This window comes from Coregonus lavaretus (assembly GCF_964263955.1).
Source record: "Coregonus lavaretus genome assembly, chromosome: 3".
Classification (NCBI taxonomy): domain Eukaryota; kingdom Metazoa; phylum Chordata; class Actinopteri; order Salmoniformes; family Salmonidae; genus Coregonus; species Coregonus lavaretus.
Window position 1 is genome coordinate 66,344,038 of NC_139990.1, and position 72,089 is coordinate 66,416,126.

General features: G+C 43.0%; 1 protein-coding gene and 1 long non-coding RNA gene across 4 annotated transcripts; one reads left to right on the forward strand and one right to left on the reverse strand.

Annotated features, from left to right (window-relative positions):
* Positions 1–88: 88 nt before the first annotated feature.
* LOC311109048 lies at positions 89–707 on the forward strand. Its single transcript, XR_014610569.1, has 3 exons — positions 89–150; positions 305–383; positions 476–707. It is a non-coding gene; the product is annotated as an uncharacterized lncRNA (long non-coding RNA).
* An 18,461-nt stretch (positions 708–19,168) lies between these two features.
* Positions 19,169–45,746, reverse strand: LOC311110766 (uncharacterized protein). Of its 3 annotated transcripts, none has more exons than XM_084153330.1 (5): positions 45,692–45,746; positions 39,193–39,338; positions 21,266–21,404; positions 20,958–21,065; positions 19,169–20,842 (listed from the first exon to the last, which is right to left on the reverse strand). In XM_084153330.1, the coding sequence occupies exons 2-5, from the start codon at positions 39,336–39,338 to the stop codon at positions 19,790–19,792; spliced, it is 1,446 nt and encodes a 481-aa protein (XP_084009456.1). In that variant the 5' UTR covers positions 45,692–45,746; the 3' UTR covers positions 19,169–19,789. The 3 variants fall into 3 exon arrangements, with proteins under 3 accessions (XP_084009456.1, XP_084009455.1, XP_084009457.1); XM_084153329.1 differs by having other exon boundaries at positions 45,686–45,746; XM_084153331.1 differs by lacking the exon at positions 39,193–39,338 and having other exon boundaries at positions 45,686–45,744.
* Positions 45,747–72,089: the final 26,343 nt, after the last annotated feature.

A 72,089-nucleotide genomic window follows, 5' to 3' on the forward strand; every position in this document is an offset into this window, starting at 1 on the left:
TTAATTTAATAATGCAATGAATGCAATATTCTTGTTCTTTAAACAGCATCAGCGTTGGACCCGCGATTTAAAGAACTGCCCTACCTGAAAAAAGAGGACAGAGAACAGGTCTACACAAAACTGGTTTTTGAGGCAGAAGTGTCCCACCAGGTAACTCTTCTCTCCTCTTTCCTCTGCTCTTTTCTCTTCTCCCCTTTCATTTGTCCTCTCTCAAATCTCATCTGTTCTTTATCTTCCTCTAAATTTATGTGTGCAGTATTACAGAGCAGAAATTTGAACAGTTCACACATTCTTACATCAATAGATGCAAGCAATGGGAAATCAGGAGGAAGACGAGGGAAGCTCAAGCACAAAGCTGTCAGGATTCAATGAAGAGACCACAGGTGTGTTTCATGTGATACCAATAAAAGATTGTTGTTGTTTTGTATTAATGAAAAACATGACTATATTTTGAAATATATTTCTGATATTGTAGCTCCAAATGAGTCACCTCCTTGTAAGAAGAAAGCCTTAGATGCGCTGTTTGGCGATTCCTTCACCCAAAGAGAAAGAAAATCCACAAGCGAGACAGCCAGAGCAGAGGTGTTAAAGTACCGAGCAAAGGATGCGTTGCCTTTGACTGAAAATGCCATGAAGTGGTGGAGATCTCAGGAGAAAGAGCTACCTGTACTTTCCACCCTTGCTAAACGGTACCTGTGCATTCCAGGCACCAGTGTGCTAGCAGAACGAGTTTTTAGTACTGCTGGCGACATAGTGAACGCACAGAGAAGTTTTCTGCAGCCAGATCATGTTGATCAGTTGATATTTGAAAAAAATCTGTAGTCATTGAAGAGTAGCCTAGTAGGTTACACTTGATCTTTTGTTGAATATTGTTTGTTTATTAAAATGAGAGTAGTAGCAGGTTCATCCACTGCTCATTCAACCTGAAGAAATGTTGGTTGCACTTTATTTTTGATATTAATACTGTATTTGTATTGTAATGTTGAAAAACAAAAGCAGAAGTAGCAGGTAAACCTACTGTTAATTCAACCTGAAGAGATGTTGGTTGCACTTTATTTTTGATATTAATATTGTAATATTTTTATGTTGAAAAACAAAAGCAGAAGTAGCAGGTAAACCTACTGTTGAAATGTTGGTTGCACTTACTGTACTTTTATTGAAAATGTATTGAATATTGAAAATGAGATCAGACAATTTTAACTTCCTGTTAATTCAACCTAAAGTGTTGTTTGCACTTTATTCAAATAAAATGTGAATGCATTTGCCATTCATTGTTGTTTATTTATATTCATAATTAATTGATACCTGATTCCATTACAAGAAACAGGAATCTAGGAAACTTCACCTGCACTGTCCAGTATCCAGGTATTTATTTCAGTCACACTGGTTGAATTTTTGGCTAAAAGGTTACTGAATCGATTTCAAGTCACTGAATCGTTTCGGATCGTATCGTTCTAAATGAACCAATATCGTCCTTGAATCGTATCGACAACCACGAATCGTGATACAAATCGAATCGTTGTTAAAACGAATCGTTACACCCCTAATATATATATATATATATATTACCCTTGACCCTGTACAGCGCCTTGCAAAAGTATTCATCCCCCTTGGCATTTTTCCTATTTTGTTGCATTACAACCTGTAATTTAAATGGATTTTTATTTGGATTTCATGTAATGGACGTACACAAAATAGTCCACGTTGGTGAAGTGATATGAAAAAAATAACTTGTTTCAGAAAATTCTAAAAAATATATAATGGAAAAGTGGTGCGTCCATATGTATTCACCCCCTTTGCTATTGTAACCCTCTCACCAGGCTCGAATTTGACTCTCACAATATTACCTTATTTAGAATATCTGAACAGCATGGGATATTAGGTGAGAAGGACATCTCCAATAAGAGTCCCTATTGTAAACTTGCTAGGGTGAATGACAAATAGGGTATTAACTTCAGATAGAATTATTATAGACTTGGTTATTATTATTATTATAAGGATATGCTTTCCCATGCATTAAATGAAACTGAAACAGTAAATGACTCCACCAATACAACAGACATAAGGTTCAAGATCTATATTAATCAAATTTTCAATGTATCACATCAAAAGAAATAAAAATAATAAACCCCAATGATTTTTCCACAACCCATGTCCAAATTATTTGCAAGCTTGCTTAAACCCTGGGCGCGCGTTGGAGCTAAAAAAAAAAGATGACATACATAAAGTCCCGAAGTCCACCCCACATTTGTAGTTACTCACTACTTGTAGATAATGCCTCAGCAAAATATAGTAGTTCCGTGCAGGTGTCCTCACAAGATCCACAGCGAACACAGCTATCAATGCAGCCAGTACTCGGTAGCAGCAACAGACATCCGTTGGAAACCCGAACTCGTTGATCGTCACAAGCAATTCTCTCCAAGTCTTGCACGATGCTAGGCTAACCTCTAGGATGTCGAATGTCTCCACAATGCGACGGCAGCTTCAGTCTCCACTAGGTCTTTCTTAACGAAATAATAAACACTCTCTTATAGAAATAAAATCAGGATTTCCCTTTACAAAACTCTGTAGGTATGGTTTTGTTCTCTCTTTATCGTTTCCTTTGGTCGTTTTTCCTTCACCAACCCCACTAACGTCACTCCTCTCCCTTCTTTCAAACTTTCCCTCTCTTTTCTTTCCCAGCAACCAGTCCACTCTCCCATTGGCCACAACTTAACAAGTTACCTCATTGGTCAAAACTTTAACGAGATACGTGGGAAACTTAAACTTAAAAGTAAACCAACCTATTCACTTGTACATTTTTTTTAAACATCGCTTCAAAAGAAATGCATTATTGACATTACAAATCAGGAGCTATTCGATCACCTTTTAAATCTAATACCAATGAATTATAACAAATAAACTCTATACTTGGTTTTAGCAAGGTATTACACTATGAAGCCCCTAAATAAGATCTGGTGCAACCAATTACCTTCAGAAGTCACATAATTAGTTAAATAAAGTCCACCTGTGTGCAATCTAAGTGTCACATGATCTCAGTATATACAGTGGAAGTCAGATGTTTACATACACCTCAGCCAAATACATTTAAACTCAGTTTTTCACAATTCCTGACATTTAATCCTAGTAAAAATTCCCTGTCTTAGGTCAGTTAGGATCACCACTTTATTTTAAGAATGTGAAATGTCAGAATAATAGTAGAGAGAATTATTTATTTCAGCTTTTATTTCTTTCAGCACATTCCCATTGGGTCAGAAGTTTACATACACTCAATTAGTACTTGGTAGCATTGCCTTTAAATGGTTTAACTTGGGTCAAACGTTTCAGGTAGCCTCCTGACAGAGCTGGTGTAACTGAGTCAGGTTTGTAGGCCTCCTTCCTCGCACACGCTTTTTCCGTTCTGCCCACAATTTTTCTATAGGATTGAGGTCAGGGCTTTGTGATGGCCACTCAAACACCTTGACTTTGTTGTCCTTAAGCCATTTTGCCACAACTTTGGAAGTATGCTTGGGGTATTTGTCCATTTGGAAGACCAATTTGCGACCAAGCTTTAACTTCCTGACTGATGTCTTGAGATGTTGCTTCAACTTATCCACATAATTTTCCTTCCTCATAATGCCATCGATTTTGTGAAGTGCACCAGTCCCTCCTGCAGCAAAGCACCCCCACAGCATGGTGCTGCCACCCCTGTGCTTTTGTTTGGGATGGTGTTCTTCGGCTTGCAAGCATCCCCCTTTTTCCTCCAAACATAACAATGGTCATTATGGCGAAACAGTTCTATTTTTGTTTCATCAGACCAGAGGACATTTCTCTAAACAGTAAGATCTTTGTCCCCATGTGCAGTTGCAAACCGTAGTCTGGCTTTTTTATGGCAGTTTTGGAGCAGTGGATTCTTCCTTGCTGAGCAGCCTTTCAGGTTATGTCGATATAGGACTCGTTTTACTGTGGATATAGATACTTTTGTACCTGTTTCCTCCAGCATCTTCACAAGGTCCTTTGCTGTTGTTCTGGGATTGATTTGCACTTTTCGCACCAAAGTACGTTAATCTCTAGGAGACAGAACGCGTCTCCTTCCTGAGTGGTATGATGGCTGCGTGGTCCCATGGTGTTTAAACTTACTTACTATTGTTTGTACAGATGAACGTGGTACCTTCAGGCGTTTGGAAATTGCTCCCAAGGATGAACCAGACTTGTGGAGGTCTACACATTTTTTTCTGAGGTCTTGGCTGATTTCTTTTGATTTTCCCATGATGTCAAGCAAAGAGGCACTGAGTTTGAAGGTAGGCCTTAAAATACATCCACAGGTACACCTCCAATTGACTCAAATGATGTCAATTAGCCTATCAGAAGCTTCTAAAGCCATGACATAATTTTCTGGAATTTTCCAAGTTGTTTAAAGGCACAGTCAACTTAGTGTATGTAAACTTCTGACCCACTGGAATTGTGATACAGTGAATTATAAGTGAAATAATCTGTCTGTAAAGAATTGTTGGAAAAATTACTTGTGTCATGCACAAAGTAGATGTCCTAACCGACTTGCCAAAACTGTAGTTTGTTAAACAGAAATTTGTGGAGTGGTTGAAAAACAAGTTTTAATGACTCCAACCTAAGTGTATGTAAACTTCTGACTTCAACTGTATATATCCTAACATCACTTTGTCAGGCAAAGACTCAACATCAAAACTCGAAAGAACAGACAATGACTCTTCTGTTTCTCCACACATGCCAGCCTGTCTGCGTCGCACCAAACGACGAGCATCACAAACACCAGGAATATTCCCCTTCAGTTGGTCAACTTTTACATTTACTGCTACCCCTGTAATCGTTCCTTTCAATGGTGCCCTTTTCTTGAGCGCAAAACAATTCACATCTCTTGCCCCAATTAGTTTAACGCGGAGTGCCTGCTCCTTCTGACGATCAGAAACACAAACAATTATCAAAAGACCACTTCTGTTTACCCTCAACGATTCCACAGCACCCAACTATTTTTTCACCCACCCTGAAACCACAAATGGATCAGCCAAAAGACAAGGTTCCACCTTTTCCAAAAACGTCACTCCTACTGTCATAGACTCATCTTCATCCTGACCCTCAGTGCAATCCTCGGGCTCCAAGAACTTCACCACACCTACCACCTACCACCTCCGAAACTTCGCCCTCATTCACTTCCATTTCTCCTCCTGTCTTCAGCTCACTCTGCTTAAACTTTCTACCATTCTTCTTTAACAAACCTTCTCCCTTTTCTCCGCCATTCTTTACCGACTCAATCTCACCTTCTTCCTCCCTCTCTCTCTTAGACCTCCTCTGCCTCTCTTTTTCCTTCCATTCCTCCTCCGTATTCCAAGTATAACTCTTCTTATGATAATACTGCACTTCTCCTGACATACATCTTGTTCTTGCCTTCTCAAGGGCCGCCATTTAACCGGCTGTCACAGTCTCCGTACGATCAGCACGAACCCCTCTGGATGTAGCGCTCAACAGTGCATCCCACAGAGCGCGTCTTGATGTTCTAATTTATCAATAGCTACTTCGACGCTTTTCCATTTAAAATAAGTGTGCTCTTCCAACCACCATCCACCATCACTCGTTTCGCTCTGTGTCACTCGGTACTCTCTCTCTCCTCTTCGCTCTCTCAAATTCGGTCGAACCAAACACACAAAATGTATCATTCCCCGGCAGCTCTTGTTGTTCTAGCTAGCGTGACTTATTCTTCAGATTGACTGACCTTCATGTCTTAAAGTAATGATGGACTGTCATTTCTCTTTGCTTATTTGAGCTGTTCTTGCCATAATATGGACTTGGTCTTTTACCAAATAATGCTCTTCTGTACCTTGTCAAACGCATTATTTTCCACAAATTCCACAAATTAACTTTTAAGAAGGCACACCTGTTAATTGCAATGCATTCCAGGTGACTAGCTCATGAAGCTGGTTGAGAGAATGCCAAGAGTGTGCAAAGCTATCATCAAGGCAAAGGGTGGCTATTTGAAGAATCTCAAATATAAAATATATTTTGATTTGTTTAACACTTTTCTGGTTACTACATGATTCCATATGTGTTATTTCATAACTTTGATGTCTTCACTATTATTCTATTATGTAGAAAATAGTAAAAATAAAGAAAAATCCCTGAATGAGTATGTGTGTCCAAACTTTTGACTGGTACTGTATATACACACTATATACACACTCACTAGACTATATATACAGACTATATACACACTCACTAGACTATATATACACACTCAATAGACTATATATACAGACTATATACACACTAACTAGACTATATACACACTCACTAGACTACATATATAACTGTACATACACATATGCACTACTGTTCAACAGTTTGGGGTCACTTAGAAATGTCCTTGTTTTCGAAAGAAAAGCAATTTTTTTGTTCATTAAAATAACATCAAATTGATCAGAAATTCAGTGTAAATCAAATCAAATCAAATTTTATTGGCCACATGCGCCGAATACAACAGGTGCAGACATTACAGTGAAATGCTTACTTACAGCCCTTAACCAACAGTGCATTTATTTTAAATAAAAAAGTAGAGTAAAAGAAAAAAGTGTTGAGAAAAAAAGAGCAGAAGTAAAATAAAATAACAGTAGGGAGGCTATATATACAGGCTTGGGGGTAGAAGCTGTTGAGAAGTATTTTGGACCTAGACTTGGCACTCCGGTACCGCTTGCCATGCGGTAGCAGAGAGAACAGTCTATGACTAGGGTGGCTGGAGTCTTTGACAATTTTGAGGGCCTTCCTCTGACACCGCCTGATATAGAGGTCCTGGATGGCAGGAAGCTTGGCCCCAGTGATGTACTGGGCCGTACGCACTACCCTCTGTATTGCCTTACGGTCGGAGGCCAAGCAGTTGCCATACCAGGCGGTGATGCAACCAGTCAGGATGCTCTCGATTGTGCAGCTGTATAATTTTTTGAGGATCTGAGGACCCATGCCAAATCTTTTCAGTCTCCTGAGGGGGAATAGGCTTTGTCGTGCCCTCTTCACGACTGTCTTGGTGTGTTTGGACCATGATAGTTCGTTGGTGATGTGGACACCAAGGAACTTGCAGCTCTCAACCTGTTCCACTACAGCCCCGTCGATTAGAATGGGGGGCGTGATCAGTTCTCTTTTTTTTCCTGTAGTCCACAATCATCTCCTTTGTCTTGGTCATGTTGAGGGAGAGGTTGTTAGCCTGGCACCACATGGCCAGGTCTCTGACCTCCTCCCTATAGGCTGTCTCATCGTTGTCGGTGATCAGGCCTACCACTGTTGTGTTGTCTGCAAACTTAATGATGGTGTTGGAGTCGTGCCTGGCCATGCAGTCATGGGTGAACAGGGAGTACAGGAGGGGACTGAGCACGCACCCCTGAGGGGCCCCCGTGTTGAGGATCAGTGTGGCAGATGTGTTGTTACCTACCCTTACCACCTGGGGGGCGGCCCGTCAGGAAGTCCAGGATCCAGTTGCAGAGGGAGGTGATTAGTCCCAGGATCCTTAGCTTAGTGATGAGCTTTGAGGGCACTATGGTGTTGAATGCTGAGCTGTAGTCAATGAATAGCATTCTCACGTAGGTGTTCCTCTTGTCCAGGTGGGAAAGGGCAGTGTGGAGTGCAGTAGAGATTGCATCATCTGTGGATCTGTTGGGGCGGTATGCAAATTGGAGTGGGTCTAGGGTTTCTGGGATAATGGTGTTGATGTGAGCCATGACCAGCCTGTAGACATTGTTAATGTTGTAAATGGATATTGTAGCTGGAAACGGCTGATTTTTTATGGAATATCTACATAAGCGTACAGAGGCCCATTATCAGCAACCATCAGTCCTGTGTTCCACTGGCACGTTGTGTTTACTAATCCAAGATTATCATTTTAAAAGGCTAATTGATCATTAGAAAACCCTTTTGCAATTATGTTAGCACAGCTGAAAACTGTTGTGCTGATTAAAGAAGCAATAAAACTGGCCTTCTTGAGACTAGTTGAGTATCTGGAGCATTAGCAATTGTGGGTTCGATTACAGGCTCAAAATGGCCAGAAACAAATAACTTTCTTCTGAAACACGTCAGTCTATTCTTGTTCTGAGAAATGAAGGCTATTCCATGCGAGAAATTGCGAAGAAACTGAAGATCTCGTACAACGCTGTGTACTACTCCCTTCACAGAACAGCACAAACTGGCTGTAACCAGAATAGAAAGAGGAGTGGGAGGCCCTGTTGCACAACTGAGCAAGAGGACAAATACATTAGTGTCTAGTTTGAGAAGCAGACACCTAACAGGTCCTCAACTGGCAGCTTCATTAAATAGTACCCGCAAAACACTAGTTTCAATGTCAACAGTAAAGAGGCAACTCCAGGATGCTGACCTAGGCAGAGTTGCAAAGAAAAAGCCATATCTCAGACTGGCCAATAAAAATAAAATAATAAAATGGGCAAAAGAACACAGACAGTGGACTTTTTCTTTGCAACTCTGCCTAGAAGGTCAAGGAGTCGCCTCTTCACTTTTTATGTTGAGACTGGTGTTTTTAATGATAAACCCCCCCCCAAAAAAATCAATTTTAATTCAAGGCAACAAAATAGGAAAAATGCCAAGGGGGGTAAATACTTTCGCAAGCCACTGTATATACTTATTATGGAAACAGTATGCTTTACATTAGTTATCTTGTTGTTATTAGTTGTTGTTAGTTGTTATTAGTCCCATCCTTCTGCTCCATTCAACACCTCCCATCTATCTCTTAACGCCATCCACATTGGATTTCTATTTGCCATATATTTTTCAAATGTATTGTGATGTTTCACAAAAGTTCTGAACCTTTCTATTCTCCTTGTTTCTACAGATTGTAAATTGAAAAGAAACATTTTTGCTAAAAGTATTATTATATTATTGATCGATTGACAATAACTTTTCAGATCATCCAGTAGTGCTATCTGCAGGGTTAGCTCCAGGTAAATATTGCAATCCTTCAGCCATTCCTGGACCTGTGACCAAAAACAAGTTACAAATGGACAGTACCAAAACAAATGATCTAATGATTCTGTCTCTTCGCAGCAAAATCTGCAGAGCTGGGAATATTGTATCACCCATATAAATAACATTCTATTGGTAGCAAGAATTTTGTATAATAATTTAAATCGAAAAATTCTAAGTTTTGAATCCGGCGTCGTTTTGCGTATCAGTTCATAAACAATTTGCCATGGAATCGGTACGTCAAAAATCTCTTCCCAACTATTTTGCAATCTAAATGGGATGGCTGTCAATGCTTTGGTCCTTAAATGAAACTGGTATACTTTTTAATTTATCACAATTTTCTTTAACCAATTATGGTCTTTAATGCAGGGCCAACAGACAAGTTCCTTACTTTTTTCCCCCTTCCACTTTCCTCTTCAAATTTTGCGGTAATGCTGCAATTATTTGGTTGTAATTTTGGGTAGAGCAGACATTTCCATATGTTTTTGTTAGCTGCATGTGCGACATAACTCCACCAGTCCTACCTATGATATCATTTACGAAGATTATACCTTTTTAAAACATTTTGTCAAAAAATTATGTTAATTTGAATTTAACCACAATATTTGTTGCATTATTTGTTCTGTCGTTTCTGGAGGATTAAATTGAAATTGCAACAAACTTTCTATGGCTTGTTTTAGAAATAGGGATATTTGGGAGATGATTTCCTTTCAAAATAACTGAAAGTGAGATGTTGTAATCTGAATAAAGGGAAAAAGGCCATTCTTGAACATGGGGTGAGACAATCTTACTAATTTGCTAGAGAACCAGTTCGGATTTAAGTATAACTTTTGTATGACTGATGCTTTTAGTGATAGGTCTAATGCTTTAATATTTAATCATTTCTGTCCTCCGAATTCATATTCATTATGTAAATAGGCCCGTTTAATTTTGTCTGGTTTGCCATTACAAATAAAATGGAATATTTTTTTACATATAGAGATTATGTGCAAATAGAGATACTGGGGTGCAAAAGAGCAAAATAAATAACAATATAGGGATGAGGTAGTTGGGTGGGCTAATTTCAGATGGGCTGTGTACAGGTGCAGTGATCGGTAAGGTGCTCTGACAACTGATGCTTAAAGTTATTGAGGGAGATAAGAGTCTCCAGCTTCAGAGATTTTTGCAATTCGTTCCAGTCATTGGCAGCAGAGAACTGGAAGGAATGGCGGCCAAAGGAGGTGTTGGCTTTGGGAATGACCAGTGAGATATACCTGCTGGAGCGCAGACTACGGGTGGGTGCTGCTATGGTGACCAATGAGCTAAGATAAGGCGGGGATTTGCCTAGCAGTGATTTATAGATGGCCTGGAGCCAGTGGGTTTGACGACGAACATGTAGTGAGGACCAGCCAACAAGAGCGTACAGGTCACAGTGGTGGGTAGTGTATGGGGCTTTGGAGACAAAACGGATGGCACTGTGATAGACTACATCCAATTTGCTGAGTAGAGTTTTGGAGGCTATTTTGTAAATGACATCGCCGAAGTCAAGGATCGGTAGGATAGTCAGTTTTACGAGGGCATGTTTGGCAGCATGAGTGAAGGAGGCTTTGTTGCGAAATAGGAAGCCGATTCTAGATTTAACTTTGGATTGGAGATTCTTTATGTGAGTCTGGAAGTTGAGTTTACAGTCTAACCAGACACCTAGGTATTTGTAGTTGTCCACATACTCTAGGTCAGACCCGTCGAGAGTGGTGATTCTAGTCGGGTGGGCGGGTGCCAGCAGCGTTCGATTGAAAAGCATGCATTTAGTTTTACTAGTGTTTAAGAGCAGTTGGAGGCTACTGAAGGATTGTTGTATGGCATTTAAGCTCGTTTGGAGGTTTGTTAACACAGTGTCCAATGAAGGGCCAGATGTATACAAAATGGTGTCGTCTGCGTAGAGGTGGATCTGAGAGTCACCAGCAGCAAGAGCGACATCATTGATATACACTGAGAAAAGTGTTGGCCCAAGAATTGAACCCTGTGGCACCCCCATAGAGACTGCCATAGGTCCAGACAACAGGCCCTCCGATTTGACACACTGAACTCTATCTGAGAAGTAGTTGGTGAACCAGGCGAGGCAGTCATTTGAGAAACCAAGGCTATTTAGTCTGCCAATAAGAATGCGGTGGTTGACAGAGTCGAAAGCCTTGGCCAGGTCGATGAAGACGGCTGCACAGTACTGTCTATTATCAATCGCGGTTATAATATCGTTTAGGACCTTGAGCGTGGCTGAAGTGCACCCGTGACCAGCTCGGAAACCGGATTGCATAGCGGAGAAGGTACGGTGGTATTCGAAATGGTCGGTGATCTGTTTGTTAACTTGGTTTTCAAATACTTTCGAAAGGCAGGGCAGGATGGATATAGGTCTGTAGCAGTTTGGATCTAGAGTGTCACCCCCTTTGAAGAGGGGGATGACCGCGGCAGCTTTCCAATCTCTGGGGATCTCAGACGTTATGAAAGAGAGGTTGAACAGACTAGTAATAGGGGTTGCGACAATTTCGGCGGCTAGTTTTAGAAAGAAAGGGTCCAGTATTGTAAGGGTCCGGTATAGTATTGGGTGTTCCATTATTCGACTCCTCTATTAGAACTTTCAGAATAGCCATGGAGTAGTCTTTGTGTTGCGGAACATTTGGTTGTCAATATACAGTTTATCGACTACAAGAGCAACACGCTTTCCTTTTAATCTATTTTCCTTGAAGATTGGGTAGAGAACTTTGCGCCGTTCTGCAATCTCCCTCGGGAACTGATCATTCATGCCTATTTTCGTGCCAGCAAGTCTATTACATAGGCTTTTAACCATTACTTTATCTTAAAGAAAGCAAATTTGGCAACGATTGGAGCTCATATCTCTGTCCTCTTTGTCTGAAACAGTGTACATGTTCAAGTTGGATTTTATCGACAGCATCGAGTGGGATTTGAAGCGCTGTAAGAAAGAAGTCCTTCACAATTTTTTCGGTAACCTCTCCTTCTTTTTCTTGGATACCCATAACATCTAGTCTGTATGTCTAGTAAGGCTTCTCTCAGAAAGTTGTTCTCCTTTTTAAGTTCAATAACGTCCGTTTCTATCTTAGTGATTGTCCCTTTTAGCTTTTTTGTATCTTTCTCCATTATCGCAGCTTTTTCGTCACTCATTTCAAGGCTCGCCTTCAACTCCTTTACATCCTTACTGACTAATTCTAGTATGCCCAGTTTGTCATTTATCGACTTCAACAGATCGCTTTCCACACTTACCAGTCCCAGTGGTGAAAAGCATAAATCATCTGTATCTGTCGAGGAGTCGCATTTTTGCTTCGAGGCAAGCAACACTGAACCATGCATGAGAGTACCAGCTGTTCTGGGCGACTGTGTGATCTCGCTCTCCGTAGCCGAGACACTTGAAACCCTACCTCTTTAAGGAATACCTGGAATAGCATAACAGTAATCCTTCTACCCCCCCCCCCCCATAAAAAAGGGGGTGGTTGTCCCACTGGCTATCCTAAGTTGAATGCACCAATTTGTAAGTCGCTCTGGATAAGAGCGTCTGCTAAATGACTTAAATGTAAATGAGTAAGACCTTTAAACAGGTTAACATTAGGAAGGCTACGGGGCCAGATGGAATACCAGGACACGTACTCAGAGCATGAGCTGACCAGCTGGCAAGTGTCTTCACTGACATTTTCAACCTATCCCTGACCCAGTCTGTAATACCAACCTGTTTCAAGCAGACCACCATAGTCTCCATGCCCAAGAACGCCAAGGTAACCTGCCTAAATGACTATTGCCCTGTAGCGCTCACATCTATAGCTATGAAATGCTTTGAGGCTGGCCGTGGTTCACATCAACACCAGATCCACAGATGACACAATCTCTGTTGCACTCCACACTGTCCTCACCCACCTGGACAAAATTAATACTTATGTAAGAATGCTGTTCATTGACTACAGATCAGCATTCAACACCATAGTCCCATCCAGGCTCATCACCAAGCTCAGGACCCTGGGACTGAACACCTCCGTCTGCAACTGAATCCTACACTTCCTGACGGGCTGCTCCCAGACGGTGAGGGTAGGCAACAACACATCCGCCACGCTGACCATCAACACGGTGGCCCCTCAGGGGTGTGTGCTTAGTCGCTTCCTGTGCTTCCTGTTCACTCACGATTGCGTGGCTGCGCACGACTTTAACACCATCATCAAGTTAGCTGACGACACAATGGTGGTAGGACTGATCAACAACGACAATGAGGCAGCCTAGAGGGAGGAGCTCAGAGACCTGGCAATGTTGTGCCAGGACAACAACCTCTCCCTCAACATCAGCAAGACAAAGGAGCTGATCGTGGACTACAGGAAATGATGGGGCTGTAGTGGAGGCTGTGGTGGAGCAGGTCCAGAGCTTCAAGTTCCTCGGTTTCCACATCACTAAGGAATTAACATGGTCCACACACACCCACACAGTTGTGAAGAGGGCACAACAGTGCCTCTTCCCCCTCAGGAGGCTGAAAAGATTTGCATGGGCCCTCAGATCCTCAAAAAGTTATACAACTCCACCATTGAGAGAATCACTGCTTGGTACGGCAACTGCAAGGCACCCGACTGCAAGGCCCTACAGAGGGTGGTGAGTACAGCCAGGGTTGCCATGTCCAGGGTTTTCACGCAAAATTGCGCTACTTTGAAAGCGCTGTCGCGTTTGAAAATGTATAGGTCGCTGGTTGCCGGTTTTTGGGCTATTTCTAATTTGCAGCGTGGCTGCCATGGCGTTGCTCTTAAAAATATATATATTTCACTGTGACCTCCTGCTGACTGTCAGGCAGTGAGGCAGGCTGTTACTGAGTGAGTGAGTGGGTGGGAGGGCCGGCGGGGTGTGTGAGTATTGAGAGAGCACTACAGCTATTGGCTGAGTCACGTGAGGGAGAGGAGAGAGAGCAGCACGTGCACACGTCATGACATTTATTTGCCAGTTGTAGGTAGGCTATTTATATTGTCATTATGGAGACACCTATTTCCAACCCTTTTTCCATAAAACATATTAACACGCTAGAACTGATGCACATCAAGTAATAATGGAGACAAGTCACTGGAAAATGACTTTGGGCACACATTACATAAATTCGCTCGGAGGTGGTTTAAACTGCATTATAATGTTGACTTTGCTTACAGAAATGGTATCAATCGAAGTATTTTATGCATGCTCAGTTCTTGGGTCTTGGCAGCTGCCCGAGTGGAAATTTGAAATGGAAGTTCTGGAACTCCCTCGCATGGTTCTTTTTATGAGGGAAAAGTCCTCAATGAAACTGACATTAAATGTGGAGAATAATAGATTTGCCTCTGTTGGCCGTCAAGTAGCCTATTAATTTATATGCCGTTGTAGGCGACTTTAGGGTACCATTTGATACAATAAATGTGTTGAAATGACGACATCACTGGAGTCATTGCAAATCAATGTGCCACTTGTGTAGCCTACCTGGAGCTGGCAAACCAATTTAATAAATAGCCTATAACTTCAGTTTATTGTTGTTGTAGCCTTGTGTTATTATGCAATTATTAATGGACATGTTTAGTTAATTAAATTGGAGGTTATCAAAGCTCTATCGCAATTGCCGATCAGTTGTTAGAACGCATTAGATTGACGATAACAGTAGTCAGATTAGGCTACAAGATTTTAAAAAATAAACACTGGCTGTTGTTGACAAGCATATTCAGTTCATATACATATTATTAATATTTAATTCAGAGTTTGAAATTATGACCCCATCCTCAGTAGCCTACTCCAGCAGGATATTGGGAAACACAAGCACTTCTTACCTCCAAATCGCCTCGCTATTCATGTTGAATAAACTAGTCTGTTAATTTGAACTAAGCAAGCTTCTAAATCGTTCAGTTTACTGTAGACTATCTGAAATTAGATCTAGGCCTATCAGGGGCTATAGGCTACCTGTCTTTATCCAAGCAAACCGTTGCAAAGTTGAATTACAATCATAAATACTGATTTTAGTCTGTAGTCTATGTGAGGCTATTGAAATGACAAGTCAATCTCGCAAATGGGCCATTTATAACGGTTTGTAGTATTAATATCTGGCACAATTGCCAGAAAATAGCCTAACATTCGTTTTTTAACTTCTACGGGTTCTGTGTCCCGTATACGGGAAGGTTGAGCTAACGTGCGCTAATGTGATTAGTATGACTGTTGTAAGTAACAGCAAACTTTCCAGGACATAGACATGTCTTATATGGGCAGAAAGCTTACATTCTTGTTAATCTAACTGCACTGTCCAATTTACAGTAGCTATTACAGTGAAAAAATAACATGCTATTGTTTGAGGAGAGTGCACAAAAAGAATCTTAGCACGGCAACTGGTTTGATACATTCCCCTCTGAAGGTAAATAATGTACTTACATTCAGTAATCTTGCTCTGATTTGTCATCCTGAGGGTCCCAGAGATAGAATATAGCATAGTTTTGTTTGATAAAATCAATTTTGTTATTCAAATGTAGGAACTGGATTCTACAATTTGAACCCTTGCTGTCTCTGGCTCCACACCCACCCCGCCCGGCCATCTAGATGTGTGGAAGTTATTGTATAAGCTAATGATTCATCATGTATGACATTCCTGGGAGTGTGTAAACTTACATTTTGTATTACATTACATTTTTGTATGTTCTTTATAGTTATGTATCAAATGTATCAATTTACCAATTCGGCACATTTGGGCAGACTTGATACAAAATAGTCCAGTATTGCAATGCTTCACTGGATCAATCTGAAACTTTGCACACATACTGCTGCCATCTAGTGTCCAAATTCTAAATTGCACCTAAACTGCAATATTATATTGTGACCTTTCTCTTGCATTTCAAAGATGGACTCAACTCTCCTGTCGGATTTATCTATAGTTATGCACATGTGCAAAAGGGATTTGTTTACAATTATAAAACTAGTTCGATCCCTCAATGCTGATTGGCTGATAGCTGTGGTATATCAGACCATATACCATGGGTTTTACAAAAAAAAATTTTTTACGGTTCTAATTACGCTGGTAACCAGTTTATAATAGCAATAATTCACCCCGGGGGTTTGTGGTATATGGCCAATATACCACGGCTAACGGCTGTATCCAGGCCCTCCGCGCTGCGTCAAGCTTAAGAACAGCCCTTAGCCGTGGTATATTAGCCATATACCATACCCCATTGTGCATTATTGCTTAATCATAGCAGTCAAACGAGTTTAACAACATCCATTGATGGAAAATGATCTGGCGAGTTTAATAAGGGCAACTTATATTTTCTCTTGCGACATATTCAAATTCCTTTATTATGTCATGTCATAGCTCACAATAATTATTATTTTGAGGAAAACCGAATTTTGCTTACAAGTTACAATGCTATTCCTTCTTAACTGGCTCAATAATGTTATGGAAAAAGGGTTTATTGTATAAATATGGCAACTCCTCTTGCTGTGTAAAAACATGTTGGGCTAGTTTTCAGGCCTTTTGGGCGGGTTTTGAGTTGTCATTGGTCAGGAAATCTTAGCTTCATCTGGCAACCCTGAGTACTGCCCAGTACATCACTGGGGCCGAGCTCCCTGCCCTCCAGGACCTCTATACCAGGCGGTGTCAGAGGAAGACCCAAAGAATTGTCAAACACTCCAGCCACCCAAGCCATAGACCATTCTCTCTACTACTGCACGGCAATCGGTACCAATCTAGAACCAACAGGACCCTGAACAGCTTCTACCCCAAAGCCATAAGACTGCTAAACACGACTGCTTAATAGCTAATCAGCTTAATAGCTTCTCCAGCTATATCTCGCTACTCCACTGACTTTGAATCATATGAAAGGGGCTTATGGTAGAGGAGAGGAAGAGAGGAAAAAATACTGACTCTGAGTTTTTATAAGCTGGATTGTTCGAGCCCTAAATGCTGATTGGCTGACAGCCGTGGTATATCAGACCGTATACCACGGATATGACTAAACATATAATTTTACTACTCTAATGAAGTTGGTAACCAGTTAATAATAGCAATATGACACCTCGGGGGTTTTGTGGTATATGGCCAATATACCACGGCTAAGGGCTGTATCCAGGCACTCCGTGTTGTGTCGTGCTTAAGAACAGCCATTAGCCGTGGTATATTGGCCATATAACACACCCCCTCGGGCCTTATTGCTTAAATATATTGTATCTATAGTGCCAGGGTCGCTGCTGAAAACCCTGTTGCCTTAGAAAACCTGTCTTGTTCTATTTGTTCTTTCACTCTTGCTTTACTTTTAGTAGAACTTCAGGTCGAGAGCTATGAATGGAACCGGTTTCTAGTGATAGCAAGACTAGGAGATAGAATAAATAAATGAAAAACCTCTTTCAGCCACTGATAATGCAATAGCATATGGGTCGTTCCACCAATTACAGTGCCTTCAGAAAGTATTCATACCCCTTGATTTATTCCACATTTTGTTGTGTTACAGCCTGAATTTAAAATAGATTAAATTGAGATTTTGTCACTGGCCTACACACAATACCCCATAATGTCAAAATGGAATTCTGTTTTTCGAAATGGTTACAAATTAATAACAAATGAAAAGCTGAAATGTCTTGAGTCAATAAGTATTCAACCCGTTTGTTATGGCAAGCCTAAATAGTGCTATAAAAACAAATAAAGAGAGTCGCACACTCCCAGTAATTTATTGGGTAAGAAACCATCAATGTTTCGGCATCACTGTGCCTTCTTCAGGGTAATGTCATGAATGCTTGAACCTGATTATGTAGACAAACAGTGCAATTAGTGCACCCAATGACAATAGTTAGGAGTGTGTCGTAATTGCTAGGTTAATCATAATGAATTGAGCGAAACTGTTAAAAGACAATAGCCCACAGCATATTGAATATATTATGCCGTTGTTATCATTAGCATTAGCATAACATTAGCATCAACGTACATTGTTTAATTTAATTTCACCTATATATTTAAATATTTCTAATTTAATTCAATGTTTTTGTTACATGTCATCTTTTGATTCAACCATAATGCATAATAAGCATGATAAACAGGGGGAACATATTGGGTGTACGCTGAAAAGCTATAGAAAGAATACATTTATTTTCAAGACCTGGTCATAGAAAATATAATTGGTCATAAAAAGGGCCTGAGATCAAAGTCAATATTCAGACCACTAGGGGTCAATGTTTTTAAATAGAATATCCAGTAGGCCTCCCCTGAATTTAAAATTGATTAAATTGAGATTTTTGTCACTGGCCTACCTACACACAATAACACAGAATTTCAAAGTGGAATTCTGTTTTTCGAAATATTTACAAATTAATACAAAATGAAAAGCTTAAATGTTTTGAGTCAATAAGAATTCAACCCCTTTGTTACGGCAAGCCTAAATAGTGCCAAATAAAGTAACAGGGTTGACCGTTGGCTTAGAGAGAAAGCATTGGATGTCTGATAGCTATGCTGGTGGTTGCATCCTGATATAGGGATAGCTGGGCTTCCACTGACTGCAGGTATGCTGAGGTTTGTGTGTTTTTATGTGTGTGCTACTATCTGATCTAGGAATCTCTTGGATGACCTGCTTCACTATGTAGGCTATGTTTTTACCTTTTCTACTCCATATGAAGCCTGATTATGCATGATGCACAGACCCTGTATTAGATGAGTGGAATGTACAGAGAACCACACACAGACCACTATGACATGACTTCACATATTAGTTTCCTGAAGCATGCAACAGTGTATGCTTGTGTAGTGATTCGTAAGTCGTATGCTATATGCACCATGTACTGTACAGTATGTACCTTCTAACACTTCATGCAATGGTTTATTATATAATGATATCGTATTATCATGTCTATTTGTGCTCTTTAGTTTGCTTCAGTTGATGTATAACTTGACTTTCACTCCATTATGATGTGGATATGCTGTCCAGGGTGACTGCGCCAGGAGATGGAGCTCACTGAAAATTTTATATTTCTGATTTAATTTCTGTAGACTATCAATGAAATCTGCACGGTCCAGAGTGGCCTTATACAATGATTAATAAACAAAAAGATTAGTCAAACACCTGTGTTGAAGTTCCTTCTGACTGGGTAAAGTGGATGAACTGTGAGTGGGATACCCTTTCTGTCGCTGAACACGGCTCTGGTTGACAGTCTTGCAAGAGGCCATTTTGTACACTGTTGTTGTAAAGAGGATAACACAGCATATATTTATGAAAAATTACGTTTATTCTTAAGAGTAAGAAAAATGTAACAACTTCTTGTCTTCGATGATACAAAACAAATGCTTTTGTACTATGTACACAGTCAAATGTATGATATAGAGCTAAAGAGACAACTTATTTGCAACTGTGATGAGATTCCCAAAACAAAAAGGTTTCAAAAACATTCACAGATAGTTACTTGACTCCAGGTGCCTCTGTACACTGTCACCTAACCAGATGTGCAACATTGTAGCCATACTGTAACATGATGCATTAGAGGAAGTGATAGTACTTTAGAGATCATCCCTGAATCCTTACTCAACCTTAACTCACGCCAAGGTTTCCTTCTTACCAGTGCAAGAAAACCTTTGTTGTTGATAGTTTATTGCATTTTCTTTTGTCTCACTTAGATATTGTGGCACTTTGTTTTTAGGCACAGTACGTCCAGTATAGTTTCACTGGACATTAGAATTCTTCCATTGGTTTATCCCCCCACCCAAATATACTCTTCCCCCTCTCCATAAACATACACTTTAACAATGAAGGATGGAAGGGGAGTGACCCACCCTCTGGAGAAGCAGAGTCAAATCAACTCCCAACTATTTCACAACCTCTCAATAACCTTCTTACGACTTGTTGTTAAACATCACATCCTCAAACTTGACTATCCTCCCTCCTTCAGTCTCCACCTCCTTTTGCTCCCAAGTCTCCACTTCACCATTTCTTTGCTCATAGCGGCGGATTCGCACCTTGCCCTTTGTGGGGAGTGGGCATGGGAGACCCTTCGACGCCTCTTTGTAGAGAAGCTGTTTCATGACTTCTTGACTGGGTTGAGCCATGCCTGATGGAACCAGTGCATTACCCTGGTTTACCTTTGGATGGGGAGATGGTGAGTTCTTGACTTCAGGCTTTGGAGAGGCTGCCCGCTCCCATCTTGACGGGGAAGGTGAACGCTGTACGGGTTGTGGTTGCAGTGTTGTCTTGACCTCAGTCTTGACCTCAGTCTTTGGCAAGGCTGCATGCTCCCATCTTGACGGGGAAGGTGAACGCTGTACGGGTTGTGGTTGCAGTGTTGTCTTGACCTCAGTCTTGACCTCAGTCTTTGGCAAGGCTGCACGCTCCCATCTTGATGGAGAAGGCGCTCGCACAGGAGCTCGCACTAGCGTCTTGACATCAGGCCTTGGTGAGGCTGTGCACTTAGCTCTCGATAGAGGGGGTGAACGCTGTACAGGAGCTTGAGGATGTGGCGATGTGTCTTTTACCTCAGTGTGAGGAAAGGGTGTCGGAAGATGTCCTCTTTGTTGCTCCCCGGTGTTGCCACCTCCCCCTGCCCTTCGTATCTCTGGCATGATCCCGGCCATGGTGGCTCGCACTGTGGGGTCGCTCTGCACCATCCTACAGACAGCATTACAGTACTGCTGTCCCTGGAGACTGAGGATCTCATGGATCTTAGCCGGACAGACACTGGGGGTGTGCAGCCTGACTCTGGCACAGAGTTCAGCGATGATTTTACCCATAGCCCACACGTCTGAACGCTGGTCTCGGTGGCCCCTCCTCTGCAGGACCTCAGGTGGAGAGTAGGCCTCGTTGCCCATATCCACGGCAGAATTTAGGCCGTTGCGGAAGAATTTGGCCAGTCCCATATCAATGATCACAGCTCGGTGAGTGTCATGCTCTACCTGGAAGAGATCATTTGAGAGGGGTGGAAAAATATTGTTTTATATCTAATCTAAGCATTTATTCTCATTAATGAAGAACATTAAAACAACAAAACTATTTTAATGCCTGTCTCACCATGATGTTCTCAGGCTTGAGGTCCTGATGGACGATATCTTTGCTGTGTAGGTGAAGTAGTCCTTCACACATGCCTGTGATGATGGTGGCCTTTATAGATGGAGTTAACTATGGAAGATCAAAGGCTTTCATTATCAACTGATGAGTTAACTTGCACTTTTTTGTAATAATGTTTGGACGGTCCCCTGAAAATCCTGTAGGCTTAGATACTTATTTATCAGATATGTTTAGATATATTTTTCTATGTGAACTTTCGTCAACACTGTCACATGCGTGTTTGGTGGCAGCAGTGGGATCCTTAGACCTACCTGTATTTTAGATTTTTGTGATTTGAAGATGGTTGTCTCCAGTTCCTCTCCAAAGATGAACTCCATGGGGATGATCCACTTAGAGTCCTTGAGTGTTGGATTACCCAGAAGCTTCACTATGTTAGGATGAATTGCCTTACTGGAGTCCCAGGTCACAGAGAGAGTGAAATAAAATGGAGATAAAGGGTTATGAGGGCATTGGAGTCTACAGACAGCACAACTAAGCACTTCTGTAGTGACCTTCTTCACCAGCACCTTCATCAACACCATATCTCATATATCAAAGCAAAATCGAAGAAGAGACCATATTTTTCCCCTTTGTTTCTCCTAGACACAAATGAGCTCTCTTTAAACACCAAAATGAGACTAAGAACATTTTCTTATATTTCTACATTTCTACTTAAGAGAAACAACCACATACACTATATATACAAAAGTACATTGGCAGTAGAATGGTCTTACTGACGAGCTCAGTGACTTTCAACGTGGCACCGTCATAGGATGCCACCTTTCCAACAAGTCAGTTGGTCAGATTTCTGCCCTGCTAGAGCTGCCCTGGTCAACTGTAAGTGCTTTTATTGTGAAGTGGAAATAACAACGGCTCAAATCAAATTGTATTTGCCACATGCGCCGAATACAACAGGTGTAGACATTACAGTGAAATGCTTACTTACATGCCCATAACCAACAATGCAGTTTAAGAAAAAAAATAAAAATAGCAAATAATTAAAGAGCAGCAAAAATAAAATAACAGTAGGGAGGTACCGGTACAGAGTCAATGTGTGGGGGCACCGGTTAGTCGAGGTAATCGAGGTAATATGTACATGTGGGTAGAGTTAAAGTGACTATGCATAAGTAATAGATCGTCTGTCCTCGGTTGCAACACTCACTACCGAGTTCCAAACTGCCTCTGGAAGCAATGGAAGCAACGTCAGCACAGGAACTGTTAGTCAGGAGCTTAATGAAATGGGTTTCCATGGTCGAGCAGCCGCACAAAAGCCTAAGATCACCATGCGCATTGCCAAGCATTGGCTGGAGTGGTTGGACTCGCCGCCATTGGACTCTGGAGCATTGGAAACGTGTTCTCTGGAGTGATGAATCACGCTTCACCATCTGGCAGTCCGATGGACGAATCTGGGTTTGGCGGATGCCAATAGAACACTACCTGCCTCAATGCATAGCGCCAACTGTAAAATTTGGTTGAAGAGGAATAATGGTCTGGGGCTGTTTTTCATGGTTCGGGCTAGGCCCCTTAGTTCCAGTGAAGGGAAATCTTAACGCTACAGCATACAATGACATTCTAAACGATTCTGTTCTTCCAACTTTGTGGTAACAGTTTGGGGAAGGCCTTTTCCTGTTTCAGCATGACAATGCCCCCGTGCACAAAAAGAGGTCCATACAGAAATGGTTTGTCGAGATCGGTGTGGAAGAACGATTAGTTACCGGAGTGTAACTCCAGTTCTATGAGTGGAGCGGAGCCCCATAGGGGAGCTCTGCTCCTAATGGTTTACCCTCTGCCCTAAGGCAGCAGCAGCCTGAGACAAAATTATGCACACACCTACAGCCAATAGGAGTACAGGTGTCCCTATAAGAGGGGGTGCCTCCCCTCAATCAGCCTCCCGAGATATTTTTCTTCAGCGAGACTAGAGAGGGTCGGCAGGGCCTTAAGTCCTATGGGGCTCCGCTCCACTCATAGAACTGGAGTTACACTCCGGTAACTAATCGTTCTATATCGTGGAGCTCCGCCCCATAGGGGAGCTCTGCTCCTAATGGTTTAAGGCGGAGCGTAGCGCTCCAAAATGTACTCCCTGCCGAGCCTAACACTTCCCATCGAAACGAGAAAGTCAAGCCTAGCAATGGCTGCAACCGAGTCCCGCAGTACTGCAACTAAAAACCCCTACGGGCGTCACAATATACCGCGTCATCGGTTAAAAAACCCGCCCCACCTAGTCCAATGGCAATGCCAATGACTAGTGGGCAGATCACCAGAATATAAGCCATACTAATCTGTACTAGCAGATAGATGTGCCTCAATATCCTGTGAAAACACTACCGACCACTAATGGAATGACATCAAGTGTCACTCTACATTATGAACGCGGTAGACCGCCTCACTCACTCAATGGAATCCCAGAGATTAGTGGGCAGGAACAAAAACATGAGTCATACTAACTGAACAAGCAGATAGATGACCTCATATTCTGTAAATCAACGCATGCCTCTACTGTACTGATCCTGTCAGTCAGGATTCATGTCACAAAATATATTTTCTTATCCAAAGCGGACCTGATGGAAACCCAGTCCATAGTCCTGCTTTTCCCTCTCTTCCTAGCTCCAGATTTCCCTTCAGCTATGCTGAGTACAGACCGAGCCAAAGAGTTTGAAAACACATCTGTCAAAAACACGTCTTCCTAACCAAAGCGGACCTGATGGAAACCTGAGTCCACAGTCCTGCTTCTCCTCTCTTTCTTGCTCAAGATCTCCCTTCAGCCACGCTGAGTACAGATCGAGCCAGAGAATTAGAAGACATATCTAAGAGATAGAAACGGATAAATGGAGACGGCGTCGACCAGGATGCTGCTCTACAGATATCCTCTACTCCTGTTCCTCTAAAAAGGGCAGTAGAAGCCGCTACTCCACGAGTGGAGTGAGCTCTGATACCCTGAGGCAATTGCCGCCCTGCTACCTCATAAGCTCTCAATGCCTTCACAAAGCCAGTGAGACAGCCTCTGTTTTGAAAGTGGTCTACCTAGTGCAGCCGCACCGTGACACACAAACAACTGAGGCGATGACCTAATCGCTGCTGTGCGCTCGACGTAACACGCCAAAGCGCGTACCGGGCACAGGCGATGGAGCTTCTCCTCACTCCTCTCTCTATGAGGAGGAGGAGAAAAAGCCCACAGCTCCACGGTCTGTGACCTATATGAACTCTTAATAACCTTCGGCACAAATGCCGGGTTAGGACGTAACACTGCTCTGCTCAGGTCACCATTGATGGCCAGGCAGTCAGGTCTCGTCGAAAGAGCACACAAATCACTGACCCGCTTAGCTGTAGTCAAAGCGAGCAACAGTGCTGTCTTGATAGACAGCATCTTGAGGGGTATTTGATTCAATGGCTCGAACGGCGACTTACATAGCGCTTCGAGTACCAAAGCCAAATCCCACTGAGGAAGCGTGACTCTAGGTGTTGGCCTAAGTCGTCGCGTTCCTAATAGGAAGCGTTTCACTAGAGGGTGACTAAAGACATTGTCTCTGCCAAAACCCTCATGACAAGCTGAAATCGCTGCTGCAAACACTCTAATCGTGGCAGGCGATTTTTGCTTATCAAACATGAGCTGCAGAAAAGAGAGAATACTCTCCACCTGACAGCTCATGGGGTCCATACCTTGTGTGACACACCATCGTGAAAACACGTTCCATCTACTGGCATACATCTTAGAAGTGGAACTGGCACGTGAACCCTGTATGGTCCTGATCACTGCATCAGATAACCCACGGCGCTCTAGCCTGTCCCTCTCAGCAGCCAGGCCTTCAGTGGTTGGCCGATTATGGGCAATTTCCCTATCGTGCCAGCCGCCTGAGACAACGCGTCCCGTCGATGTGGAATTGGCCAAGGTGGCGCAATCAACATCTGACTCATCTCCGCAAACCACAGAGCCCCCGGGCGATCGGGCGCTATCAGTATCACTGACAGCCCCCCTGACCTCACCCTGGCTAGCAGTGGGAGAATGCAGGACAGCGGAGGGAATGCATACAGGAGAACTCTCGGCCACGGTTGGTGCGCAAAGGCGTCCCTTCCCAGTGGCGGTTCGTCCTGTTCCCTCAGAGAGAACCACAGAGGACATTGCCAGTTCACGCGTGACGCGAATAGGTCCACCTCGGCTCTCCCGAATTGTTCCCAAATCTGGAGAACAATGTCTGGATGCAGACACCACTCGTCGTCTCGAGGACCCCCTCTTGACATGAGGTCTGCTCCTACGTTCAAGTAGCCCGGAATGTGTGCTGCTATCAATGAGCGAAGGTGCTCGTGAGCCCACAGCCACAATTCCTCTGCCGACCGATGGAGAGCAGGCGACCTGACTCCACCCTGGCGATTTATGTGGGCTACTGTGGTCCGGTTGTCTGACCAGACCAGCACATCGCGACCCCGAAGGGTAGACGCGAAGTGGGTCAGAACCAGTCGAACCGTTTCCAACTCCAGGAGGTTGATGTGACGACCTGATTGAGGCCACACACCTCCTATCGCTTGTGTCTGACATGTCCCTCCCCATCCCGTCAGGGACGCATCCGTGAATACTGGGATGTGAGAGGACACCTTTCCTATCGGGACTCCGTGCGTGAGAACGCGCGAGTTTCTCCAATAGTTTAGGTCTGCACTGAGCGAGAGGGGAACCACCACCAACCGATGACGTTGACGCAATGGGTCTAGTCTTAGTTGGGCGAACCATCGCTGCGTCCTGCGCATGTGCAGGAGTCCCAGCGGAACCACAGAGTGGGCTGACGACATGAGACCCAAAAGTGACATGATCGACAGCGCCGTCACCGTGTGATTCGGACGACACTTCCTTAGGGCTAGCAACAAGGCTACCCTTCGGGGGTCCGAGATTCGAGCCCTCATCCTCACAGTGTCTAGCTGTATCCCCAGGTAGACAATCTGATGAGTGGGCCAGGGCGCGCTCTTTTTCCAATTCACAGCGAACCCCAGACTTGTGAGATGCATCACTGTCTGTGTTGTGTGAGTGATCGCCAGCTCTGCTGACGGGGCGAGAACCAGTAGGTCGTCCAGGTAGGCTAGTAGCCGTATTCCCTGACGACGCAACGGTTCCAATGCCGCCTCCACACACTTGGAAAATGTGCGAGGTGCCAGGGCGTACCCAAATGGCATCCTTGTGTATTCGTACGCCACCCCTTGAAAGGCGAACCGCAGAAACTTCCTGTGACGCGGCTGAACCGGCACATGAAAGTACGCGTCCTTTAGGTCTATGCTCGTACAAAAGTCCCCTCTCTGGACACATTCCAGCAGACGTTTTGTCGTTAGCATTCGGAAGGGCCATTTGGTTATGCTCTCGTTGAGAATGCGTAAATCCAAAATCGGCCTCACTCCCCCCGTCTTTTTGGGCACTAGGAAATAAGGCGAATATAGCCCTTTGTTCCTTTGCTCCCGGGGAACTACTGTCACCGCCTCCTTCGCCAAAAGTTCCGTAATCTCTGTCATCAGAGCGGCCACTTTGTCTGCGATAATGCGCCGTCCCCAGATAGCTGCTGTGTTACAATGCCTGGGGGCGCCGATACTCTGGGCACCTTGGTGACCGCGGTAATCGGGCCCTCCGTGAACGGAGCATGGGTCTGGCTCGTACTAGTGGAGACCTTAGTCTGTACTAGTGCGCCATCCCCAAATAGCGGCTGCGTCCTCATGTCAGAATCTGACCGGGACTGCTGCCTTCTATGTAAAGCACTTCTTATACATGAAGTGTGATGTGACGACCTGATTGAGGTCTTCTGGATACCTACTCTTAGTGCCTGTTCAGCAACGCACCCTCGGTGGGCTGAACGGCTCTTAGAGTGGTAAGGAAGAGAGGGTGAGATTTGAACGCTCTCGGACGTATTATGGAAAATAGGCTCTTTTTTGACAAAGTCAGGTGGAGCCAACTCTTTATTAAACACATCAACAAAAGCATTTACATCAGCACCCGTCCCTTCAACCGAAGGGTGGGGGGGAACAGTGGGCGCGTTCGACACCATCGATGCGTCCTCCATCCTCTCCCCCGCGTCCCGTCACGTACGCCTCCTCTTGCCTCCCTTGGAGGGCCAGGTCGGCGTCCTCGTCACCTCCCTCGCCGGCTGTAGTGGGGCTACCGTAGCTGCTGGGAGGGCCGAGCCCGCTCCCTTGCTGCTCGTGGCCGCCGGATGACGCCGATTACGACGCCTCGTCGTAGATCCCGGTCTACTTAGAGGGGCGGAGGTAGATGGCCTTTGGGGAGGAGGGGGGCCGAGTCGTCCTGCCAACGGCAGGTGCTTGGCCAACTGCTTCTTCTCCTCCTCCAACTTCGAAAAACGCTCCGTCGCCTCTTTCACTGCGACCCCAAAGAGGCCGTCGTCAGAGAGGGGGGCGTTCAAGAGAGACGTCCTGTCTGCCTCTTTCATGGAAGTCAAAGACAACCAGAGGTGTCGTTCCCCGACCACCGAAGTGGCCATGGATCTCCCCGCGCAGACTGCGGACGCCTGTGTAAGGTGGAGTATGGCGCCAGAAATTCTGGACGCCTCCTCCACCTCCTCCGGTGCCATCTCTGTCTTACCCGTGGTTAAACAGGACAGAGAGGCCGCCAAGAGGGCAATGTTGTTAGCTGCTGCTACAGCTTGGGCTCCCAACCCAAAAGACTTCTCTAACAGCGACGCTGTGAGTCGGTCCTTCTGGGATGGCAACGTGGCCTTCTTGGAAGAGGGCCAAGGGCTCGAACCCGGTACGAGATACGCCGCCATGGCGCTCTCTAACCTGGGGATTCCCTGACCCTGAAGCCTTCCTTCCACTCTCGTGAATGGGAGATACGCTTTTACAGGCGAACGCGCCGCTAAAGGTGCCTCCCACGAGCCTCCAACGTACCTAGCCAAAGAAGGCATGGCAGGAGCCACTGGCTCTGCCGCCTTCCTTGGCCTGGAATAAGGACCGCCCTCCATCATATCAACCTCCGGTGCGGAGGGAAGAGGGGGCAGCTCTATTGCCAGCCGTTGAGCAGCTCTCTCAATGAGACCCGGAAAATCCGCTCTCAGAGAGGCTGCAGCGAAAGAGAGAGCTTCTGATCTCTCAGAGCTCGTATCCCCTTCGCTATAGGGACTACAAGCCCTCTCGCTCTCCAAAGGAAAGGGGGGCTTGAAAGTATGAGGGACGGGGTCCGACTGTTCCATTGGAATGCCAGACCCTTCCTCAAAATCCCCATCTTCCCCCGAGTCTGCGCCGTCGGACGACGCCTCTGAAGCAGAGGCTAGTATCGACAACACATCCTCAAGGGGGATGTCCTCCCTGAAAAACGCCCAACGCTGCTTCCTCTCCTTTAAAGAAAGGAGGGCGCAGGAGGCGCAATTCGGGGGACTGCAGACGCCTTCCTTGGCATGCTGGGATCCCAAACACACGAAACATAAGTCGTGGTGGTCACCGGCCGCCATGGAAGTGCATCTGCACTGAGCTCTGAAAATAGCTTTTGGGGGTGGAAAATCTCCCGGTGTGCTCATTTAGACGACGTTGATGACTGGAATATCAACGGCGTTTTCGTCCTGAGTCTTCATGCTTCGTCTCTTCTTGGCTCTTCAGTCTAGTCATCCAGTCGCTGAAGAAAAAGGGAGGCTGATTGAGGGGAGGCACCCCCTCTTATAGGGACACCTGTACTCCTATTGGCTGTAGGTGTGTGCATAATTTTGTCTCAGGCTGCTGCTGCCTTAGGGCAGAGGGTAAACCATTAGGAGCAGAGCTCCCCTATGGGGCGGAGCTCCACGATATAGAACTTGACTGGCCTGCACAGAACCCTGACCTCAACTCCATCGAACACCTTTGGGATGAATTGGAACGCCGACTGCGAGCCAGGCCTAATCAGTGCCCAACCTCACTAATGCTCTTGTGGCTGAATGGAAGCAAATCATGTTCCAACATCTAGTGGAAAGCCTTCCCAGAAGAGTTGGGCTGTTATAGCAGCAAAGGGGGGACCAACTCCATATTAATGCCCATGATTTTGGAATGAGATGTTCAACGAGCAGGTGTCCACATTATTTTGGTTATGTCGTGTAGCTCATATATGTTTTACTTGAATCAAAATAAGAGATCGCTCTAAATTGTCTTAAATAATTGAACTCTCCTGTACAGGTCTCCATGCATGATACAATGAGATTACAGCAAGATCTCAAATATAACTCGATATGACTGTATTATGACGGCAATGATTTGGATGCTCCTTCTGCATTTTTTTGTTACCAACAATTTTTACGACCAACTGCTGCAACTGGCACATGACCACGTCACGTTCGGGCGGGAATTTTTTTATTTCAGTGCCAGTTAGCTAGCTAGCCAGAGATTCACTCACTGCGGTCTTTTCAAATGTCAAGCCTCTACGCAATATTAGCTGTGATTTCAACAAGACTTTCAACAAAGTAGACTACAAAATAACTTAGAAAGAACTGAGGTAAGGGAACAATTTACGTGTCTGAACATCAAATGTTTGCTGTAAATTTAACTATTTATTAGCTAGCTAGCTAGCAAACTTTAGCTGTATTTTGGATAACTTTAGCTAGCTACACATGCTAACATAGTTTTTTTTAGATATAGCTAGTTAGCTAGTCAAGGTGAGCCGAAGAATCTGCCTAGCTAACGTTACAGTTTGTTAATGTAGCTAGCTAGTTAGTTATCTAAATCATAACTAGAGGGTTGAAAATATTGTTATACTAACGTTAGCCAGCTAGCTAAATAAAGCTAACGTTAGCAATTTGCCATTCGTACAATATGTTACAAATTTGAAAAACGTATGATATGTTAAGAATTTAAATGATATGGATAACATTAGCTAGGTGGCTGACGCTAATATTAGCTAGGTGACCAGAGTTAGCTAGGCTAGGGGTTAAGGTTAAAGGGTTAAAGTTAGGGGAAGGGTTATCTAATATGCTAAGTAGTTGCAAACTATCTAAATATTAAGTAGTTGCAAAGTTGGCTATTAGCTAAAATGCTAAAGTCTTCCGTAATGAGATTGGGTTGTTAGAGGTTCGCGTTATACTCCTACCCATCCACCCCGACCAACCACTCTAATTTTGTTTTAGCCTGAAGTAACCTTCTGTCTTATGTAACCATACCAAACGTAACATATCATACTAATTTGAGTGGCCCGGATTTACGTTTACTATGTTACGTCTAGTACCTCTCAAATTATGAAATGTATAGCTAGCTAGTTAACGAGTGTCTATTTAGTGTTGATAATTTTAACTGCCAGTGCCAATATGTGTTTAGGCAATTTCTTATGATAAACGTGTACAATGCATCAGCAGCCAAACTAACAAGACTAAGGGGACTGCGGGAAAGTTGGGTAGCTAGAAACTAGAGAGGAGGAGCAAGGTCGGCCTTTTTACACGATTCATATTGAAGCATAGAGTTGTTTTATAGAGACATAAAACATTATTGTACTCAATATCTTTGTACTGGAAATAATTTTCGATAAATATGACAACCTTTCTTATAGACATGTTTGTTTGTGTGTGTGTGTGTGTGTGTGTATATGTGAGTGTTTGTGTATCTACTGGCCAGCAGAGGCAGAAGTATTATGACCTGATGAATGGTTCCTACATGGACCAGACTGTGCCCACAGGAGGCCCTGACCGAGTGATTTCAAAGCCCAGCTTCCACACAATCCGACACGGTACCCTCACCAAGGGCTCATCACAACCATCCAACTGTCATTTTCATGTAATATTTATGATTTACCTTTATGGTTCCTCATGCTTGAGACTCATTGCCTGCTTTTGTGTAATGTATCATGCTTGAGACTCATTGCCTGCTTTTGTGTAATGTATCTATCTAATCCTCTCTTCTCATTGTTTCTGTGCAGTCTTCAGATATCAGGCGGAAGCTGTCCTCTGAGAGCTGGCTTGGCTGCAGGGATGCTGGCACTCACCCCCGGGAGCACCAGCTCCTGCTCTGTGGACACGAGCTTCAGAAAGCAGCGTCTAGACATGCCCCCCTCCTCCATGGGGGAACCCTAAACCCCAGGCTGCTCTGCTTCCTCCCTGGGAGGAGGAACGCACTATACCCCTCGCTCCTGGACTCCGTTCTCACAGGACTCGGGCTACTCTGTTCCCTCTCAGGAAATAAAAGTTATTTGAATTGAAACACCCTGTTGGGGTGACATTTGGAAATAATAATAATACAAATAAAAAAGAACATGAGGTTATAACATGCATAACAGTAGTCTTGAAAACCCAACCCTGGGCAAGTGACTAGGGTCTGATTTGAACGACAGACTATTTTGGCAACTTTGATAAGGGAAATAAAATTATTTTGGATGGGTCCTCTTCAGACAGACAACTCTCCCAACAAATCATGGCAACAAATCACGAGGCAAACCAAAGTTTGCAGGCAAAACCTTTGCAGTGGTTTTACTAAAGATAGTTGATGCAAACTAGCCACTTGCGAAATGCATTGGTTAAAAATAACTTTGCTAGCTACTTTTTTTGTATTTTATTCAAGCAGGTAAGTTAGTGATATAGGCAGTGACGTAGTTCCTCAATGCCAAACTTATGTTCTATTACATACAGACGCTGTTAAGAATTGAGCATTTGAAAATTGTGTGAGGCTACAGAGACTAGCAATACAGCTCAGTTAAAGTTGAGCAATTATCTACATGTTTAGTTATTATAAAAAAGTATATATTTTTTAGATTCATTATGATCACAATATTAAATGTGGCTACTTTTGTTTAATCTAAACCCTCTTTCTGTCATTGTGTTTCTGTCAGACATTCTGGACACAGCGCTGGGCCGTTGACTGGCTGTGGCTACCCTGCCCAGGACATGTTGACCTCGTCCTCCTCTGCTGTCTCCTCCTCAGTCTGGGCATACAAAGCTCCCCATTATCTGGAGGACCCTCATGCACCTTCTCAAGACCCCTATTACAGGGGTCGCCCCACGTACCCCCCTACTGCCCCATTCCGTCCTAACAAGCCCCCGCTCTACCCCACCTATCCTAACGCTGGAGGGGCTGGACAGCACATTTCACAGAACCCTGCAATGCCTCCCCCGCCCCTTGCACTTCAGGCCGGCAGGGACAGAGAGAGGGACAGGGACTCAGGTGGGATTGTCTCTAGAAGGTCACCTTACCAGGAGGCCAACTCTTCCTCTAAGTATTCCCACCACTCGCACCACACAGAGCGAGAGAGAGGGGAGAGGGTCTACAGACGAGACAGCCTGGGCTCCAGAGACCACAGCAGACACCGTAACCACCACTCATTCAATCACAGCCGCTACCACAAGCATCCAGTGGGGGAAAAAAGTATTTAGTCAGCCACCAATTGTGCAAGTTCTCCCACTTAAAAAGATGAGAGAGGCCTGTAATTTTCATCATAGGTACACGTCAACTATGACAGACAAAATGAGAAAAAAAAATCCAGAAAATCACATTGTAGGATTTTTTATGAATTTATTTGCAAATTATGGTGGAAAATAAGTATTTGGTCAATAACAAAAGTTTCTCAATACTTTGTTATATACCCTTTGTTGGCAATGACACAGGTCAAACGTTTTCTGTAAGTCTTCACAAGGTTTTCACACACTGTTGCTGGTATTTTGGCCCATTCCTCCATGCAGATCTCCTCTAGAGCAGTGATGTTTTGGGGCTGTCGCTGGGCAACACGGACTTTCAACTCCCTCCAAAGATTTTCTATGGGGTTGAGATCTGGAGACTGGCTAGGCCACTCCAGGACCTTGAAATGCTTCTTACGAAGCCACTCCTTCGTTGCCCGGGCGGTGTGTTTGGGATCATTGTCATGCTGAAAGACCCAGCCACGTTTCATCTTCAATGCCCTTGCTGATGGAAGGAGGTTTTCACTCAAAATCTCACGATACATGGCCCCATTCATTCTTTCCTTTACATGGATCAGTCATCCTGGTCCCTTTGCAGAAAAACAGTCCCAAAGCATGATGTTTCCACCCCCATGCTTCACAGTAGGTATGATGTTCTTTGGATGCAACTCAGCATTCTTTGTCCTCCAAACACGACAAGTTGAGTTTTTACCAAAAAGTTCTATTTTGGTTTCATCTGACCATATGACATTCTCCCCATCCTCTTCTGGATCATCCAAATGCACTCTAACAAACAGGGGGACACGTCTGGCACTGCAGGATTTGAGTCCCTGGCGGCGTAGTGTGTTACTGATGGTAGGCTTTGTTACTTTGGTCCCAGCTCTCTGCAGGTCATTCACTAGGTCCCCCCGTGTGGTTCTGGGATTTTTGCTCACCATTCTTGTGATCATTTTGACCCCACGGGGTGAGATCTTGCGTGGAGCCCCAGATCGAGGGAGATTATCAGTGGTCTTGTATGTCTTCCATTTCCTAATAATTGCCCCCACAGTTGATTTCTTCAAAACAAGCTGCTTACCTATTGCAGATTCAGTCTTCCCAGCCTGGTGCAGGTCTACAATTTTGTTTCTGGTGTCCTTTGACAGCTCTTTGGTCTTGGCCATAGTGGAGTTTGGAGTGTGACTGTTTGAGGTTGTGGACAGGTGTCTTTTATACTGATAACAAGTTCAAACAGGTGCCATTAATACAGGTAACGAGTGGACAGAGTAGCCTCTTAAAGAAGAAGTTACAGGTCTGTGAGAGCCAGAAATCTTGCTTGTTTGCAGGTGACCAAATACTTATTTTCCACCATAATTTGCAAATAAATTCATTAAAAATCCTACAATGTGATTTTCTGGATTTTTTTCCCTCATTTTGTCTGTCATAGTTGACGTGTACCTATGAACAAAATTACAGTCCTCTCTCATCTTTTTAAGTGGGAGAACTTGCACAATTGGTGGCTGACTAAATACTTTTTTCCCCCACTGTATACAGTTTGTGAATAGCGAAAGGTAAAATTCAGTGTTATATTGATACAAGATGTGAATATCAGTGACAAAAAAGTTTTGCAGTGGTATCATGATACTTTGACATGTCATTGTTTTGTGGGTAATATTTTGGCATCGGGACAACCCTAATAGTTATGGGGCAAAAAATATATAGAGTTACATATCGGAATATTATTTTTGACGCTATATCATATAGTTTTGACAATGTCGCATATTATTTTTGCGCTAGTTGGCTGTACCTGCACCAAAACTCGAGTATTATAGCTTGTTCTCCATCTTCTTTTTAAAAAGGGAGCCAATTTGTTTTCAGCACTTAATTCCATGGCTCTCTCGTTTCTCTGCAGCAGACATACACTACCGGTCAAAAGTTTTAGAACACCTACTCATTCAAGGGTTTTTCTTAATTTTTACTATTTTCTACATTGTAGAATAATAGTGAAGACATCAAAACTATGAAATAATACATATGGAATCATGTAGTAACCAACAAGTTTTAAACAAATCAAAATATATTTTATATTTGAGATTCTTCAAATAGCCACCCTTTGCCTTGATGACAGCTTTGCACACTCTGTCTTTGTGAGACACGGTGTGGGTGAACGGATGATCTCCGCATGTGTTTTTCCCACCGTAAAGCATGGAGGAGGCGATGTTATGGTGTGGGGGTGCTTTGCTGGTGACACTGTCTGTGATTTATTTAGAATTCAAGGCATTGTGGCGCCGGTAGTATGGGTGATGGACACGGATATAGAGCAGGCATTACGCACAGATCCATCTCCACCGCAGCTGCGGTACATGCCTGCTCTTATCCGTGATCGTCTGATCTTCTGGGCACACACGTCACCCTCCTCTGGTCACCCAGGTATCGGCCGTACAGTGCGCTGCTTGAGCGGAAAGTACTGGTGGCCTACCTTGGCTAAGGACGTGAGGGTGTACGTCTCCTCCTCCTGTAAGCTACAACCATTACCAGTTCCACGACGACCATGGTCTCATCTTAGTATTGATTTTCTGACTGATCTTCCCCTCTCTCAAGGTAACACCACCATCCTGGTCGTTGTGGACCGCTTCTCCAAGTCCTGCCGCCACCTTCCTCTGCCCGGTCTCCCCACGGCCCTGCAGACTGCGGAGGCCCTGTTTACTCACGTCTTCCGGCACTACGGGGTGCCAGAGGATATCGTGTCCGAACGAGGACCCCAGTTCACGTCCAAGGTTTGGAAGAAGTTAATGGAACGTCTGGGGGTCTCGGTCAGCCTGATCTCTGGGTTCTACCCTGAGTCAAATGGGCAGGTGGAACGAGTAAATCAGGATGTGGGTAGGTTCCTGCGGTCCTACTGCCTGGACCGGCCGGGGGAGTGGTCGGTGTTCTTGCCATGGGCAGAATATGCCCAGAACTCTCTCCCCCATTCCTCTACTAACCTAACACCATTCCAATGTGTTTTAGGTTACCAACCGGTTCTGGCACCATGGCACCAGAGCCAGACTGAGGCTCCTGCGGTGGATGACCGGTTTCGGCGTGCGGAGGAGACGTGGGACGCTGCCCACATTCACCTCCAGCATGCCGTGCGTCGTCAGAAGGCCAACGCTGACCGTCACCGCAGTGAGGCCCCGGTCTTCGTACCGGAGGATCGGGTCTGGCTCTCGACCCGGAATCTACCTCTCCGCCTGCCCTGCCGGAAGCTGAGCCCGCGGTTTGTGGGGCCGTTCAAAGTCCTGAGGAGAATTAACGAGGTTACGTATAGGTTGTTACTCCCCCCTGATTACCGTATTAACCCCTAGTTTCATGTGTCCGGTGGTGGTTGGTCTGCTCCAGGAGTCTGAGGTGCGGGAGGTTCCTCCACCTCCTCTGGACATCGAGGGGGCCCCGGTGTACTCTGTCCGTGCCATCCTGGATTCGAGGCGTCGGGTGGGGGGCCTTCAGTACCTGGTGGAGTGGGAGGGGTACGGTCCGGAGGAACGGTGCTGGGTCCCGGTGAGGGATATCCTCGATCCCTCCCAGTTGCGGGATTTCCACCGTCGCCATCCGGCTCGCCCTGCTCCGCGTCCTCCTGGCTGTCCCCGAGGCCAGGTCGGCGCGCTGCTAGAGCTGCGCGTCGGGGGGGGGGGGGGGGGGGTACTGTCACGACTTCGGCCGAGGCTGCCTCCCCTCCTTGTTCACGCAGGCTTCGGCGTTCGTCGTCACTGGAGTACTAACCAGTGCCGCTCCAATCATCATCACAATTGTCTTGTCAATCACACACACCTGGTTCTAATCCCCTAATTAGTCCATGTATAAGTGTTCCCTCTGGCCCCTTGTCCTTGTGGGTGATTGTTTGTTTGTGGAGGTTAGTGAAGCTCGGTGGAGCTCGTGTATTTTGTATCGACGGGAGTTTTCCCGTGTGCCTTGTATTTTCCAGTGAGCCTGTTTTGTGCCCTGGAGTGTGTTTGACGCATTTCTGCGTAAACCTGTATTTTTACGGATTAAAGCCTGTTATTCTGTGATTTACCCTCCTGCGCCTGACTCCTTCAACACCACCTCATCACAGGTAGTGTATGGTGGGTGAGCAATATGTTTGGAACATCGAATTCCAAACAAATCTCAGTATGGCATCGCAATACATATTGAATAGTGAGAATCGCAAAACATATTGTATCGTCACCAAAGTATCACGATAATATCCCTGGCAATTCCCAGCCCTAAACCCTAATAAAGTATGTAATTTCACATGGGTTAAGCGGCATTTCAGGTGAACTCCAGGTCCATTTTGACATGTGTAAGATGTTTGCAATCATCTGTTCGAGTGTTCATGTGTTAGTGACGGCACTTTCAATTTCAGACAAGGGTGTTTGCAATAACTGATTTCAGTGTTCATACAGAGTTTCACTAGGTCACAGTTTGTACCAGTTATGAGCTGGTATGTGCTGACTGACAGCTTTTTAGACAGCTCCCCCAGGCATTTTGCAGGGAGTTTTCCACTTTGGCTCTGTCTAAATGGGGTGGTGAAACGTTGGTGGTTTACCCAATAAATTACTGGGAGGCTGTATATAGAGTGTTCGACTCTCTTTATGTAGTTTTAATAGCAAACAGTTTACTCGCCTTTAGTCAGCACCTCTACCAAAAAATGTTGGGTGGGCGCCAGCTGATGCTGTTTTTTTCAATGGGGTTAATGAAAGCACTTTCAATTTCACAACAATTTTAGAGAAGGCCATATTTTGACTATTTTGTTATTTTACAAGTGATACTATTTTGTATTAAAAGCAATCTAACCTCTTCCCAGTCACTTTTTTAGTATGTTTGACAAAGTTGTATGTATAAAAAAAACATTAAACATTAAAAGTTGTTAACGTTTAAATAATCTGTTGTCGTGATACTTGAATGTGAATGTGTTTCATGCATGCACATTTTTATAATGTATATACAGTTGAAGTCGGAAGTTTACATACACTTAGGTTGAAGTCATTAAAACTTGTTTTTCAACCACTCCACACATTTCTTGTTAACAAACTATAGTTTTGACAAGTCCGTTAGGACATCTACTTTGTGCATGACACAAGTAATTTTTCCAACAATTGTTTACAGACAGATTATTTCACTTATAATTCACTGTATCACAATTCCAGTGGGTCAGAAGTTTACATACACTAAGTTGACTGTGCCTTTAAACAGCTTGGAAAATTCCAGAAAATGATGTCATGGCTTTAGAAGCTTCTGATAGGATAATTGACATTATTTGAGTCAATTGGAGGTGTACCTGTGGATGTATTTCAAGGCCTACCTTCAAACTCAGTGCCTCTTTGCTTGACATCATGGGAAACGCTAAAGAAATCAGCCAAGACCTCAGAAATAAATGTGTAGACCTCCACAAGTCTGGTTAATCCTTGGGAGCAATTTCCAAACGCCTGAAGGTACCACGTTCATCTGTACAAACAATAGTATGCAAGTATAAACACCATGGGACCACGCAGCCATCATACCACTCAGGAAGGAGACGCGTTCTGTCTCCTAGAGATGAACGTACTTTGGTGCGAAAAGTGCAAATCAATCCCAGAACAGCAGCAAAGGACCTTGTGAAGATGCTGGAGGAAACAGGTACAAAAGTATCTATATCCACAGTAAAACGAGTCCTATATCGACATAACCTGAAAGGCCGCTCAGCAAGGAAGAAGCCACTGCTCCAAAACCGCCATAAAATAGGCAGACTACGGTTTGCAACTGCACATTTTGGAAAAATGTCCTCTGGTCTGATTAAACAAAAATAGAACTGTTTGGCCATAATGACCATTGTTATGTTTTGAGGAAAAGAGGGTCCCTTGCAAGCCGAAGAACACAATCCCAACCGTGAAGCACAGGGGTGGCAGCATCATGCTGTGGGGGTGCTTTGCTGCAGGAGGGACTGGTGCACTTCACAAAATAGATGGCATCATGAGGAAGGACAATTATGGGGATATATATTGAAGCAACATCTCAAGACATCAGTCAGGAAGTTAAAGCTTGGTCGCAAATAGGTCTTCCAAATGGACAATGACCCCAAGCATACTTCCAAAGTTGTGGCAAAATGGCTTAAGGACAACAAAGTCAAGGTATTGGAGTGGCCATCACAAAGCCCTGACCTCAAACCTATAGAAAATCTGTGGGCAGAACTGAAAAGGCGTGTGCGAGCAAGGAGGCCTGCAAACCTGACTCAGTTACACCAGCTCTGTCAAGAGGAATGGGCCAAAATTCACCCAACTTATTGTGGGAAGCTTGTGGAAGGCTACCCGAAACGTTTGACCCAAGTTAAACAATTTAAAGGCAATGCTACCAAATACTAATTGAGTGTATGTAAACTTCTGACCCAGTGGGAATGTGATGAAAGAAATAAAAGCTTAAATATATCATTCTCTCTACTATTATTCTGACATTTCACATTATTAAAATAAAGTGGTGATCCTAACTGACCTAAGACAGGGAATTTTTACTAGGATTAAATGTCAGGAATTGTGAAAAACTGAGCTTAAATGTATTTGGCTAAGGTGTATGTAAACTTCCGACTTCAACTCCTTGATGCTCAAAAAGGCTTTTCTGGCGCAATAAATGAGACATTAATGAGCTCATGAGGAGACAATGATAAGATCTCATCTATTTCTCATACTTCTCAAATGTAAGTCTCAATCCAAGCTCATTTGTCTCATGAAAGTTTCAAGAATTCATTCTCTTAGGAGAAACAGTTCAGATATAGGTGATCACTAAATGATAGAAAATGGAGATCTCCCATATTTCTTCAGAGATTAAAAAAAGACCACTGAGCAAAATACTTTCCCTCTGGGCTGATATCACCATTTAGCAACATAACATGATAGCAAATTGTCTGTCATACTCACTTGTATACTTGACACTCTCTCTCCAGGTCTCTCCGATTGATTAAGTGTTGTGGCACCTTCTTGATTGCAGCCCAGGTGTCATTGTACTTCTCCCTGTATATCTTCCCAAAGCAGCCAGCAGCAAGAGTTTTGGTGGAATACTCCATCTAGGGGGTTTGGTGGGGAGTGGGTAGTGGGGTCAAGATCCGAAAGAAATGTGAAAAATTGTGACCAAAAACGACTAAAGCATTCACCTCTGCATAGCATTTGTTATAGTACTATTGTTAAGGTAAGTACCGGTAAGTACACCCTACAGAGTCAATTCTCTCAATGTTACAAAGACAAAGAGAAATTCCAAAGAAGATGATAATGAGGTGGGTGAGAAGGGTGTGTCTGTTGACTTAGAAACTAATGCAAAAAGTGTTTCAACTGTAGAACAGAGAAATTCTACAGACAGCGGCCATGTCCGAAAAGCCTACCCATATTTGCGTCCTAAATAGTAGGTTGTTTGGGTATGTGAAAAAAGAAAGTTTAATAGTATGCAACATTTTGAAAATCAAGTGTACTTTAAATGCCCGGATGTCATACTCATTTCGGCTTTGACAACAGCTGATCAATTACAGTGGGGAAAAAAGTATTTAGTCAGCCACCAATTGTGCAAGTTCTACCACTTAAAAAGATGAGAGAGGCCTGTAATTTTCATCATAGGTACACGTCAACTATGATAGACAAAATGAGAAAAAAATTCCAGAAAATCACATTGTAGGATTTTTTATGAATTTATTTGCAAATTATGGTGGAAAATAAGTATTTGGTCACCTACAAACAAGCAAGATTTCTGGCTCTCACAGACCTGTAACTTCTTCTTTAAGAGGCTCCTCTGTCCTCCACTCGTTACCTGTATTAATGGCACCTGTTTGAACTTGTTATCAGTATAAAAGACACCTGTCCACAGGTGTCTTTTATACAGGTAACGAGATTAGGAGCACACTCTTAAAGGGAGTGCACCTAATCTCAGTTTGTTACCTGTATAAAAGACACCTGTCCACAGAAGCAGTCAATCAATCAGATTCCAAACTCTCCACCATGGCCAAGACCCAAGAGCTCTCAAAGGATGTCAGGGACAAGATTGTAGACCTACACAAGGTTGGAGTGGGCTACAAGACCATCGCCAAGCAGCTTGGTGAGAAGGTGACAACAGTTGGTGCGATTATTCGCAAATGGAAGAAACACAAAATAACTGTCAATCTCCCTCGGCCTGGGGCTCCATGCAAGATCTCACCTCGTGGAGTTGCAATGATCATGAGAATGGTGAGGAATCAGCCCAGAACTACACGGGAGGATCTTGTCAATGATCTCAAGGCCGTGAAGGACCGAAATCCTGCAGCACCCGCAAGGTCCCCCTGCTCAAGAAAGCACATATACAGGGCCGTCTGAAGTTGGCCAATGAACATCTGAATGATTCAGAGGAGAACTGGGTGAAAGTGTTGTGGTCAGATGAGACCAAAACCGAGCTCTTTGGCATCAACTCAACTCGCCGTGTTTGGAGGAGGAGGAATGCTGCCTATGACCCCAAGAACACCATCCTCACCGTCAAACATGGAGGTGGAAACATTATGCTTTGGGGGTGTTTTTCTGCTAAGGGGACAGGACAACTTCACCGCATCAAAGGGACGATGGATGGCGCCATGTACCGTCAAATCTTGGGTGAGAACCTCCTTCCCTCAGCCAGGGCATTAAAAATGGGTCGTGGATGGGTATTCCAGCATGACAATGACCCAAAACACACGGCCAAGGCAACAAAGGAGTGGCTCAAGAAGAAGCACATTAAGGTCCTGGAGTGGCCTAGCCAGTCTCCAGACCTTAATCCCATAAAAAATCTGTGGAGGGAGCTGAAGGTTCGAGTTGCAAAACGTCAGGCTCGAAACCTTAATGACTTGGAGAAGATCTGCAAAGAGGAGTGGGACAAATCCCTCCTGAGATGTGTGCAAACCTGGTGGCCAACTACAAGAAACATCTGACCTCTGTGATTGCCAACAAGTGTTTTGCCACCAAGTACTAAGTAATGTTTTGCAGAGGGGTCAAATACTTATTTCCCTCATTAAAATGCAAATCAATTTATAACATTTTTGACATGCGTTTTTCTGGATTTTGTTGTTGTTATTCTGTCTCTCACTGTTCAAATAAACCTACCATTAAAATTATAGACTGATCATGTCTTTGTCAGTGGGCAAACATACAAAATCAGCAGGGGATCAAATACTTTTTCCCCTCACTGTATAGTAAGGTGGAAATTCTGTTAATTCTAAACTGGTATTCTAATCCATTCAAAACCAACCAACTAAACTCAGCAAAAAAAGAAACTTCCTCTCACTGTCAACTGCGTTTTTTTTCAGCAAACTTAACATGTGTAAATATTTGTATGAACATAACAAGATTAAACAACTGAGACATAAACTGAACAAGTTCCACAGACATGTGACTAAAATAAATGGAATAATGTGTCCCTGAACAAAGGGGGGGTCAAAATCAAAAGTTACAGTCAGTATCTGGTGTGGCCACCAGCTGCATTAAGTACTGCAGTGCATCTCCTCCTCATGGACTGTACCAGATTTGCCAGTTCTTGCTGTGAGATGTTACCCCACTCTTCCACCAAGGCACCTGCAAGTTCCCAGACATTTCTGGGGGGAATGGCCCTAGCCCTCACCCTCCGATCCAACAGGTCCCAGATGTGCGCAATGGGATTGGGATCCGGGCTCTTCGCTGGCCATGGCAGAACACGCACAGAACGAGCAGTATGGCTGGTGGAATTGTCATGCTGGAGGGTCATGTCAGAATGAGCCTGCAGGAAAGGTACCACATGAGGGAGGATGATGTCTTCCCTGTAACACACAGTGTTGAGATTGCTTGCAATGACAACAAGCTCAGTCCGATGATGCTGTGACACACCACCCCAGACCATGACGATCCCACTCCAGAGTACAGGCCTCGGTGTAACGCTCATTCCTTCGACGATAAATGCCAATCCGACCATCTCCCCTGGTGAGACAAAACCGCGACTCATCAGTGAAGAGCACTTTTTGCCAGTCCTGTCTGGTCCAGCAACGGTGGGTTTGTGCCAATAGGCGACGTTGTTGCCGGTGATGTCTGGTGAGGACCTGCCTTACAACAGGCCTATAAGCCCTCAGTCCAGCCTCTCTCAGCCTATTGCAGACAGTCTGAGCACTGATGGAGGGATTGTGCGTTCCTGGTGTAACTCGGACAATTGTTGTTGCCATCCTGTACCTGTCCCGCAGGTGTGATGTTCGGATGTACCGATCCTGTGCAGGTGTTGTTACACGTGGAGTGCCACTGCGAGGACGATCAGCTGTCCCTCCTGTCTCCCTGTAGCGCTGTCTTAGGCGTCTCAAAGTACAGACATTGCAATTTCTTGCCCTGGCCACATCTTCAGTCCTCATGCCTCCTTGCAGCATGCCTAAGGCACATTCACGCAGATAAGCAGGGACCTTGGGCATCTTTCTTTTGGTGTTTTTCAGAGTCAGTAGAAAGGCCTCTTTAGTGTCCTAAGTTTTCATAACTGTGACCTTAATTGCCTACTGTCTGTAAGCTGTTAGTGTCTTAACGACCGTTCCACAGGTGCATGTTCATTAATTGTTTATGGTTCATTGAACAAGCATGGGAAACAGTGTTTAAACCCTTTACAATGAAGATCTGTGAAGTTATTTGGATTTTTACGAATTATCTTTGAAAGACAGGGCCCTGAAAAAGGGACATTTTCTTTTTATGCTGAGTTTATAATTGAGGCACTCCCAGATTCCTGATAGGGCAGTACCCTATTTATGCCAGCGGGGTAAAATGATGTCAAACAGGTTATTTCATACTCTACACAGGAACAAAATGTCACATCCTGTGTTGTGTGTCATCCATTTGTCATTAATTGGCATAGTAATAATATACACTGAATGTACAAAACTGCTCTTTCCATGACATTGGTCATCCCTTGAGGTCACCTGTTAAATCCACTTCAATTAGTGTAGATGAAGGGGAGGAAACAGGTTAAAGAAGGATTTTTCTTGACAGTGTGTCAAGAACTACAACGCTGCTGGGTTTTTCACACTCAACAGTTTCCTGTGTGTATCAAGAATTGTCCACCATCCAAAGGACATCCAGCCAACTTGACACAACTGTGCAAGGTATTGGAGTCAACATGGGCCAGCATCCCTGTGGAATGCATTTGACACATTGTAGAGGCCATGCTCAGACGAATTGATTCTGTTCTGAGGGCAAAAGGGGGTGCAACTAAATAGTAGGAAGGTGTTCCTAATGTTTTGTACATTCAGTGTAGATTACACACAGAGACATAGCAATAGACACAGCAAGACATAGATGATGTATAGGAGCAAAGCTGTCTGAGGGACAGACATCAAGATAGGTAAATACCTTTCAGTGACCATTTGTGGCCTGCCATCAAATATAATATGGCCCCTACTTCTGTTCCCAACACTACAATTATTTGAAAAGATCGATGTTGGGAGTGACAACACATTACAATAATGAATTCATAGCTCATGCTTTTCAAGCAAGGAGGGAATTGCTAAACTATGAGCATGTGCCTTCAGAAAGTATACATACCCCTTGACTTATTCCACATTTTGTTGTGTTGCAGCCTGAATTCAAAATGAATACAATTGTACACAATTCTCACCCATCTACGCATAATAGCCCATAATGACAAAGTGAAAACGTTTTCTTTTTTAATTTTGCAAATGCATTAAATAAAGTACAGAAATATATATCTCATTTACATAAGTATTCACAACCCTTAGTCAATACTTTGTAGAAGCACATTTGGCAGCGATTACAGCTGTGAGTCTTTCTGGGTAAGTCTCTAAGCGCTTTCGACACCTGGATTGTGCAACATTTGCCCATTATTCTTTTCAAAATTCTTCAAGCTCTGTCAAATCGGTTGTTGATCATTGCTAGACAACCATTTTTCAGGTCTTGCCATAGATTTGCAAGTAGATTTAAGTCAAAACTGTAACTCCGCCACTCAGGAACCTTCACTGTCTTCTTGGTCAGCAACTCCAGTGTAGATTTGGCCTTGTGTTTTAGGTTATTGTCCTGCTGAAAGGTGAGTGTGTCTGGTGGAAAATAGATTGAACCAGGTTTTCCTCTAGGATTTTGCCTGTGCTTAGCTCCATTCCGTTTCTTTTTTATCCTGAAAAACTCCCCAGTCCTCAACGGTTACAAGCATACCCATAACATGATGCAGCCACCACTATGCTTGAAAACATGGAGAGTGGTACAATACTGTGTTGTATTGGATTTGCCCCAAACAAAAAGTGAATTGCTTTGCCACATCTTTCGCAGTATGACTTTAATGTCTTGTTGCAAACAGGATGCATGTTTTGGAATATGTTTTATTCTGTACAGGCATCCTCCTTTTAACTCTGTCAATTAGGTTAGTATTGTGGAGTAACTACAATGTTGTTGATCCATCCTCAGTTTTCTCCTATCATAGACATTAAACGTTTTAATTGTTTTAATGTCACCATTGGCCTCATGGTGAAATCCCTGAACAGTTTCCTTCCTCTTCGGCAACTGATTTAGGAAGGATGTCTGTATCTTTGTAGTGACTGGGAATATTGATACACCATCCAAAGTGTAATTAATAACTTCACCATGCTCAAAGGGATATTCACTGTCTGCTTTAAACATTTTTTACCCATATACCAATAGGTGCCCTTCTTTGCGAGGCATTGGAAAACTTTCATGGTCTTTGTGGTTGAATATGTTTGAAATTCACTGCTTCACTGAGGGAAAGTACAGCTAATTGTATGTGTGGGGTACAAAGATGAGGTAGTCATTAAAAAATCATGTTTAACACTATTATTGCACACACAGTGAGTCCATGCAACTTATTATGTGACTTGTTAAGCAAATTGTTAAGCAAATACTCCTGAACTTAATTTAGGCTTGCCATAACAAAGGGGTTGAATACTTATTGACTCAAGACATTTCAGCTTTTCATTTTTAATTAAATTGTAAAAATGTCAAAAAACATAAATCCACTTTGACATTATGAGGTATTGTGACAAAATCTCAATTTAATCTATGTTAAATTCGGGCTGTAACACAAGAAAATGTAGAAAAAGTCAAGCGGCGTGAATACTTTCTGAAGGTACTGTAAGAATATGAAAATGATTTTTTTTAAGCAATGTTCAGCTCTCCTGACATTGCCGTTACACTAATGGCCACATTGGGCAAATTACGCTGACACCTCTAGAAGCATGGAACCGGATATACATGTTTTCTTAATGCCTCATGATAGGCAATAACCTTTGCAATCCTCTCTAGTAGCTACATTCATTTAATTGGATATTGATACAACACACAAAATCACAATTGCCTTTGTTCTACTTTACAAAAGCAAAGTTGATTAACTTAATGCTTGTTATAAATGGGAAGTTAATCAAATAGAGTTTATATCATCTTTAAATAAAATTATCCTTACCTCTACCTCAGTCAGTTAAGTTCAAGAATGGCTGCTGTCTTGCTGTGTCAGGTTTAAACATGAGAGAACACAGTTGTCTGTGTTTTATACCTCTCCTCTGCCCCACCCCTAAAGTAGTCACGCCCCTTTATCTGGTGGCAGAGAATGTGGTCTGTCATACTGTGATGAAGCTGTGGGATAGCTTGTAAGGAAAGACATGTCCGAATCATAAACTATTTGCTCATACCTGCTCCTGCTTGCTAAACTCTGCCCGGGACTCTGAGAAACATATTTAAGGCAGAGCCGAGAGCGCAGGCAGGTCTTGACAGGGGAGCTGGTGCTTTGATGTATATTGGGCTCTGTAACCCTTGCAAGTATCCGCAGTGCAAGTTTCAACGTTTTTTATGTCACGTGCACAAGTACAATGAAATCCCTTTCTTGCAATCTCCAAACCCAACAATGTAGTAATCAATGTCAATGTAACACAAAAAAATAACAAGGTAGAACAAAAACACACAAGAAATAAAAAGAACACGAGAAAGTAAGAAACTGTGAGGGAAATTTGATCCCCTGCTGATTTTGTACGTTTGCCCACTGACAAAGACATGATCAGTCTATAATTTTAAATGGTAGGTTTATTTGAGCCGTGAGAGACAGAATAACAACAACAAAAAATCCAGAAAACGCATGTCAAAAATGTTATCAATTGATTTGCATTTTAATGAGGGAAATAAGTATTTGACCCCTCTGCAAAACATGACTTATTACTTGGTGGCAAAACCCTTGTTGGCAATCAGAGGTCAGACGTTTCTTGTAGTTGGCCACCAGGTTTGCACACATCTCAGGAGGGATTTTGTTCCACTCCTCTTTGCAGATCTTCTCCAAGTCATTAAGGTTTCGAGGCTGACGTTTGGCAACTCGAGCCTTCAGCTCCCTCCACAGATTTTCTATGGGATTAAGGTCTGGAGACTGGCTAGGCTACTCCAGGACCTTAATGTGCTTCTTCTTGAGCCACTCTTTTGTTGCCTTGGCCGTGTGTTTTGGGTCATTGTCATGCTGGAATACCCATCCACGACCCATTTTCAATGCCCTGGCTGAGGGAAGGAGGTTCTCACCCAAGATTTGACGGTACATGGCCCCGTCCATCGTCCCTTTGATGCGGTGAAGTTGTCCTGTCCCCTTAGCAGAAAAACACCCCCAAAGCATAATGTTTCCACCTCCATGTTTGGCGGTGGATATGGTGTTCTTGGGGTCATAGGCAGCATTCCTCCTCCTCCAAACACAGCGAGTTGAGTTGATGCCAAAGAGCTCAATTTTGGTCTCATTTGACCACAACACTTTCACCCAGTTCTCCTCTGAATCATTCAGATGTTCATTGGCAAACTTCAGACGGGCATGTATATGTGCTTTCTTGAGCAGGGGGACCTTGCGGGCACTGCAGGATTTCAGTCCTTCACGGCGTAGTGTGTTACCAATTGTTTTCTTAGTGAATATGGTCCCAGCTGCATTGAGATCATTGACAAGATCCTCCTGTGTAGTTCTGGGCTGATTCCTCACCGTTCTCATGATCATTGCAACTCCACGAGGTGAGATCTTGCATGGAGCCCCAGGCCGAGGGAGATTGACAGTTATTTTGTGTTTCTTCCATTTGCGAATAATCGCACCAACTGTTGTCAGCTTCTCACCAAGCTGCTTGGCGATGGTCTTGTAGCCCATTCCAGCCTTGTGTAGGTCTACTATCTTGTCCCTGACATCCTTGGAGAGCTCTTTGGTCTTGGCCATGGTGGAGAGTTTCCCTCATTAAAATGCAAATCAATTTATAACATTTTTGACATGCGTTTTTCTGATGAATTGATAATTGCACATTAGGGTTTTTGTGAATAATTGGGTGGTTATTAAGCAATTGGTTTGTGAGTGCTGTAGTGTTGCTGGATTACAGCTCTTTCTTTTTTGGATTGCTCTGAAGTTGACTACTTTCCTTTACTTTTCCTGATCGGATGTGGTAAGATTGCCACTAATCAATAATTTGGTAAAATAAAATAAATAAAATAAATGGATATATTGATTAATTAATTAATTGATTAATTAATTAAAGAATTACTTTTAATAAAAAAAATAAAAAAAGAGAGAAACATATAAAAGAGTAGTTACAATGGGGAAAAAGGACATCAAAACTACAAAAGTAATTACTCCTGTTGATATAGTACAAAATAGTAATCCTCTAGTTAATGGTATTGCAAGGTTCTCTGGAAAATTGAATAAACGTTGGCCTGACATTGAACAACCATGGCCAGTGGAAGGGACTCTTAACCCAGACGTCATCAAGATAATGCAAGTGCTTGTATCCACGTATAAGGCAGATCAAAAGAAGGGGAAAAAAGGGGAACAACGTAAAGAAAAGAGACAAAGAGAGCTGGGTGTTCTTAAGCTGTTTGAAAATGAAGGACAAAAACTGATAAAAGATAGAAAAGATAAAAGAGACAGAGGTATAGAGAAAATGGCAAAAGAGGTGAAGGTAACAGAAAAACTAATGGCAGAAGTCAATACACCTTTCTCACATATGGATTCAGCAAAAAGACCCCCACCTTACGAGGAAGAAGTCGAGTTTAAGGACGTCTATCCTCAGCTTCCAGTGATCATTCAGGAGGGTGATTATTGCATCAGAGATGAAGATGAACGAATAATAGAGAGAGGACAAGCAGAAACGACCATAAAGATGAATCCAAACTCCAAAAGTAAGAAGAAAACGAGATGTCTGGAAACTAAGGGTGGAGTGAGGTTCAGGAGGATGGAACTTGAAGATGATGATGATGATGATGATCAGAGTGATTCAGAAGAGATCATGGGTGGATATGACCCTGTGATCAGACAGAGGTTGGCCAGAGCGGAAAAAAGGGGTGATGGAAGTTGGAAGAAGAAGAATACAAGAGATTCGAGTTCTGATGAAAATAAAGATGGAGACAGCGATGAAGATTTGGAGATTAAAGGTGCTTCATATTCAAGAGGATTTTATCCTACAATGACTAGCACAGAAGAAATAGAACAATATATAGATCAATGCATATCATGCCTGGATAAGGCCAATAATTTAGAAGAAGTAAGAGAACTGGAAGAACAACTCAAGAAGCTGAAGATACAGAAGAAAAAACTGCTGAAAAAAGGATCCCAAGAATTGGAGAAGAAGTACACATTGAGGCCAAGACAAGGGAGCACAAGTAAGAAGATGATGCCAGTGATAATTCGAGGACAGAACCTGGAGTATAAGCCTTTGCAGAATACCGATATGTCAGATATACTTGAGAAGCTGCCTGCTCTTCAAGATGGAGCATATCCTTGGATTTCAAAGTTGGAAGAAATTACGGTGGGAACACAGTCTGCCATAGGAGACATTAAGAGACTTTTGGCTAATCTCCTTGGGATTCCAGGTATGGAAGAAATTTTTCAGAGAGCTGGACTTCATAGATATGTGGGGACTGCAGTGAATGACCCTGAATAGTTGGCTGCAAGTAGAAATTGGCTGTGGAGAGCACTGAAAGATACGTTTCCAACAAATGTGCATCCTGACAACATTCTGATTGACCCACTAGGACAACAAGAAAATCCGAGAGCCTATGTGTCAAGAGTTCATCAAGTGTGGAGAAATTTTACCGGAAATGATCCAGATATGAGTCAAATTGAGCAGTAAATTTTGAGAGCTAAACTACAGATGGGACTGCCCTCACCAGTAAGGAGCAAACTGGCAGAGGTGATTGGACTTGGAAGCATGACAAAAGGTGTCTATACAGATCATATAGCCCATCAAGTGGATCTGTACCGGAAAAAGGAACACAACCAGAAAGAACAGGACCAAGAAACTCTCAGAAAACTCCATCAAATACAACTGGTGGAGAATAAGAAGGAGAAGAAACAAGCTTTGGTTATGCAGAATCAGTGTGCACCAAATCAACAATCACTGCCACAGCTTCAACCGAACCAGTTCCAACCACAATTGTACCAGCCACCAATAGCGGTACCAGTTGTTTCATATGCACAGCCAGTTTCTGGACAGAGACAGAATTGGAGAGGAAGAGGACGAGAAGGCTTAGGAAGAGGAAGAGGAGGAAAATGTAAGCCATACTTCCAGCAATCTTCAGAAGTGTGTTATAATTGTGGACAGGTTGGTCACTTTGCCCGTGAGTGTAATGGGAATTTCAGAGGAAGATACAGGGGCCAGTCAAGATCATCTGGAGGACCGGTGAACCCTTATAGGGGCCCGGAGCAAGGATTCTAGAGGTGCCCAGAAGATCCGAAAGGGGGGTGTCAGCTGGTAGCATCAGGACCGGAAAAAGATCCAACAATTGAGGTGAAAGTAAACAAACGACCATTGGAAGTGATGGCGGATAGCGGAGCTGCTTTTACCTGTGTTCGGCCTGAAGATGCTACACATCTCCCTATGTCCAATCAACTAATTAGGACAATCGGATTTGAGGGAGTGAAACAGCTGATTCCTCTTACGGAACCAATTGAGCTCTGCTATGAAAATCAGAAAATTACAATACCCATACTGGTATCAGAACATACACCTATTGCATTGTTGGGAAGAGATGCATTGTGTAAATTGAACTGTACAATAAAATGTACACCAGACGGCTGTCTGGTAGAAGTGCCAAAGGAAAAGGTTTACCAATTGTTGATGATGACAGAGATGGATTCGTCTTCAGTATTCTGGATTGGAAATCTCAGTGAAGATTTTTTGGAGCGAGACCTCCTTGGAAGAATCAGTATCCATTGAAAGATGAAGCAATCCAAGGGATTGAACCATAAATTGAAGGACTTTCAAAAGCATGTGTTTTGAAGACAATGAAAATATCCTTAGAGTAGCAATCAATTGTTGTTTTGGGAGAAACCATGAGGGGTTGATAGTAGCGCCTCTAGACCTATTAGGTCTGATGATTTAGGAAGCTATGGGTTAGCTAATGTTGCAAGGGGGGATATTAGGAGAAAGATTATAAAGGAGTAGGGTTTTTGGGCACCATATTTGCTTGAATAGATTGACTATGTCATAGGCAGGTGCACAATCTGTCTGAAAAATAATGTTTGCAGGGGTGTGACTGTTATTCTTGGTTACATTCCTACACCAAGAGGTGCATAAGATGTCCAACTAAGCTAAAAGATGCTCAGTCGGTTGCAAAGTTCTTGTGTAAAGAAGTCATAAGCAGGTGGGAATTTCCCGATTTAATATCCTCAGAAAATGGGAAGGAGTTTTGTGGATAAATCAGTGAAATGGTTTTTGAAAAAAAATTGGGGAAAAAAGTCAGACTAAAATGTTATGAAAACTAGGGTTGAAGTAACTCTAGGAAATTTTCAATATCTGATTGTGCGATACTTTTTACGTCTTTACATATTATTGTGATATTTAGTATTTTCTTATGAATCAAAGGGGGGAAATGGAATGTGATTCATTTTATATATCATTTTATATATCATTTTTAGTTGATATTGATGTTTTAATTTGAATGTGTTGTTTTGCAAAAGATACTGTTTGGTCTTTTCTTTTCTTCCAGAAGCATATGGGGGAATGTGTAGATGGGATTCAAATACTCAAACATGGACAATATGAATGGACTGGAGGAAGTGGAACAAGGAAGGTGTGGAAATGTTCAGATTCCATCATCAACGTTTCATTGGATGTCGACACTACTGAGGAGATGAAGTGTAGTGGACTACATTCCAGTGTCTGCAATGATATATAGACATATTTGCATGTGTAATACATAATTTGTGCCATATTCTTTCTGTATTAATTTTTGAAGAATGATGTTTTCTGTTGTTGGGTACATGTGGGGACCTCAGATGTTTTTGTTTATTTCGTTGAAGCTTAGGGATATTGGGTCTAGGCAGGGACAGAGAGAATCCACAGGAGGGTCCGATGGGTCGACCAGCCTGAATGTGGACATTTTTGATTGTATTTTGTTTGCTGAGGTTTTCATGTGCATTCAATTGCATCATAGCTTAAAATGCATTGATAAAGATTTATAAATTGATCTGGAGTACTTAGGTGGTCGCCTGGGGCAGAGGGGCCGTGAGAGAATATTCCTGTCTTGATTGACTGATGGATATTTGGAATGAAAGCTGCCAGACAGGTTTTTCGCTCTTACACTCCATAACAATTTATTTACACTCCATACAAAACTGTGTCTATTAACATGTGTTTACTCTCCATAAATTTTGGTTTATTGCTGAAGTTACTCAAGAACAAAAATTGTTATTTGTCATAATCCTATTCTTTTTGTTTTCGAGACTTAATTAGTCTCGAAGGGGGGAAATATGTAGTGTCTGAAGGTCTATGATTTTGCTGACATTTGCAAATGGTGTAATAGATTAACTTTACTCTGCTTTGCTGAAACATCTGGAAAGCATTACTACATAGGCTTCTTGGAATAGAGGACATTTGGAGATATGTGGAGGCCAGGGATTGGTCTATTAAAATCACGCCATATTATGTTACATAGGATATAAATACCATTTTTTGAACAAAGGACGGGGAGAAACAACATATTAACAGATTGGGCGGTTATTCTCCAGATATCTGCAGATGTCTGTAAATTGACACTAAACTCTTTTGATACAATAAACCTTTATAATCAAAGTACAGCGTCAGCGGACTTCTTATCATCACAGCATAATTAGCAACATATTTTCAGACACCACACTAGCTAGCTAGCTCTGGTCTAACGATAAGCCAACTCTGAAGTTCAAAGACACTAAAAGTTCCTCAGTAGAAGCCGCTCCTCCTTAAGTATAATTCTTTGGGCCTAATTCAGATAATGCATGTCATCACAAGATGCCCAGCACTTGCCCGCTCCACAGCAAGCTGCTCTATCCACACTGCATGATTGGTGAAGTAATTTAATGTCGAGCTAAATGTAAAAATCCGATTTCAGAGGTTTAAAAACTGGTTCTGAACTTTATTTTGTTGGTTATAATGGTTCTGTTCAGAATGATTTGATTGGAATATTATTTTGGTTCCAACCCCTGCATAAGACAGAAGGTTACTGAAAGGGATACTTCAAGATTTTGGCAAGGAAGCCCTTTATCTACTTTCCCAGAGTCAGATGAACTGTGGATAACATTTTTATACAATGCTAGTAGATACCATAGACTTCCAGTCATTGCGCTGATGCTAGTTAGTGTTGGCTCACGAAACTACCTCTAACTTCCTTCATACTGGATGCAGAGACATAGAAATGATATCTATGAGTTCATCTGACTCACGGGGAGTAAAAAAAAGGGCTTCATTACCAAAATCCCATAGTATCCCTTTAAGGCAAGATGGGTGTGTGTATAATGCGAATGTCTAGAAACCTAAAGGTTGCCCTTTCGAATCTCATCACGGACAACTTTAGCATTTTAGCAACTACTTACTACTTTTTAGCTACTTTGCAACTACTTAGCATGTTAGCTAACCCTTCCCCTTTAACCTAACTCCTAAACCTAACCTTAACCCTAACCCCTAGCCTAGCTAATGTTAGCCATCTAGGTGATGTTAGCGTTAGCCACCTAGCTAATGTTAGCCACAACAAATTGAAATTTGTAACATATTGTACGAATTGCAATTCCTACCATATTGTACCAATTACAATTTGTAACATATCATACGAATTGTAATTCATAACATATCATACGAAATGGTTGACGGACATCCACAAATTAATACAGTTGAAGTCGGAAGTTTACATACACCTTAGCCAAATACATTTAAAGTTTTTCACATTTCATCCTAGTACAAATTCCTTGTCTTAGGTCAGTTAGGATCACCACTTCAAAATAATAGTAGAGAGATGTCACGATCGTTATTAGAAACGGACCAAGGCGCAGCGTGATATGCGTACATCTTTTAATGAGTAATATAACATAAACAACAAAACGATACGTGAAGTCCTAGGTTAACACCAAAACAAACCTTACACGGAACAAGATCCCACAATAAACTGTGCAAAACAGGCTGCCTAAGTATGGTTCCCAATCAGAGACAACGAGCTACAGCTGCCTCTGATTGGGAACCACCCTGGCCAACATAGATCTAAACGATTGTTAGATTAATTTGGATTTTAAGAATAATGACTAAAGAATTTCACCCCAAACACAGTATAAATGTTAGAATTATCATGTAGTGTCAACCCACTAACAGAAGGGGCGTTACTAACCATTCAAGGGGGAAGGCGGGAACTGTTTAAGAAAGGTGGGAGGAGCATAGTGTCTTTGTTTGTCAAGGGGTATAAAAACAGGAGATTTGTGTTTTTGAGCAGAGCTCTCGCCATGAATAAAAATACAGATAAGACTTGTGAGTTGTGGACCTTGAATCATTGATGATTAAAACCAGAGCCTTACAACCTCTGGTAATGATTCAAGCTTAGGGTGAATTAGAGATAAAAATTCACATGACAGATTGGTCCTTCTGAGCGGAGCTTAATACATCTTTATCGTTCTAGAGACACCGAAATCCGTGCACGGGCGGGTGATAGCATCCGTTACAGAGTCCTGGCCTTCCACGTTAAGGTTAATAAACAGGCCGGTGATTACTCTTTATGAACGATAAAGACGTTAACAAGTTTGAAAAAGCATTTTAATCCAGACTGCAAGGAAAAGGTCAGTAATTTTTATTCATGGATTTGGTAAAATGAGTTGAACTTAGTTACCAAAGAAGGTAATAATTATTACGACAGGGAGGGTCCGCAATTGATCCTAGAGGTAAATAGCTATTACAAAAAAAAACTAGTCCGAAATGACATGGTAGTGAATTGCAATCACAAATGTAAACTAAGTTAATATTGTCATTGTACGAATTGCAATGTTCAGTATAAACAGGGAAATAATTATCATCGTATGATAGGGATGTGTCGGGAGTTCATATATGCGACTGGGCATTTGCTAGAACTGTGCAAACAAGTTTGACGGATGATAAGGTCGTATGTGTGTGAGACTTAATCCCTCGGAGACGTGATCATTATTTCAGGGGTGGAGGGAAAAAAATAAGTCGTGTGAGAAAAAATTGGGTAACTTACTCTTTTCCTGAAACAGGAGTTTTAAATAGAAACTCTGGGTTAGGGGTTAAATAATTTTAAAGGGTTAATTACAAAAGCAAGAGGGGCACTAAGAGATTAGCTCCTACGAAAATAATTCGGGAGGGAATTATTTAAACAACAAAAAGGGGGGGAGGGATTTCTTATTGTTCCACGATGGGAAAGACATCTTCTAAACAAGTCCGAGAATTAACGGGAGATGAAATATATATGTTAGGGAGGGATCTGAGAAATATTTTTTATGGGTCCATTTGGGAGAAGAGGTATGAATTTATTGGGCATCTCGAAGTAAAAAAGTTAGTGGGCAGATGCATATAAAATTAGATGAAAAAAAAGCGAAAGGAGGGGCTGAAGACAGGGAGTGTGTTTTTTTTAAGCGCGAAAATGCTTTAACGGGGACAAAGGAATATTTAACCATCATGACTGCAGGGGAAAAGGAATAGGACAGTCCATTTTTTTGGTCCAACGGGTAAAATGTTTGAAAAAATGATTCGTGTCAATTAAGAATTGGCTAAAAACACCACAAAGCGATTATTTGAGAGGTACCTATATAAGTCCAACGAGTGGTCCTCTGTAGCTCAGCTGGTAGAGCACGGCGCTTGTAACGCCAAGGTAGTGGGTTCGATCCCCGGGACCACCCATAATAAAAAATGTATGCACGCATGACTGTAGGTGGCTTTGGATGGGAGCGTCTGCTAGATGGCATATTATTATGCGTGTGTCTGGACTCTCGCACTCAAACGTAGACGTACGTAATGGGTTGGAGGGTGGAGAATATTTGTGTTTTTGGTCAGTTGGCAGACGCTCTAATCCGGAGCGACTTGAAGAGAAAATAGAGGTTTGCATGGAACTATTCTGTCGTGTTGGGCATTTGAATGGCAGAAGGTGAAATATGTGTGTATGAGGAAATTCAACGGCGGGTATGAATGATAACCGGATACTACTTAGTATTTGGTTGGTTAAATGCTAAATAAAAGATTTGAGGCGTGGTTATGGGGGAACTAGGAAGACGCACTTATTCAAAAAGGAATGGGTGGAGAGAGAGTTTTTTTACGTGTATTAAAAGTTGCATTAGATAGCTTTAGTAATATTCTAGATATGTCTATGAAAATATGTTATAAGTACTAATGACATTATTTCCTAAGAAGGAAAATTGTAGGGAAGTTTCCCGCGCCTCCCCCATAATGTAGGAAGGAGCAGGAGAGGGGGGGAGTGAGAGACAGGACATCGTTCAAATGGTAGGGATGTCATTAAGTGTATGCTGATAAATAATATCAAACGTTTGTTTTATTGATTGGGGCCGAATAAGAGAAAACTGTTAAATATATTGAATAGCGAACTGAAAATGAAAGGCATGGAATACAAACAATTGGACAATTTTAAAACGATAATTTATTTTCGTTACAAGGAAGCAAGTGGCATTGGCTGTTGTGCTGGGGAAATAGCGCCAGCCTGTGGTGGGTTCTGGATTTGTTATAAATAACTTTATATTTTAAACTAAAATGAATAGACTACAATTGGAACATCAGAAAAAGGACAATATAATCCGTAATAGTTATTATAATTATTATTGATAGTTATTGCAATTATTATTATCCTGAGTGGCGCAGTGGTCTAAGGCACTGCATCGCAGGGCTAACTGTGCCACTAGAGATCCTGGTTCGGATCCAGGCTCTGTCGCAGCCGACAGCGACCGGGAGACTCATGGGCGGCGCACAATTGGCCCAGTGTCGTCCAGGGTAGGGGGGAAAATGGCCGGCAGGGATGGAGCTCGGTTGATAGAGCATGGTGTTTGCAACGCCAGGGTTATGGGTTCGATTCCCACGGGGGGAGGCCAGTAAAAAAAATAAAGATAAAAAAAATACAAATGTATTCACTAGGTTGCTCTGGATAGGAGCGTCTGCTGGGTGACTAGAATGTAAATGTATTATCATTGATTCAGTAATGATAGGAGGGAAGTAGCGATAGAGCTGAGAGGGTTGAGAGTTGAGGACAAGGAGAATGATTTGTGGCTCTGGTTGGCGGGAAAAAGGAGAGGCAGAGACAGACAGAGAGACAGAGGAAGTTAGAGAGGGAGAGAATAAAAGGCTGAGAGACAGAGATAACAGTTTCTGGAGCTTGAAAAGCAGAGACTAACAGAGTAAGAAAAGGAACAGACGAGAGCAGAGTATTTAATGGCCACTAGGGGAAATAGCTGGGATTGGTAAAACTCCAGGATAGAAGAGGAGAGAGATTTACTAGGGGGTGGATCAAATAATTGATAATGGATCATTTGAATGAGATCACATGTAGCAGATTTAGAGTAATCAATTAAATAATCATTGTATACTCGAGGAATTTTGAGGGATTTTATGAAGTTAGGCATATTTAGGTCATAAGAGGGAGCTACCAAATTAAGTTGAGCCTAACTATCTTTGATTGTTATTTTTCAATTGGGTTTTTCAAATAAAATAAAAACACACCCAGCATGATGTTTATAAAGGGTTGTTATGTTGAATTTAGGGAATTTTCAACAGTTCATAGGTGGTGTTTACTATGCTGTGGGATGGAACGGTTTATTGGGTGATATTTGAAACTAAATTCATGGAATAAGCTGCAGTAATCAGAAGAATGTACAATCTAAGGCGAGACAACTATTGCCTAGATCATTGATTTAGCAATAGGGTCAGGTAGATAAGGAAAATAAGAAAACAATTAGATGAAGAATGATGAGCTTTTTGGTAAGGATAGACTTCTGTAAAGCTAAGGTCGTCATTATGTACTGCATACGGGTAAATCAAGTGATCTTATCTATGGGAAGGCAATGGCGGCCCATGGTAAAATCATTTGGAACTCTGAGGAGGAAGAACAGGTTATGTTGTTGCTCTCTTCCCAAACAGTCTTAGCTTTTAATAAATATATCAGGGATGTTACCCAAATGGTAGAGAGTAACGAGGGATATGACATTGGTAGTGATTTAAAGATGATGAAGTTTTTTGGTGGGCTATTAGATATAACTGGGTTAATCATGAACATAGAGATTTTTATTCTTTGTTGCTAGACAGAAGACTTAAGTGACTTAAAAAATAGACTTGTCATGTCCAACAATCAGTCTTCAGGTCAAGGCCGGGAGAGCCGGGGTAGAACAGAGGTTGAACTAAACATAAGTGTTTTTACAAGATAAGAGATTGTTTGATTGGATTACTAATTGATTCTGAACTGAATGAAAGTCGAATTTAGCCGCCATAAAGAGAAAGGAAGTGGGAGGAGCAATAAAGAAGCAAAAAAGAATCTCAAAAATGAAAGGCATGGCAATTGGTTGATAAATAACCTAAGGGAATGTTTAGAAAGGTGGAAAAAATTGACACATAAGCAGAACTATGTGTCAAGAGGGGGGAAGAGGCTAATTGTATTAGATAATATACGAAGGAGAGGACAAAATACTTAAAAAAAAAAAAACATTTTTTAGATAGTCTAAAAAGAGAATGCAGTCAGAAATTGTTACATTAATCTGAACATGTGTGAAGATAGTTTATTAACCACACCCGTATGTCAGAGGTTTTGTGCCCCACAGGTGAACTAAAGGAGAAGGTGACCCACTATCTAACCAGGTGACTGGTGAGCATCCAGTCACTAGAAGGAAAACTGGAAGCAGGCCTGTTGGGAAGGGCCCCTATCAGGTTATGTTGGTAACCGCCTTTGCCATTAGAATAGCAGAGAGAGGAACCTGGGTCCATGTTACCCACTGCAAGAAGGTAGGACCACATACAAGCACCGCTTAGCACACGCAGAGTTGACGAGCGGAACTGCGCCACAGGGTGCGGGGGTCACCTCTGTCAACGAAGATCTCCTACCCAGACCTATCATCACTGTAGTGTGTTCCTAGGGTGTGAGTATGGGGTGGTACCGAGCAGAAGGACTCAAGACAGGAGAGGGTTGTTTTTTTTTTTGTGGAATATGGGTGACCCTGAACTGCATCATAGTCTCGGCAATAGTCGTGGTAGGTCAAAATTCACCACCACCTCGCACCAATTACGCTATGGCCTTACCATTATTAAGAAATAAAGGGAAAGCGACCCGACATACTGACCATCAAGGGCGAGTGATCTACAAAATAGGAGTCAGAGAAGGGTGGGGAGTAAGATTCAAAATTATGATTAGGGATCTTATCAGAGCGGATAAGCAAGCAACATGGGATTATAAGATCCCGTTGTATTTATGTTCAGCCCCCTCAGCGGATTGTTCCTGGGCTCAGGTATTTAGACATACTGGGGGAAGGAGATATGAGACGGGGGGGCTGGACGTCCAGATGGAGGATAAGAAGGTATAACGACATCCCCACGGAGATGGTAGTAACGATAGTAAAGGTCACTAAAGAGGACATGAAAATAACTTACTGGGCTTGCGCGGACGTATACGGACGGGATACTTGTCTAAGATTATATTTGATGGAGTCAAAAGATATAGAGGGAGCAGGTACTGGCATTAATCCATTAATGACAATAGACCGAGTAAATCAGTCAAGGGATGACGGAGTCAATTTGACTAACCCGTCCACTATGAAAGATTTTCTCCTCCAGGAATGGAACAATGAGGAAGTGGAGGGGGTCCCTGATGAGAATCTCTGGTTAAAGTGGATGAAATACACCGCTAGGGCCTTGGGGGAGACAAATTGTTATGCATGCTCCATTGGGTGACCAGCAATGTTGACCGCCCCAATGCCAAAGGCAATGTTTCCCTGTGTCAAAAATCAAAAAGAGCCAAATTGCACAGGTATTGGGCTGGCAAAATTGACATACTCGGCCAGCCCACCTAGATTCACTTTAACTCCTGGCGAATACCAGTGTTACAGACATAGAAATGGCACCCGTAACTTGGGTGATTTTGATGGCTGTAAGGAGATAATGAATGTGACTGATTTAGATAAGGAAGGAAGGGAAATTTTTTTTGGAACCTAACCATCCCTTTGACTGATGTGTGGTGGGCATGCACTAAACAGGGAGCATTCGGCAGACATTACCAGAGGGATGGGTGGGTACTTGTGTACCAGTATTGTTGGTCCAACCTGTAAGAATTGGTCATCAAAGACCAGTGACAGGAAGAATAATTAGGAGAAAAATAAATAAGTCAGGAAGGAAATAGCCCAATTTGGATAGATGGTATAGGCATCCCCAGGGGTGTTCTAGACGAATACAAAGCTATAAATCAAAAATGGGAGAGTTTTACTACAACATTTTTCTGGTGGGGGACAAACAAAAATATGGATTGGATAAATTATATCTATTACAACCAACAGCGATTTATTGACAAGACTAGAGATGCAGTAAGGGGATCTCTGAGCGATTATCCGCCATCCCGCTCATAACTTAGTAGAGGTTGGTTCTAGATCAGGCAGAAAGGGCCGGTGTCTATAGAAAGATAAGCCATTGTTGCATATTTATCCCTAACAACACCACACTGGATGGGACAGTCACCAGAGCTCTTACATAATTAACTGCACTGAGTGAAGGATGAACTGAACTCAGAAGTTAGTACATTGTGGATAGGGTGGTTTGATGAAATATTTTGTTTATTAGTTCTGATGTGATCTCTGAGATTAATCATGCTTGTAAAATACATTTATCCTGAATGTGGGAATATTTAGTCAAAGGGGTGGATTGTTAGATTAATTTGGATTTTAAGAATAATGACTAAAGAATTTCACCCCAAACACAGTATAAATGTTAGAATTATCATGTAGTGTCAACCCACTAACAGAAGGGGCGTTACTAACCATTCAAGGGGGAAGGCGGGAACTGTTTAAGAAAGGTGGGAGGAGCATAGTGTCTTTGTTTGTCAAGGGGTATAAAAACAGGAGATTTGTGTTTTTGAGCAGAGCTCTCGCCATGAATAAAAATACAGATAAGACTTGTGAGTTGTGGACCTTGAATCATTGATGATTAAAACCAGAGCCTTACAACCTCTGGTAATGATTCAAGCTTAGGGTGAATTAGAGATAAAAATTCACATGACAACGATCTAGAATACACAACATAGAAAATATAACATAGAAACTAAACACCCTGGCTCAACATTTCAGAGTCCCCAGAGCCAGGGCGCGACAAGATAATTATTTATTTCAGCTTTTATTTCTTTCATCACATTCCCAGTGGGTCAGAAGTTTACGTACACTCAATTAGTATTTGGTAGCATTGCCTTTAAATTGTTTAACTTGGATCAAATGTTTCGGGTAGCCTTCCACAAGCCTCCCACAATAAGTTGGGTGACTTTTGGCCCATTCCTCCTGACAGAGCTGGTGTAACTGAGTCAGGTTTGTAGGCATCCTTGCTCGCACACGCTTTTTCAGTTCTGCCCACAAATGTTCTATAGGATTGAGGTCAGGGCTTTATGATGGCCACTCCAATACCTTGACTTTGTTGTCCTTAAGTCATTTTGCCACAACTTTGGAAGTATGCTTGGGGTCATTGTCCATTTGGAAGACCCATGTCTTGAGATGTTGCTTCAATATATATCCCCATAATTGTCCTTCCTCATGATGCCATCTATTTTGTGAAGTGCACCAGTCCCTCCTGCAGAAAAGCACCCCCACAGCATGATGCTTCCACCCCCCTGCTTCACGGTTGGGATGGTGTTCTTCGGCTTGCAAGCGACCCCCTTTTTCCTCCAAACAGAACGATGGTCATTATGTCCAAAAAGTTATATTTTTGTTTCATCAGACCAGAGGACATTTCTCAAAAAACTACGATCTTTGTCCCCATGTGCAGTTGCAAACCGTAGTCTGGCTTTTTTATGGCGGTTTTGGAGCAGTGGCTTCTTCCTTGTTGAGCGTCCTTTCAGGTTATATCAATATAGGACTAATTTGACTGTGGATATAGATACTTTTGTACCCGTTTCCTCCAGCATCTTCACAAGGTCCTTTGCCGTTGTTCTGGGATTGATTTGCACTTCTCGCATCAAAGTACGTTAATCTCTAGGAGACAGAACGCGTCTCCTTCCTGAGCACTATGACTGCTGCATGGTCCCATGGTGTTTATACTTGCGTACTATTGTTTGTACAGATGAACGTGGTACCTTCAGGCATTTGGAAATTGCTCCCAAGGATTAACCAGACTTGTGGAGGTCTACTATTTTCTTTCTGAGGTCTTGGCTGATTGATTTTGATTTTCCCATGATGTCAAGCAAAGAGGCACTGAGTTTGAAGGTAGGTCTTGAAATACATCCACAGGTACACCTTCAAATGACTCAAATGATGTCAATTAGCCTGTCAGAACCTTCTAAAGCCATGACATCATTTTCGGGAATTTTCCAAGCTGTTTAAAGGCACAGTCAACTTAGTGTATGTAAACTTCTGACACACTGGAATTGTGATACAGTGAATTATAAGTGAAATAATCTGTCTGTAAACAATTGTTGGAAAAATTACTTGTGTCATGCACAAAGTAGATGTCCTAACCGACTTTCCAAAACTATAGTTTGTTAAAAAGAAATACGAGGGGTGGGCAGAACAGTACTGCAGTCTGTGTGGCTTAAAGTGGGCTGGGTTCTATATGGATTTATGATCACGTGTGGGTCTTTTGGACCGTGTGCATTCAGCTCTCGTTTGCAGAGTTCTATTTGATGCTATCACTATCTAGTGGGTCTTTTGACCGTATATTGAGTTAAACCCCTGTTTGCAGTGAAGTTGCATACTTCCAGAGTGTTTGATATTCAGTTTCCCGTGTAACCGCATGTTTCACCTTTGTGTGTGCCACATTCTACAGTGTGTTCTCTTTCCTACTCGAGGTCCATTTCAGTCACACAGCTGCTTAATATTATTAGGGCACTCATCTCGGGTCCATGCTGTCCTATGAATTAGTATTTTCTAATAAATATAATTGTTTGTTATAACTGTGTTGAATGTCCAAGCCTCTGATGCCTGACCATACCGGTTAAAACAAAGATGGTCAATCCAGTACTTGAGTTGAGCCATGGTATGGAAAGGTCATGGATTCAAATGGGACATGATCAGCTTAATTTTCTAGGGGACAAAAATGTCACATGATTTAGTTAGTGATCATCAAATTAGGGGTATCTTTATCTTTTGGTATGCTTCATTAACAGTGTACGTGACACAACACTTTATGACTGCAATGAGTCTTTCTTGTTTTCTGCAGCCTAACAGACAGCCTAACTTGGGAAGGGATTAAAATGTAGTGCCTTCAGAACATATACACAACCCTTGACTTTTTCAACATTATCTTGTGTTACAGCCTGAATTAAAAAATGATTACATTTAGATTTTTTTTGTCACTGGCCTACACACAACATTCCATAATGTCAAAGTGGGATCATGTTTTTATTTGACAAATTAATAAAAAATGAAAAGCTGAAATGTCTTGAGCCAATAGGTATTCAACCCGTTTGTTATGGCAAGCCTAAATAAGTTCAGGAGTACAAATTTGCTTAACAAGTCACATAATAAGTTGCATGGACTTGCTCTGTGCGCAATAACAGTGATTTTTGAATGACTACCTCATCTCTGTACCCCACACTCTGTAAGGTCCCTCCAGTGGCGACCCGTCATTCAGGGCAGGTGGGGCAGAGCCTGTTTTGAGCCCCACCTGATTAGCTACAAAAATATATATACAGTATATATGTTATTTAAGTTTTTTTGTGCCTATTTTGCATGTTATTTTGGCATTAATTCATGTCACATATCAAAATGTACTGTATATTAAGTTAATAAAGCCGCATATAAACATGGTCTCTTGAGTAAGGCAGCTCCAAAATGCAGGTGTTTCAGCCTAGCTCAGTGCAATCTGTGGTGGAGGGGCAGATTCAACAATGAGTGGTTTGGAAGGAATCAGTGGCTAACTGCAAGCGTTGCAAAGCAATAACTACAGTGCCTTGCAAAAGTATTTGTAATGAATACTCGGACAGAGTGGTAAGATCCAATCGCAGAATAGCGATGCTTTATTAGAGTACAGACAAGGGAATAGCTTAATCGTGGTCGGGCGGGCTGTGGTCAAAACCGGGCCAGGCATAGACAGGCAGAGGTACCAATGGAGCGGGCTTAGTCGTAGTCGAGGGCACAGGCACAGGATCAGAGGACGGTAATCACTGGGGTAGACAAGCAGAGGATTAAGCAACTCGGGGAGTCAAACAACAAGGCACAGGTCGGATACACGGGTAATCAAAAACAACAAACTCTCTCTCTCTCTCGGAACAAAACGCTTAGCAAGTCACAATGGAACAATACCTCGCGCCGACTGAGCTTCTGAGCACACCTTAAATCCTACACTAATTAATGACAGGTGTGCTCAGAACTCAGGTGAACCAGATCGAGTCTGATGACTCCCCCTCTCAGTAGATCGGGGAAGTGTCAGACTCTGTCTAGACCCTGCCAACCCCCGATCCCTTACAGTATCCCCCTCCCCAGGGCCGGCTCCTGACGGCCTTCTACCTCTACCGGGTGGTCTTCCTCTGGGTCGGGGTCTTGGATGATCTGGGTGCCTAGCGTGGAAAGTGGCCTTGAGAGCGGGATCCAGTATGTCCTTAGCCGGAACCCAGGACCGTTCCTCAGGTCCATATCCCTCCCAGTCCACGAGATATTCGATGCCCCCTCGTCTCCTTCTTGACTCCAGTATCTCGTGGACTTTATAGGTGGTGTCCTGTTCATCCTCCAAAGGTGGTGTAGTAGGTTGTTGAGTGATTGGTGGATACATCGGGCTATAATGGACAGGTTTCAACAGGGAGACGTGGAACGTAGGGTTTATCCTGTAGTGTCGAGGGAGTAACAGACGGTAGGTGACAGGGTTAATACGTCTCTGAACTTTGAAAGGACCAATGTACCTGGGTTGGAGCTTCTTGCAGCTCCGTCGGAACCGCAGGTCTCGGGTAGACAGCCACACTCGTTGCCCGGGTTGATAAGTGGGAGTAGGTCTCCGGCGTCGGTCGGCGTAGGTCTTTTGCTGTTGTGAGGCTTGACTGAGATGTTGATGGGCCGTCTCCCAGACCTGCGCACTCCGACGGAACCACTCGTCCACCGCCGGTACCATCCCTGATGCGGTATCCCACGGGAACAGGGGGGGTTGATACCCTAGAACACACTGGAAGGGCGTTAAGCGTAGGGAGGTGTGAATGAGTGAGTTCTGAGCATACTCTACCCAAGGAAGGAATCGACTCCACTCTTGCGGCTGCCGCGAACATTGTTGCCGTAGATATTTCCCAATTTCCTGGTTGAGCCGTTCTGTCTGCCCATTGGCCTGGGGATGATATCCGGAGGTTAGGCTAACCGAGATGCCCAAGCGTTCGCAGAAGGCCTTCCATACCCGGGATACAAACTGGGGTCCCCGGTCGGAAACAATATCCTCCGGGACACCAAACTGCCGGAACACCTGGGTAAACATAGTCTCAGCCATCTGAGTGGCGTTAGGCAAACGTTCATGGGTACTAACCGGCACATCTTGGAGAAACGATCGATGACCACGAGAATTACAGTATGGACCTCTGATTCTGGTAGGTCGGTAACAAAGTCCATAGCAATGTGCGACCATGGTCGTTGAGGAGTTGGCAATGGCATCAGCTTACCCTCCGGTAGTGCACGAGGTACCTTGGACTGAGCACATACTGGACAGGATAAGACATAGTCTCTGACGTCATCTGTGAGGGAATCCCACTAGTATTTTCAGCTGATGAGTCGTGTAGTTCGAGTGATTCCGGGATGACCAGATCCCAGCGACGTGTGGCACCATTTCATCAGTTGAGGTCGAAGGGGAGCTGGCACAAACACCTTAGACCCCGGGGTTTCTGGAGGGGCTGGTTCCACCTGTAAGCTCTCCTGAATCGTGTCATCAATAGCCCACCTCACCGGACCAGCACGGTAACTCATGGGGAGAATAGGTTCTGGCTCCACGGGTCTTTCCGTGCGCTCGAACCGTCGGGAAAGCGCGTCCGCCTTACCATTCTTGGACCCGGGGATATAAGAGACAGTGAATCGGAAACGGTTGAAGAATAAAGACCACCTTGCCTGTCGGGAGTTCAGTCGTTTGGCACTGTGAAGATACTCCAGGTTGCGGTGGTCCGTGAGCACTTGGAACGGATGCTCTGCTCCCTCCAACCAATGTCTCCACTCCTCCAGTGCTAACTTCACCGCCAGTAATTCCCGATTACCCACGTCATAGTTCTGCTCGGCAGAATTCAGTTTCCTTGAAAAGAAAGCACAGGGTCGTGATTTAGGCGGCTCACCTTGGCGTTGGGATAACACGGCTCCAACTCCAACCTCCGAAGCGTCCACTTCCACGATAAACGGTAAGGTAGGGTCCGGCTGACATAGAATAGGAGCGGTGGTAAAGCGTTGTTTCAACGTCTCAAACGCACGCACTGCCCCCTCCGTCCAGTTCAGACCGTGACCCTTGTAGCTGGTCATCGCCGACAGGGGCGCTGCGGTTGTGCTGAAATTACGCACGAACCGTCTATAGTAATTGGCAAACCCTAAGAACCTCTGGAGCTCCTTCACCGTCTGGGGTTGAGGCCAGTCTTGTACCGCTTGCACCTTGGATTCATCCAGTTTAACCCCGTCGGGAGTGAGTATGGCCCCAAGGAAGGAAATCGTAGTGACATGGAATTCACTCTTTTCTGCCTTCACGAACAGAGAATGTTGTAGGAGCCGATCCAGAACCTGTCGTACATGGGACACATGTTCACTCAGAGAGTTAGAATATATTAGGATGTCATCAATGTACACTATAACAAATCGATCAATCATGTCCCTGAAAATGTCATTCATGAACGCCTGGAATACTGAGGGCGCGTTGGGAAGTCCATAGGGCATGACACAATATTCGTAGTGTCCTCGATGTGTGATGAAGGCGGTCTTCCATTCATCCCCCTCTCTAATACGCACCAGATTGTACGCACTCCTGAGGTCCAGTTTACTGTACATGGAGGCCTGTCCCACCTGTTCAAGGGCTGCTGGAATCAAAGGAAGAGGGTAACGATTTTTGATGGTAATATCGTTCAACCCTCGATAGTCTATACAAGGACGCAGTCCGCCATCCTTTTTCTTCACAAAGAAAAAACTGGATGCGGCGGGAGACGTCGATGGGCGAATGGCCCCTTGCTGTAGCGCCTCATCAATATACTGGCTCATCGCTTCTCGTTCCGGCTGTGACAACGGGTAGATTCTTCCACGAGGAGGTGTAGCTCCGGATAGCAGATCAATCCCGCAGTCCCAGGCCCGATGAGGTGGTAACACGGTAGCCCTCTCCTTGGAGAACACCTGCGCGTAATCCTGGTATTCTGTAGGGACCACAGTAGACACCGCACCCTGCGCATCCTCCACAGTAGACATTTTGCACGGTAAATTGAGGCACTCTGCCCTACATACCTCACTCCAAGCTGTGATATCGCCAGATTTCCAGGAGATGACCGGATCATGGAGGACGAGCCAGGGGTGGCCGAGAACTAGTGGCTCCCGTGGAGCGGAGATGACGAAAAAAAAGATGTTCTCCTGGTGTATGGAGCCCACTTGTAACTTGATTACCTCTGTACAGTGCGTAATGAACCCAGTGCCCATGGGCTCACCGTCTAGCGTGTTGACTCGCAGGGGAGGTTGAATTGGGATAAGTTGAACTCCCAACTCCTCAGCAAGACCCATATCCAGAAAGCTGGCAGCCGCTCCGGAATCAATAAGTCCTTCCAACCTGCGCACTTTCTCTCCGACAGATAAGGTAACTGGCACATACATTTGTTTCGATGTAATGTTCAAAACTTGATTCTCACTCACCGGTTTGGCAGTTCCGAGGCGATATCCTGGTGTACGGTTAGGTCGTACCGGACATTGACGAACGAAATGACCCGACTGACCACAATACAGGCATAGTCCGTCTTGCCGACGTTGTTGTCTCACCGAACCTTGTAGAGGTGACCATCCCAGTTGCATAGGTTCCTCCTCAGATTCTTGTCGTGTATTGGGATTATGCTGTTGTTAAATGTTTTTAAGTGGCACTGAAAGAATGTTGATTTTAGTATCAAGAGGGAATGTTTTAGTGTAACGCCACATACAACAGACAGGAAGAGTGTTGTAGACAGGGGAGACTGGTGATTGGCCAGAAGAGGGAGCCACCCATCTTTTTGCATTGTTTATAAATAGGGGCTAGACACAGAAAGGGCAGAGCAGTCATTAGAATTGGAGGACACTGCTCTCCAGACCTCGCGAGTCTGTAAACTTATGCTGTAAGCTTGTGATAATGAATAAAGACTTCTAATCAAGGTACAGCTTAAGCGGACTCCTTTGTTCATCAGCAATAATTGCCACCATTCATCCGATACGACAAATGGCGCCCAACGTGGGGCTGGTCTGCATCTCTCCTTTGCTCATTCGTAGCCGCCAGGCTAACTTCGGTCTGAAGTGCCAGAAAAGGGTGAGTTTTCCTCACAGCTTTGGAGATTGTTGGGTTGGATGCTATGTGATTGTACACTGGAGAGGTGTACCATACGACCGTGCCTCGGGTGGTGTTATTGCTGTTGACTAGGAGGCTGAAATAAATATTCTAAATTTGGTTGATGGGTAAACTGTAAATAATAGGAAGTCTAGAACAATGGATTGGTAGTGAATAAAAGCTGGAATACGTATACATATTTAGGGCATTGTGAATCTGGAAAGACCTCGAAACGAGGCGACTCGCAGGAGTGGGCTACAAATCCGGGCGACGTATTAGACTTTGTCAGGTTGGTTCTGGGAACTATGAGGTGAACGATTATATTGTATGTTATACTCCTCTTATAGCCGACGGGAGATATGTTGGGGGTAACCGCTCGATATGATATTCATGGCTCAAGGCAGCATAAAGTTAGACGGGGATATATGGATAATGATTTGGACACAATGCAGGGTACTTAGGGTGTGGTAGGCCGCAGTTAGCTAAAGGCTAAGGCTAATTCTAAATGCTTGATTGTGTTTCAGGCCACATGGTACATAGCGGTTAAGGCTAATTCTAAATGCTGGAGTGTGGGTCATGCTACATGGTACATAGCGGCTAATGATAATGCTAATGCTAATTGTGTTGCGTGCTACATGCTAACGGATATCCTTAGAGACCCCATTGCGATGGATTAAAGTCTCTTAAACTTGTCTCTGTGTGTGTAAGTCAGGTTATATGTTTTGTGAGTGCTGTTAAATGTTGTTTGACTATGAGGGGAAAACGGAGGTAAAGCGGGACTGTTAACTGTCTGTTTGGGGAGGGAGTAGAAAATCTCCCTTCCACGGTGAAAAAGTATTTTTGAATGGATGTGCGCATGCGCTTGATTTTACGGCGCTAAAACTACGACATGCGGTTATGTGCTAAAACTACAAAACGGCATTGTGGGTAAGCGTCATAGGTCCCATCTGGGGTTACCCTGCAGGGGGAGAAATAGACAGACAGAGGAGAGATTTTAACACGAATCTTCTAGTTGTTACATCGGCGGATGGTTAAAGATGAAACTTGTTTTGTGACCTATTGAATTTATAAATTAGATATATGGTAACGGATTATAATAAATTGAATTAAATAATTAAAAGACGATTAAAATTTAATAAAATGTTTTTGAGCGATCGATAATTATTCCTGAGTTAATTCTTAGAGCGAATGTAGAACGAACGAATATTGAATGGTTGGAAATACTCAGTGATTGCATTAACTACTAAAATGTTATTCTGTGTGTATGTGCTTTTGTCATATGAGAGGAGCAATAGGACACACGACAGGAGAGGAGAGAGAGAGGAGATACAGGAAGTGCTGACGTGACATCACGTGACGCGGCAGAGGATCGGATCAGATATCAGGCTAGTTCACAAAATATGTGATGGCATGACAATTTCACATAGGCTTGGCAAATACTCATTTGAATAAAATTTGCATTTTGGAGTCTCTGTGCATCACTGGGCTGGATTACAGTTCGGTTGGAAATCAGGTACTGACATTATTCTGCAATTAAGATACTTGGGTGCATATTAAACAATGGAATTTATAAAAAATCAAAGGGTTGTAAGGTTAGAAGGCTTTGTTTTTGGGATTGCTTTGAAGTTGACTAACTTACATTTACTTTCCTGATGGGTTGTGGTAAGATAGCCACTAATTGATAAATTGGTGACATAGGATATAGGAATAAAAATTGGTTTTAATTATTCATGATTTTTAATTGATTTATAAAAATAAAAAAAAGGTTATATTAATAATTTTTAGGTTTAGGTTATATTAATAATTAAAGGGGGGGAAGCCATAGGCTAAAATAAAATAATTCACGATAAAGGGATATAAAAGAGTAGTTACAATGGGGAAAAACGACATCAAGGCTATAAAAGTCATTACACCGGTTGATATAGTACAAAATGGTAATCCTTTAACTAAAGTATTGCTAGGTTATCCGGCAAATGAAACAAATGTTGCCCTTCATTCTCAAACAAAAACTGATAAAAGATTCCAGCGATAAGATAAACAAAGCTATAGAGATAAGGCTAAGGGAAGTAGAGCTTAGGGATGTTTATCCTCAGCTTCCAGTGATCATCCAGGAGGGTGATTGTTGCATCAGAGATGGAGATGAACGAATAATGGATAGAGGACAAGCAGAAACGACGATAAAGATGAATCCAGAACTCCAGAAGGAAGAAAATGAGATGTCTGAAAGAGAAGAGTGAGGTTAGGAAGATGGAACTTGAAGAAGATGATGAAGATGAAGATCAGAGTGATTGAGAAGAGATCATGGGTGGATATGACTCTGTGATCAGAAGGAAGTTGGCAAGAGAGGAAAGAAGAAGGATACTAGAGATTTGATCTCTGATGGAAGTTGAAGGAAGAAGGATACAAGAGATTCGAGTTCAGATGAAGACAGCGAGAAAGAGGAGACTGAAGGTGCTGTGTATTCAAAAGGAGTTTGTCCTACAAGGACTGGCACAGAAGAAATAGAAGGAGATATAGACCGATGCTTATCATGCCTGGATAAAGCAAATAGTTTAGAAGAAGTAACACAGCTGAAGATACAGAAGAGGAGAAACTGCTGAGAAAAGGATCCCAAGAATTGGAGAAGAAGAAGGAGAAGAGAAGCTTTGGTTATGAAGAATCAGAGTGAACCAAATCAACAATCACTGCTACAGCTTCAACTGAACAATATCAAATGCAATTGTACCAGCCAAAGGGGGTACCAGGTGTTCCATAGCCACAGCCAGTTTCTGGACAGACACAGAATTGGAGAGGAAGAGGACGAGAAGGCTTAGAAGGAGGAGGAAGATTTCAGCTACACTTCCAGCAACTTTCAGAAGACTGTTATAATTATGGACAGGTTGGTCACTTTACCTGTGATGGAAATGCGCCAGGGGAAAACAACAGAGGAAGATAAAGGAGCAAGTGAAGATCACCTGTTAGTGCCTAGAAGATACAAAGGGGGGTGTCAGCTGGTAGCACCAATTAGGAAGAAAATATCTAACAATTGAAGTAAAAACCGGAGGACTATGAGAAGAATGGTGAATAGTGGAAAAACTTATCTGTGTTCAGCCTAAAGAGGTTAAACATCTCACTATGTAGAATTAACTAATTAGGATAGGGATTTGAGGTAGTAAAACAGTTAATTACTCTTAAGATACTAATATTAGAGCATATACCTATTGCAGTGTTGGGAAGAGATGCATTGTTTAAATTGAATTGTACAATAAGATGTACACTAAATGGCTGTTTGGTAGAAGATTTTAAAAAGTAGGGTTTTTGGGAATCGTATTTGCTTAAAAAGATAATATCATAGGAAGGATGATAATCTATTAGACTGCCTATTAGACAATCTGTCTGAAAAATAAAGTTAAAAGGGGTGACTGTTATTCTGGGTTACATTCTTACACCAAGAGATTTCAGGCTAGGCTAAAAGGTGTTTAGTCATTTGCCAAGTCTGTGTGTAAAAAAGTCAGAAGCAGGTGGGGACTTTCCCAATCACATATTCAAAAAAATTTGGTGGTAAATGGATTTTGTGAATAAATCAGTGGAAAAGGTTTTTAAAGGTTAGGAGAAAAGATTAGATTAAAATAAGTTAGGAGAACTAGGTTGAAGGAACTCTAAGACAGTAAGCTAAGTTTCAAAGTTAGTAGTAAGAGAGAGAGAACAGTAGTGAAGGACAATTTAAAGTTTAGTGGGAAGATATGGTAGGAGTTTAGATCTGTTAGGAGCAGATGCATTGAGAAAGTATGTGTTGCTGAATGATAAGAGAAGATTGAGGGTGATTGAGTATCTATAGTTACAGTTCCCAGAAGGGAGATCAAGGTAATTATAGGTGTATTTTTTTATAATCAAAAGTTTGAAAGTCAGGGATTAGAGATAGGACTGAGAGTTGGGAAAAAGTGACACTAGTGGTGATAGATGGAAGTACAAGCAAAGACTTCA

Excerpts from the sequence above, each read along its gene's own strand:
- LOC311110766 (XM_084153330.1), bottom strand. The coding sequence starts at position 39,338 with ATGGAGTATTCCACCAAAACTCTTGCTGCTGGCTGCTTTGGGAAGATA. Across the intron at positions 21,066-21,265 it reads CACAAAAATCTAAAATACAG|TTAACTCCATCTATAAAGGC; the intron begins GTAGGTCTAAGG and ends GATCTTCCATAG. Across the intron at positions 20,843-20,957 it reads TCAAGCCTGAGAACATCATG|GTAGAGCATGACACTCACCG; the intron begins GTGAGACAGGCA and ends GATCTCTTCCAG.